This window comes from Rattus rattus, chromosome 5, assembly GCF_011064425.1.
Source record: "Rattus rattus isolate New Zealand chromosome 5, Rrattus_CSIRO_v1, whole genome shotgun sequence".
Classification (NCBI taxonomy): domain Eukaryota; kingdom Metazoa; phylum Chordata; class Mammalia; order Rodentia; family Muridae; genus Rattus; species Rattus rattus.
Window position 1 is genome coordinate 10,827,556 of NC_046158.1, and position 69,399 is coordinate 10,896,954.

At 52.7% G+C, this 69,399-nt stretch overlaps 1 protein-coding gene and 1 long non-coding RNA gene across 3 annotated transcripts; both read left to right on the top strand.

The window, feature by feature from the left end:
- The first annotated feature begins 1,822 nt into the window (after window positions 1-1,822).
- Window positions 1,823-4,674, top strand: LOC116901276. Its single transcript, XR_004387972.1, has 4 exons — window positions 1,823-1,907; window positions 2,130-2,199; window positions 4,094-4,230; window positions 4,567-4,674. It is a non-coding gene; the product is annotated as an uncharacterized LOC116901276 (long non-coding RNA).
- Window positions 4,675-15,755: 11,081 nt separating this feature from the next.
- Qsox2 (quiescin sulfhydryl oxidase 2) lies at window positions 15,756-56,232 on the top strand. Of its 2 annotated transcripts, XM_032903046.1 has the most exons (16): window positions 15,759-16,093; window positions 26,192-26,292; window positions 28,201-28,249; window positions 29,269-29,374; window positions 29,553-29,643; window positions 31,036-31,181; window positions 32,182-32,316; window positions 32,469-32,598; window positions 34,857-34,979; window positions 38,614-38,764; window positions 42,360-42,548; window positions 52,395-52,566; window positions 53,252-53,454; window positions 53,933-54,084; window positions 54,172-54,340; window positions 54,913-56,232. In XM_032903046.1, exons 1-16 carry the CDS (start codon window positions 15,784-15,786, stop codon window positions 55,329-55,331), a joined length of 2,646 nt encoding a protein of 881 aa, XP_032758937.1. In that variant the 5' UTR covers window positions 15,759-15,783; the 3' UTR covers window positions 55,332-56,232. The 2 variants fall into 2 exon arrangements, with proteins under 2 accessions (XP_032758938.1, XP_032758937.1); XM_032903047.1 differs by lacking the exons at window positions 52,395-52,566; window positions 53,252-53,454; window positions 53,933-54,084; window positions 54,172-54,340; window positions 54,913-56,232 and adding an exon at window positions 44,759-46,170 and having other exon boundaries at window positions 15,756-16,093.
- Window positions 56,233-69,399: the final 13,167 nt, after the last annotated feature.

Here is a 69,399-nt window from a genome sequence, read left to right on the forward strand (position 1 = left end):
GGGTGCAGGCCAGGCCAAGACAGCATACCTATTCCTGGCCATAAACTGATCTACAGAACTTGCTGCATGGAAAACTTCTAGAGGCCCTCCTTTTGAACTTCTAGAGTTTTCCCAGGGTACCTAGAGGCAGGCTGGGTGCTGCTCACGTGATGGTGGGCCTGAACAACAAGGTAAAGGATCAGGAGCTCCTAGGCCCCCACCCATGCCCCCATAACGACTACTCCATCTGAGGCACAGGTCCTGCTTGAGAAGCTGCTGAGTGAAGAGGGACCAAGACCCTGTCTTCTGCTTGGCTACTGGCCACAGCTGCCCCTGAATATAGCTCAAGGTGGCTCTGGAGACAAAGGCTGAGTGTACACCACATCTGTTCTACTGTGTCTTTCCCTGCAGCCTTTCCCATGAGCAGAAGAAAGTGACACCACCCCAGACAACTTCAGCTGCAGATGAGTACCTGAGGCAAACGGATGTCATGCCTGGGACCAGAAACCCATCCACGGACAGTGAACATGATGGCCAAGGTAGTTCAGGAGAATGGCAGTGACCAGCCAAGAATAGACAATCCCTCAGTTAGTTGGCCGCAGCCTTCTGTAGGGGCAGTATTAAACTTGGGGTGAGACAGTCCTACATACTAGGCCACCAGGCCAGTGTGTGAAGGCTACCCAGGCCTTCCTGTGTATTCTAAGTTGCATCAGAGTGTTCATCGGGCTGGGCCACAGGAGGCCTGAGACACAGAACCTGGATGCCACAGGGAGCTGCCCAGACAGGCTCTCCTGCTGCAGAGCTAATCTGGTCTGCCACCCAGTGTAGGCCTGGGGCTGCCCACAGGCAGGTCAGAACACAAACCTGTCAGAGCAGCAAGGTCTGGCCAGGTCCCGCTGTAAGAATTAGGGCTGAGCATGCCCTCCCCTGGGATGAAGGGAGTCCCTTTTCCTGGTTCAAGGCAGAAGTCCTAGGCAGGAACTTTAGTGGGGTTTACTGTGATTCCTGTCTGTTCCCACCTCCCCATGGTCTGGCAGGTTTGCTCACTGTCCCACCAGGAAGTCTCCCTCCCGCACTTCCTGTCCCCATCAGCCCATGGGCAGCTGGTGTGACTGCTCAGCCTGTGCCCCATTGTGTGTCCCCCTCCCCCAATATTCCTCCCCTCTCTGATCTCAGTCTTTCCCTGTGATCAATGTCATATTCATTTCTGGTGCCTGCCACGGTAGAGTTCTGCAAACAAATATACACACTGGCTTGTCGAAAGTGACAAATCTACATTCCTTCCAAAGGCTGCAGGGCAAGGCCCTTCTAGCTCCTCTGGCTTCAGATGTCCCTAGACCTAAGGCTGTCCCCAGTCTCTGCCTCCCTGTGCCTGACTCTTCTTCTGTGTTCACTTCCGCTCTTATTCTATCTCTTTTTAAAGTTTGGACTGGCCCAACTCTAAGAACTTGTGCAGAGATTCTTAATTATATCTGAACAGGCCCTCTTGCAAATGAGATCTCACGCCCAAGTTTTGCAGGTTATGACTTGAACAGCACAGTAGCTTGGACTCCAGGGTACCAGGCACAGTCTGGGGGACAGAGGGTAGAGCTGGTCCCCCAGGACATCTGTGGTCAGGGATGCCGAAGAGTTTTGGGCATGGGCGGAGGACCAGTCAGCATTATGGTCAGAGGATGAAGCAGGTGTGGAAGGAGGTGTTAGGAGCAGCCGTGGGGCCCTTGTGTCCCTCCTTACAGAGAGGATGAAGCTGCTTCAAAGCAGCAGACTGTGTGCTGCCTCTAAGTCTGGGTTCTGCCCAGGCTGGCCAGTATGAGTGACCCTAGCCACTATCTCTTTCAGGACCTGGAAAACAGCCTTGTGTCTTTCTCCCTGGTCTGCTCTACTTGAGCTCACTGGACCCTGGACATCAGAAAACCCCAACTGCCCCCGTATGTAACCCTCAGCGAGTTCCTCTCCCCAGCCCTGCCTGTTTGGGGGACCATCCCCTGTCATTCTGCCAGTCTGAAGCTTGATCTTGGTCCGGACTCTTGGATGCCCATGTTCTAGCCCCTGTGGTGCTGGTGGCCCCTGGGCACCCTAGTTCTAGAGTTCTCTCCCCAGGTAGCTCCTGTAGGCTTTGGTATATCTCTCCGTCTGTCTTGTTGATGCAGGCCACCAAGAAAGATGGCAGCTCGGTCTCTCAGCCAAAGCCACAGGAGGCCAAGGAACTGCCTCCTCCAGGTAAGGCCTCTGGAGATGGTCTGTGGACCACCCCGTGTGGATCTGACCAGGAGCTTCCCCCACATCCAGCGGACCTTGTCCAAGGCTGGTGTTCAGCATTCGAGCAAGGACAGGGAGGGCCCCAGGGAAAGTCAAAGAGGACAAATGCGTATAGCTCCCCCATCATGCCCACAGACCCCTTCATGGCTAGAAGACTGGCCGACTCTGTTGCCCATGGGAGATGATTTGGCTGCTCCTCTGGGAGCATTAAAGACAATTCTTGGTCTGATCATTTCAGCTTTAGCTTGGTTTTATCTAGACATCTCCAAGAACTTAGAGATAAGCAACGACAGAAGCATCCTGTCCACATTAGCTGACCACAGTTTTATACCTATCAAATTCTTCACTTTCTGAACCACGTACTCGGCCCTGAGGCCTCCTTGAGGTCAGAACTCCTGATCTGCAAGGAGTGGGAGAGTCCACTTCTCCCTCTGGAGGTTGCCCATGGCCTGGCTGGCTCTCAGAATGGAGGCCACCTCTGAGTTCTTCACCCCCCCATCCCAGCCCTGGGTTCAGAAGCTCCACTACTCTACCCCCCTACTGAGCACCTACCCTCAGAAGCAGGAAGGACGTAAAATCTTGCCGGATTGTGCTGGACCAAGGTCCTCTGCATTAGGGGCTAAGAGGGTGAGTCTCAAGTCAGTTAGGAAAAACTAGACCTTCCCAGAGCATGAAGGTTACTCGAAGAGAACGGATGCAATTCCCAGTGCGTGGGGATTACCTAAGAGCTAGGACAGACGCGATTCCCTAGCTGTCCAAAGGTGATGGCAGCTTGGTCCGTGCAGAGCCGTTCTCCATGACCTCCCCTTCCACTAGAGTCACACCTCTCCTAACCATTGTTCAGGACTCTCTGAACATTTGTTTGTTCTGCCCGATGCCCCTAACTATTCATGCTGCTCTCTTCTGCCCTGTGGTCATGTGTGCACTAGCTGTCATGCTGCAGGCATCCACTGTCTACGCCACACTTGGACAGACCCTTGTCTCTTGAGAGAACACACTTATTAACCACCCTGCAGATGAAGAGATTGGGGTCTAAGAACTAAAGTGCCAGGACCATGATAGTGGAGCTTGTTAGCGATGGTCTGGGATGCTCCAGGCTGACCCAGTGCCAGCTGCTCCCTAGTCAGAAGATAGTACGTACAAGGTCCTCAGGAACACTCAGTGTGACCATTAGAGAACTTCAGGGTCCTTCCTGCGATGACCCCAGGCTCTGGATGAGAGCTTTAGCGTTATAGCTCCAGTCCAGCCAGCGGCCTTAGGCCTCAGAACTCAGATCTAAGAATGTGAAGGTGTAACCTGGGGAGGCTCTGCTGTGTCCTGCGTTGTGCCCACTTGGCTAGCCTTTTAGCTTGCCTCGGAAGATCCAGCCATACCCTTGCCTGAGTGTCCATGCCCGTCACTGTGCTAGAGGGCCTCAGTACAGCTCTGAGACAGGAAAGGAACAGCTCTAGCAAGGATCCTCCGGCCACCTGTGGGAGGTTCCCCAAAGGAGGAAAAAAAGGGCTTCTGAGACAGTCTCGAGATGTTAACCAGGTTGGCCTGGACCTCAGAGACCAGCCTGCCTCTGCCTCCCAAGTGCTAGCTTGTGGTAAAGGTGTGTCCCACCACACCTGAGAATAGGGCTATGCATTTTAAATGACTTTCCTTATGTTCTTTTTCCCTGGGACTTCATATCACTAACTACCCAAGAGGGTAATTTGGGAAGCACATAATCGCATATGTGGATCCTTACACTAACCAAGGGCCATAGTCATGTCTTCCGTCCATCTTGGATTCCCACATTCCCTCCCCTGGGAGCCACTCCCTTCCCCACTTGCATTTGCACCTGCCAGCATTCACACTGTTTGTCCCACAGGAGACCTACAGACCAAGCCCAGTGCCGCCCAGGCAGTGGAGAAGCCCTTGGCTACTACAGAAAGCCATGCTTGGAGCCTGCAGGGACAGTATGGGCAGTCCCTAAGTGAAGATGGTCCTTGTCCCCAGGAAGCCAGAGTGAGTCGGGGTGTGGCCATGTGCTGTGTGCAGGTTAAAGGGAGCATTGGCCTGCCGTGTGGCCTCACATCACACAGGGCTCTTGTGGGCCGAGGGCTCAGAAAGCATTCCAGACAGTTCATCCAGTTCTGCAAGGTTCCCTGGGTCTCACCTCACGCTCAACGCTTGTGCAGAAAGTCTTCCCAGGGTGAAAGGGGCATTGGGTGGTTGGGATCCTTGGGGTCCTCTTCAATGGGTAATCTTTATTCCTTAGCAACGGTCTCTGAAAGCACAGTCTTTGATCCCCAGCAGAGGAAGTGGGGAGGCCCTGACGGACTTCTTTCTCTGTATTTCCAGCACGTGGCTGAAAACAGAACAAGCCAAGGGCTGGATGTTTCCAGAAGCTCGAAGGAAGAAGCCCGAGAAGAGGCACACTCTGAGTCAGAGCAGCAAAGGTGTGGAACATGGGTAGGGTAAAGGCACGAAGCATGGAAACAGTCTCGGTCCGCATCTGGAACTTCTCCATGCCTAGCCCTAGCCCCACCCTTCCGGGACTGGGTCCAGCAGTACACTACCTACTGGGCCTGACTCCTCTTAGTGTCAAAAACTACTGATACTCAGTGAAGGGCCAAGGTGCAGCTGGGGGTTGCAGGTGTCTAGAAGTGTCACCTTACCAAGGTGACCTGTGGTCAGATGTCATCTGTCATCAAAGGCATCAAAGGCAGGGTCCCAGGTATCCCAGTGTGGCAATGCTCACTTCCAAGGGTGGGTGACGGGCAGGGCTGTTCCTGAGAGTGTGGCATGGGGGTTACTGGCTGCGAGTCCTGGGGCAGGGGCAGCTGGAAGGCAAGACTCCTTCCCTAGCAGCCTCGGCTTCACCATTCGCTTGCAGGGGCGGAGCCTGTCAGCAGGAGAACCGGGACTTCTGCTCGGCCCACCTGGAAGCTGAGCAGGAGGCTACTCCACCAGGTGAGGCTCCCATCCCTTTAGGACCCAGCCCCCACCCCAGGACTAGCTCAACACTTCACTTAGAAGAGTAGTTCTTGGATCAAAATGAAGTCTTTCTGAAGGCGTGTTGCCGGCCATGGTGGGATGGGGGAACTCTACTGACCCCTTCCCCCAGGGCTGCAGGCTGAGTCTAAAACTTCAGAGCGAGCCAAGCAGGGCCACCCACCAGATCTAACAGCAGCTGAGGGGTTGTAGGCTTCGGATGGGGGAACTCTACTGACCCCTTCCCCCAGGGCTACAGGCTGAGTCTAAAACTTCAGAGCGAGCCAAGCAGGGCCACCCACCAGATCTAACAGCAGCTGAGGGGTTGTAGGCTGCGTCCAGACACTTGGGGGACAACTACATGTGGCCCACCAGTAGGGAAGGAAGGGACAGTTAACTGGGGATTGTCAAAGGACTAAGCACACCGATACCATTGCTCTTTTTAGTGTCCTCGGTTGGAACATCCTTTTTAGGGACTGCCCTTGCTCTCTCTATAGAAGTGTAACTAACGCTGCTTCTGGGATAGTCTTCCGTGTAGGGGGTACTATCTGTGAGCCACTCCCTAATTCACTTCGCCTCAGCAGCTCCTGCGGCCTATGAGGCTGAAGCACAGTCTGCCTGGCACCTCGACAGCCCTCCATGCCAGCCTGCTGCCATCTCGGAGCTGTGTTCTGAGACTGCTAGTAACCATTCAGGGTCTTCTGAAGGCCCTGCTTTATCCCTCGCCCACTCAGCTGACTCAGCGAGCAACCTCTCCTGTGCATCTCTCCAGGAGTTTCAGAAAGCCACGGCTACCCTAGTCCAGCTTTCTGACAGTTCCGCATCCCTGTCCCACTTGGAAGCTGAAGATACCCTGCTGCATGCAGATCCTAGTTGGTCTAGGGAGCTTTCTGCTCATGATTCCTGGAAGGACCCAGGCCTGCCTTCATTCTGGGGTCTCCACCGAGGCCTTCCTCAGCTAGAGGGGGTTCCTGGCGATGTAGAACGAGTGACCCCGCAGAGACTGGAAGGTGGAGGGGCCAGACTCCTCAGGGGCTTCTCTGAGGAGGTAGCTGTGGCAGCAGGTTTAGAGCCAGACTTCAGCTCCCTTCAGGCTGGCTGGCCGCTGCCATTCCCACGTGCTCCTTCTCCAAGGTTGGGGTCAGAGCTGTCAGAGTCCTCCAGCCAAATCTGGGAAGAGAACAGTGAGAACCTTGCAGAGCCCAGCCCTCGTGTTGAACCAGACTCAGGGAGCTCCTTGCCTACAAATGGTTCATTGAACCTGGAAGGCAGTGGAGGGCCCCATACCAGATATACCTCCCCAGGTCCTGGGGGAGAGCAAGAAGCTTCCAGAACCCATAGGAGTCTGAGTGATACATCCAATACAGAGAAAACCAGGCAGATGTCCCCTGTGGCCACCTTCACAGTGTTCCCACCCCAGAGTCCGTCTGTCAGTGATTCGACTCTGTCACTGTCTGTTCCTTTGGACACGTCCTCCTTAGAGGGGGCAGGTCTCAGTAAAGTAAGCAAGCCTACCGAGGCCTCAGCTGGCTGCCAGGAGGAGCCCCAGGACGCTGTCGCAAGCCCATCCATGCAGAGGAAACCCCTACAGGCCTCACCTGATTCAAAGGTGGCTACTACCCCGCAGGCTCCTTCTGAGGGCGGAGCTCCCCGTGCCACAGAGCTAGCCAGTCCCTCAGGTGAAGGTGGCTTCTTGACTGAAATACTGTCTCCTGTGGATGAGGTGCTATCTTACGGCAGTGGGGACCTTACGTCCTCCATCCACAGGGTCACCCACCTCCTTCCACCCCCTCCCGCTCCCCAAGCAAAGAGTGATATCAGTGAGCCCAACCCCAGCTCAGAAGACTTCCCTTCCCCACCTGAGGAGGCCATGTTTTCAGGTGACTCACTGGACACCCTAGGAGAGGGTCCAACCGTTACCACTGAGGACATGTCCTCTTTATCCGAGGAGGTTCTGGGGGAAGCCCTCTCCCTGGGGCCTCAGGAGTCAGGACACCTGGTTGCACCTGGGCAAGCTGGAGACCTGGGTGACTCAACTTCAACATCTCCCTTGAGTAATGGGGATGGAAGTGCCCCTGGGAAGTCCACAAGACTGTCAGCTCAGCCCCTGACTTCATCCCCCGGGTCTTGTGTGGCCAGAGATCTTCAGGCCTTAGACAGCCAAGGTGGACCTCGGGAAAGGGTACAGTGTTTCAAGGGTGCAGAGCACCAGCAAGGGATAGAATACATCTCAGACAGAAGGGAAGCCACATCTTCACCCTCCTGGTCTACACCCCCAGGCCCAGTGCCCGTGGTGCCCAGTGGCCAGGCTGAGTCCCTCAAGCACACTAGCGAGGAGGAGAAGGCAGGTCAGAGCTGCTGCACAGAGGACCAGTCCAAGCTCCAGGATTTGTTGGGTACACAGCAGCTCCCTAGGAGAGACTGGGCTTTTGACCCTGTCTCTGAGGGTGCCTGTGCTGATCTTCTAGGGACAGGAGATGCTGGGCCAGTGGATGTGGTGTCCACCCAACTCAGCAGGAGAATCTTGTGTGAGTCTCTGGCTGCACTGTCAGGGATGGTCCCTGGAGACAGTCCCTAGGTGTATGTGCTCTAAAAGATGATAGAAACTCAGATATCTGACATGCCACTGTGTGTGTGTGGGGGGTATGTGTGTGTGCGTGTGTGTGTGTGTGTGTGTGTGTGTGTGTGTGTGTGTGCGCGTGCGTGTGTACATGCATATGCACCATGGTCCCTGTGTAGAGGTTAGAGGATGGCTTTTGGGAATTGGTTCTACAGTGGTTCTAGGGACAAGGGCTTTTACCTGCTGAGCTGTGTCTCCGGGATTTTGTTGTTGTTGTTGTTGTTGTTGTTTTGTTTGGATGGTTGGTTAGTTGGTTGGTTGAGCTTTTGTTGTTTAAAAAAAATAGATTCTGGGGATTGAATGTTTGTTCCCATACTTGCAAGGCAAGTGCTTTACCAACTGAAGAATGTCTTCAGTTCCGTCTGTCTTCAGTTCCGTCTGGATCTTGCTGTTAGACATAGCAATGTTTCTGATGGATTGCTTGTGGCTGAGGGACCTTTGTTCATCCTGTGGAGATGGAGAACATGTAACTAGGCACTCTAGGCAAGCAAGGCCTACAGCTTCTTCCCAGAAGAAGAAGCTTGTCCTGTGATTTATTATTTTACTCTTGCTTTCTTAGCATTTTCTGCAATACTGATTTTTCTCAGGAACACAGTGACTAGGGACCCAAAAAGAGTTTTGTCCCTGTAGGCCTGGCTGACTACACCAAGGCCAAGACTACCTCCTTTATTCCTTGGGGGCCTTCTGGGACAGAATGACCAAGGTGGTTATTAAAAGTGTGGGCAGGTGACACAGGTGGTTCTTACAAGGAAGCAGTGACCATTCTCTACAAGAACACCTTCTTCCCTGAGGACAGACATCAGGGACTTGTTGACCCAACCACTCAGGATTTCCTGCTTAATGGTGGGAATGAGACCAGTTTGCAATGTCCAGGACCTCATCTAGCTCAGGGGTAGGCTCACCAGGGGTCTGGGGTACAGGATCTCTATAGGGACTAGAGTGGCCCTGGGGTGGGTTCCCATGGTTAGTCCCCCAGGAGAACAGAACAATTCGGGGGCATGTATAAGGGCAAGGAGAGGTCACCAAAAGCAGTGACTTCTGTTAGAGGCTCCACCTTTCCCTCCCTTTGCAGACTCTGGTAAGATCATGAGGGAGAAAAGGCTGCCTGCCACTCACTGCTGGCAGCCTGGTAGCCACAGTGTTGTTCTGGCTGTTGCTGCTGAGTGCTGGTACACAGGCTCAGACAGTGGTAAAATCTTGTCTACTTCCTTAGCTCCGAGGAGGCTCTGTGGGGCCCAGAGCAATCAAATGGATGGGCTGTCTTGAGGGATTCTAGGATCTTGTGCTAGACTCTGACTGGATGCCTCATGCAGGCAGGAGTGTCCTATGCGTCTTACTTGTACAGTGTTCTCCCCCTGTCTTTAGTGCCCCAAGGAGGTGGCACTGTGTGTGTATGTTCATGTATGACAGGGGTTTACTCTGTAACCCAGGTTAGCTTTGAACTCTCTCTGCCTCAGCCTCACAAGTACTGGGATTATAGACATGAGCTGCCCTGCTCTCTAACGGGAGTGGCTGGCTTTTTACACAAACCTAGAAGTCAGTCAGTTAGGTTTTTCAGAGGAAGCAGATTTCAAAATCTGATTTTTGAATCTGGCTTGAACAGGATATCATAGGATGAAGCTCATATACATGGTCGGAACTCCCAGAGGTTGCTTTCTGTGTCTTAAATCAGCATGCATGTGCACGTGTATAGGTGTGTGTGTGTGTATATACATGGGTGTGTGTACCTAATCGTCTGGTTTGCATTCTTCACAGTTCCCTGTTTGTTGATGTATACTCACTGTTCATCTTGCTGGTCTCATGACACTGTTCCCCAAGTGTGCCATCTGACTGCACTCATCCTCTACCACTCGCTCTCCTCCCCATCCATCCCCTTCAACTCTCAGCTTTGCTCTTGTCTTATTTTATTTTATTTTATTTTATTTTATTTTATTTTTTTTGTTCTTTTTTTCGGAGCTGGGGATCGAACCCAGGGCCTTGCGCTTCCTAGGCAAGTGCTCTACCACTGAGCTAAATCCCCAACCCCTTGTCTTATTTTAAACCCATAAAAACTATGCTTACTGCCAAGTGGTGGTGGTGCACACTTTTAATTCCAGCGCTCAGGAGGCAGAGGCAGGCAAATCTGTGAGTTCAAGGCCAGCCTGGTCTACAGAGAGAGTGTGTTCCAGGACAGCCAGGGCTACACAGGGAAACCCTGTCTGGAAAACAAAGCAAAATTATGCTTACGAATAATCTGTGCCAATGACATTGGTTTGTGCTCCATGAAAAAGCTGGGTTGTAGGAGGTGGTGTTTCGCTTGGTGATAATGAGAAATTGCTCACATAAAAGCAGTTGAGAACTTCACACTGTAGCCAGGTAATATATACACATTTGCCTTATATATCAGTTTTTAAAAAATTAAAAAATAAATAACCTAAAATTTGAAGAACTTATCTTTGGAAAATGACATTTTTTATACTTCTGCGTTACCAAGATTCCCCCTCCCAGTACTAATTGAAGCGTCAGGCTCCCACTATCCTATCAATACTGGATCCTCACCGGGACTCTTCTCACATATCCTGTTGTTGCCCTGTGTAATGGAGGTCCCCTCATGCCCTCCGGCAGTTCAACTCTAATCCCTGGATCTGGACCTGGGAGGTAGCTGAGTTGGTCAGCCTGTCAGCTCTCCTGTGCCCACACCACCAAGGTGAGCTCTCTAGCTCTGCCCTGCCTTGCTCACCCAATGCCACAGCCAGCGAGGCTCAAGGCCTGTTCTGAGTGCAGCAAACAGTGAGGGGCAGGGCCAGCTCTCCCTTGACTCACCTGTGCCTTTGACTCCAGGGTCAGTTCTATTGCGTCGCTCAGGCAAGGTGAGGGGCCCGTTCCCAAGTGCCACAGCCGGTTAGCGGTCTGCTTTCATGACCTGAGACAGACATTGAGAAGCAAGGTGGGGAGGGTACCTTTCCCTTGCCCAAGTCATCCCATAGAGGCCTGGGGGAGGAGCCAGCTCTCCATGGCTCATACCCTCGGGGCTGGCTCACCATCTTCCAACATCAGGGTCTGCTCTACTTGGCTGCCCAGGTGAGGGACCAGCTCAGCACAGTGCCTCAGGCAAAAGTCCAGACCAGGGACACCTGCATGGCCTTTGGCGGTAACATAGGTCTGGGATATCAACACAGATCCCAGTGCCATAGGACAATGGACCCAGATGTGGCCCCTGCAGCAGCTTGGGCCCTGATGTCCCCATGGCTTCAGACGGCAGCACAGGCCACTCAGATCAGCACGTCCCCCTGTGGCAGCACAGCCCTCAGATATCCACTTGTTGTGCAGGAGGACCATGGACCCAGACATGGTCCCTTGGCAGCAGCCGGGCCAGCATGTCACGATGACCTCACATCTGCCTGTTCTCGCCTCCAATTCTACCTCTCTCCACAGAGTGTGAACTCCTCAGCTTCCCTTTCTCTTCCATCCCCACCACACACTCCACCTTTCCCGTCTCTCCATTGCACATGCACCATCGTAGCAGCGCCGGCAGCAGGCGCTTGTCTACCTACCTTCCCACCGATGTGGCCAGGGCCTCCTTTCGCCACGGAGTCTTGTGGATCAAGCTCAGGTCTCGAGGCTTGGCAGCAAGCCCCCTTTACCCACTGAGCCATCTCAACACCCCCTTTAAGTTTTTATCAGCACCCGGAGAGAGAAACTAAGACCTGGAGGGACAGGAACTCACTGGGGTTCCCAGGCTGCCCTCAAACTCACTCCCACTCAGGCAACCGTGAACTTTCAATTTCCTCTCTTGGCCTCCTGAGTAGCACAGGCCTGCATTACAGTGCTTAGCTGTCTTAGGTTTTTAGCACTCTTTTTTTCCCTGAGTGTTTCCTGGGTGTGGAATGTGCTTTGATCATGGCTCTCCGACTGAGTCTTCCCTCCCTGGCCCATCCAATCATCTTTTAAAATTAAAAAATGTTTGCGTGTGCCTGTTTTGCCTGCATAAATGTCTGTGCACCATGATTGTGCCCTGGTGCCTGTAGAGAGTCAGAAGAGGGTGTTGAATCCCTCACAAACCGCTGTGGGTGCTGGGAATCAAGTCCTGGTCCTCTGCTAGAGCAGCGAGTGCTCTTAGCTGCTGAGATCTCTCTCCTGCCTCTTCTAGCCAAGTTTTATTGACATAACTTACATACCATAACGTTGTCTTTTAAAAATGTATGTATTACCTGGGTGCAGTGGTGCATGCCTTTAATTCCAGCCCTGGGGAGGTAGAGGTGGGTGGATCTATGTGAGTTCAAAGCCAGCCTGGTCTACAGAGCTAGTTCCGGGACAGCCAGAACCACACAGAGAAACCCAACTTGAAAAAGTATATATGTATATATTAGCGATTTTTAGTATGTTAAAAAAATTGTGCCACTACTCACTTTTTGAATCAGAGGGCCCTTATGGGTGTGGATTCCTGATACGTGAGCATCCTGCTAGCCTTGGAGACATGGAGTCCAGGGCTGATCCATCCAAGTCTTGGTTTCTCCCACCTATGCTCAGATGCACAGAAGTATGGATGGATCTCCTCTGGATAGCTTATGGCCCCTGGGGAACCCCAATTTAATGACAGGTGGAATGGGAAAACCCCTTGGGACTGGTCACCAGATTTGTTCTGCCTCTGTTACCTGCTTAGGTGCCGATTCCCAGGCCACTTACAATTCCTTTGTGCCCCTGCTATGATGTAGGTCACTTTCCCAACAGCCCCTTGCAGACCCACAGTTTAACTTGCCACGGGGGCGTCCCAGCCTCTTCGCTCCAATGAACTGCTCAGTAAGCCAGCTTTTATCCAATAGACCCAGCCAACACTCGGCTCCAGGGATCTGCCAGCTAGGATCCTGCACCAACTTTCCCAGCCCACCCAGAGCACAGGAAAATGAAGTCTGTGTACATGATTTCAAGACACATTTCTGACCTATGGCTTTCCTATCGTCTGTTCTCTGGTTCTGGAATGAATTAGTCAGTTTTTTGTTTTGTTTTGTTTTGTTTTTACTTTTTTTTTTTTCTATTCATTGATAACCCCATTGGACTTGTGAGGCCCAGTGAGAGAGATTATGCATTTTACACACACGTTTGGCACGACATTAAGTATCCCCCATCGAAATCTCGCAAAATTGCCTCAAGTTCCACAGTTCACCTCCCTTGCCCCTGCCCAGTTTATTTCATGGGGCACAGTAGGGCTACACATGGTACAGCCAGAATTCCCCCTGGCCCCAGAACAGGTGCAGCATGCTTTAGCCTTGGCACGGTGTCCTTGGTGGGAAGCTGGTGATGGGAAACTAATGAGAATCAGGCCAGGCCATCTGCAGGAGCCAAGTCGTAAAACTGCTCTTGTGGGCGGAGAGAAAGCATATCTGCAGAAAGTGCTGGACTTGTTTTATCTGCCCAGGATGTGTTTGAGCAGAGCGCTTTGGCATTCAAACGTATTGACCGTAGTGAGGCTTCAGTCCAAGGTCCCTCCCTCCAAGGTCTCAGGCTGTACCCGCCCTGGTTCTCATCCCTCATAACTACTTGAACCCATAAATCTTGACAAGAGCCTCAGGAGAAGTTATTATTTTTCATAGAAAATAGTTATTTCCCAGTTAAACCACACTTTTGATTTTCCTGTGATCCGTCTCTGTCAGTGCTTGCAAACCAGTCCCCTTAGACCATGCTTTCTGCTTTCCACATGCCAAACTGTCACATGAATTTCCCAAGTCCCTAGGGTCCCATGCCCTCCTGCTCCACCATGACAGCCACTCTCATAAAACATACACAAAGGCCGCTGGGGCTTTTACAAATGGTTGAGAGCCATAAACTCCCTGGAAAGTGTATTCTCGTCCTGCCTAAGGCCGAGCTCTGCCCCAGGACTGGCTGTGTGGGCTGGGATTACAGCTTGTCATCTGTGAGACACAGTTGCAGCAGTAGACACAACCCACGTAGTCCCCAGCAACCTGAGGCGTCTCCTCAAACTTCAAGGATTTCCACCCAGGTATTGTCACATCTTTGACTTTATTTATCTCTTTGACAGATAAGAATTTCAGGATGGACCAGATGGCAGGGGAGTCAGGGTTCATTAGGAAGAAAGCAACAAAAACTTCAGCACAGTGTTAACAGAGAGACGCTCAGATGCAAAATAGGGCGCACCCAATCCTGGATGTTGGATTTTCAAAGGAAAGTCATACCAAAGTGGCTTCGCAATAGCCATGTACAGGATTTCAGAGGCTGTCAAGAGTTTCTTGCTCAACAGGTATCTAAGGGATTCTCCCTTCCTCTTTCTCTTTTCCCCTTTCCAATAAGTGAGATTATAGGATGGTTCTAAAGCCATCTTGGATGGAATTAAAACCTGGTAAAATAAAGCCTTGGTCCACAGGAGTTGAAGGAACTTCTTTTCCTGTAAACAAGTTCCTTGTGAACTTCCTAGAAACCTGCAGGTTTAGATCGCGAAGACTCAAACATGGCTTGTTGCTACTTTAACCTCCTTATTTGAAAATGTTGTCTTCGTGTCAACAAATGTTAACTGCATTGGAATTCTTGACTATCAGCTGGAGACAGGCTTCAACCAGTTTCCAGACTCCCTTCCTCATATCCCCGGAAGTCTCCCTATCCACATCCTGCCTCCCACTTTCTTGCCCTCTGTGTAGAGAGCTCAGGCTCTTCTGTCCCAGACTGGCCTTGGCCAGATCCTTCCCACACACCAATCCAGGCCAATCAGCCAGTCCTGCTCTAGTGCCTGCCTCCCCGCCCCCAATGCCCAGGCAGCTATCAGTCCCTCTGTTCCCTGGTCCTGCTTACTCACCCTCTGGTGACCATTAAAAACCAAACAGCTTTTCCATATTTTCTCCCAACCATTGTCTCCCTGTTGTAGGATATTCGATCACACTGTGAACCCCAAGACTGTGTTATTTACTAGGGGAAAAAACCTGTTTCTAGTTGTGGTATAGCTCAGTCCCAGCACATACCTTTAGTCCATGAGCTTTCTGTTTATCGTAACAGGATTAAATAAAGTCAACCATAGGTCAAAAGGAAACAAGAGACCAGTTGACAGGGAGTGAAGGTAGGAAAAAACCATAGAGTGTGAAGGGAGCTCAGGCAGACAGATAGAGGCGCACAGGAAGTAGAAGAGAGTATGTGCTCTCTCTAGTGGTTGGTGAAGAGCAGAAGATTAGCATAGTAAAGTAGACTAAGTGATTGGAGAAGCCAGGCATAGTGGTGCACATCTGCAATCCCAGTGCAGGGAGACAGGAGGACAGACTCAGCTACATAGTGAGTTCCATGCCAGCTTTAGAACCCTGTCTAAAAAGGAAGAATCAGGTCTACCTGTCCCTTCTACAATCTTAGCAGGAAGCCGGTCGACTTTGCCTGGTGGTTCTACTGTATCTTGTGGGTTATAAAAAGGTCAAGGGATTATCATGGACGTTTGAAGTTGACAGTTAAAATCATAGGTTGCATGTAAAATCTAGGATGCACATAGCAAGCAGTTTCTCAACCTATTTATGTCTTATTAAATCTGCATTTCAGACTGAAAATCTTGGCCTGGTGTTTACTCCACATTCAACGTGGCATGGGCTATTTCCCCTTGCTAAATCTGGCTACCTAGGCCCAGGCCTTTCTCTAGGTGAAAATTGCTTGTGGTTGGGTAAGAACTAAGATTGGAATAGGGCCAACCGTGATCCCGGAGCAGGGGCGGGGCCAGGAGTATAGGGGCGGAGCAGGCCTAAGGAATGAGGCGGGGTCTACATTCTGGGGCGGGAACAGCGCACGAAGGCGGAGCAAAAACGCGAGCGGAGCGGGACACTGAATGACCAGCGCTCGGGGCGGGGCCAGATTATGGGGGCGGGGCGAGAAGAGCGAAGGGTAGTACCTGGAAAGACTAGCGGATTCGGGGGCGGGGCTAGTGCACAGGCCGGACCGGCGCGCGCAAGCACGTGATGGCGGTTGCTAAGGTGAAAGGTCAACGCGCCGGCGGCACTCCCAACATGGCTGCCGCCCGGGCTGTGGCGCGCGGTCCCGGAGCTGATGCGCGGCGGCCACTCTCTCCTCAGGCGGCGCGGGGGCCGCGGCTGCTCCTGCTGCTGGCGGTGGTGGCGGCAGTGGGGCCCCAGGAGGGCGGCGGGGCGCGGCTGTACCGCGTGGGCGAGGACGCCGTGTGGTTGCTGGACAGCGGCAGCGTGCGTTCGGCCACGGGCAACAGCTCAGCCGCGTGGCTGGTGCAGTTCCATTCGTCGTGGTGCGGCCACTGCATCGGCTACGCACCCACCTGGCGAGCGCTGGCGGCGGACGTGCGAGGTGAGGGCCCCGCGCGCCGGTGGACGTTCCTCCGGCGCAACAGCTGCGTGGGTCGAAGCCACAGCAGGGGCAGATGGCTTTCCTGAGGTCGCCAGCTCAGAACACCGTCTTCATCCTGTCCCCAACCTCTTATCCTAGCCGCTACCTGATAACCTGATCAGCTTGACTTTCCCCATACCCAGCAATAGAGCCTACCCTCTCAGCTCTGGAAGGTCCCCATTCTTGTCAAACCTCAACCTGGTTTGCTAGGTAGCCGGCCATATGGTGGGCACTGGGCCGAGAAACTTAGAAACCCACTCTGGGGACTGCTCTGCAGAAGCAGAAAGTTTACAAAGCGTCTTCTTGCTGGGCTTCTTGTTCACTAACCATAGCTTTTAAGAAATCTTTCCACATGTGTTTAGTTCTCCCTTAGTGCTAAGTTATTCACCTTTGCAGACCTCACACCCCTTCGAGCGGCTCCTGTAAATGGGATTTAAGTGGCTGTGCAGTAGCCTTCCCAGCGCTGCTTAGGTTTGGCTTCACTGGCTTACAACTGTTGAACTAACCTCTAATTACAGATCTCACAGGGCAAGACAACAAATTGTTACTCTTCTTCTTGCACCTTTGGTTTTAGGTCTAGTGTTGAACACTGCTGTGTTCCTCTTAAACAGATTTGCAAAGGAGCCCTTTTTCCAAGTACACAATTGCAAATGACTGTTTTAAAATGTTTACCTTCTCTTTCCTCATTGTTGGCCACTTTGACTTTTATTTTTTTAAAACAGAGTCTCATGATGTTGTCCCAGCTGACCTGGAACCCACTGATTCTGCGTGGAATCTAATGAAATTGTTCTCTTGGATCTCAAGTTTTCCTTTTCTTTCTTCCTAATAGTTTTGTTTTGAATTATGTGGGCATGGGTGTGTGCAGGTGAGTGCAGTTTGCCTTGGAGGCCAGAGGTGTTGAATTCCCTGAAGCTGGAGTTCGAGGTGCTTCTGAGGAACTGTAGAGTGTAAGTGCTAGGATGGAACTCTGGTCCCCCGAAAGAGCAGTGTGTGGGGTTTTGTTTGTTTGCTTGCTTGTTTATGATTTTTCCAGCCAGGGTTTCTCCGTGTAGTCTTGGCTGCCCTGGAACTCACTCTATAGACCAGGTTGGCCTTGAAAGATCTGCTTGCCTCTGCCTTCTGAGGGCTGTGATTAAAGGTGAGCACCGACAGCACCCTTATGCAGTCTGTGCTTTTAACCTCTTAAGCCATCTCAGGTTTCCTTGAGTCCTTGGCAAGCACTAGCCAAAACTAAGACAGGACATTGAGAAGACAGTTTATATCATGGTTTTTGTGGGGGTTTTTTATTTTTATTTTTTGCCACTCAGTAGAAGAGAGGACTTTTTATTCTTGATACTTGCTGGTGGATCTGCAGGTGACCTGGCAAGACTTGTTGTCATCTTTTTTGCTTATATCAGTTCTGGCTTTTGATCTGGTAACTAACTTGTTTAAGTCACATCAGATGTTGTAAGCTGACTCTTCTGTAACCAAACCAACAGAGAGTGTTGCAGTTGTCCCAGGAACTTGCAAGGAAAGACAGTTCCAAAAGTGCCACAGTAAAAATCCACGGCTAATGCTGTGGTTGACTTAATGAACTGCCGTTGTCTTTAAAGAGTGACCGGCTGCCAAGAAGATGTGGCAAGGTATGGTGAAAGTGAAAGCTGACTGGCAGGAGCAGGTGAGGGCCTGAAGAGGGAAGCTAGAAGCTGATGGCAGAGCTGCCTGAGTCAGCCATGGATGTCAACACCTGGGGAAGCAAGTCCCCCGGGGATTTGTAGATGCTAACCCTAGTGTTATCACAAGCTCTAGAGGTGTCCGATCACCCAGTATGAGGGATCCTGCCTAACTGCAAGACACCTGCAGAACTGATGATATCCCACGTGATGTCTGCCATGTTGGAACTCTAAAGGACAACTTCCTGAGGAAGCTTTGTCTCTCACTCCGGTTCTCCTGGGATACTGACCTCAGTACGTCTGAACCTTATCTTGTAGACTTCTGTGCAGAACATTGGAAGCACCAGACCCTCTGCCTGGCCTCCACTTGGCTATGCTCCCTGCCTGGGTGATCTAACAGGAGAGAGGGTACTTAGGGGTAATTGGTCACCTGTGAGGTAGGCGTGCAGACTTTGTATTGGGTCCTCTCCAGGAGTTTCTTCTGCACCCAGTGGCTTCTCCTAGCCCCCACCCCAGTCTCTGGTTGGACTGGCTTTGTTGCCGTGGGTGGGGATTAGCTAGAAGGTGTCTGATGCTTGACTTCCTGCCCCTCAATCTTTTCTAATTGAGAGAGCAGCTAGAAGGTCTGTGCGGGGTGCATCCCCAGACTTCTGTCTTTGTTTCAGGACACCTGCCATTTCCTCAAAAACTTATGGTGAAGTTTCTTTGGCTCTTCACTGACTGTGGGGAAATAGTGGTTTTCCTTATGAGAGATAGGTTAACAGAAGGTCTACTGTTCAGTGGCTTCAACGGGCATTCTAGTGTTTATGTGTCTGTGCTTTAGTATTATCTGAGTGTTTCCTAGAACAAAACCTGCTCTGTTGAAGTCATTTGTCTCAAGCTGTCAGGCTTAGCATAATCTGGGTTGGCAGTTGTCACCTGTGCTTACTTTCCTGGCACTGAAGGATTTCTGTAGAGACCTAGCAGATCAGGAGTGTGCTCTGAAGCCCGTGTCCTTCCTCTCTCTCCTCTTCAGTCCTCCGTGGAGAGAAGACACATCTGTGGTTGCCCTGAAGTTCTTGGTGAAGGACTTGAAAGTGAACAGGAGACCTGGCAGGTACTCACCACAGCATCTAGAATGTGGCTGGAACTGGCTGGCAAGGAGTTGTTTAGTTTCTTTTATTGCAGATAATGGCACCAGGTGACAGACAGGCCAGGTGATTCCAGAGCCCCATTGGCTCACTTCCTGTGTCCCTCTGGAGGATATTGGGGATTGAGAGTGGAGGTGTTAGAAAGGTGGGTAGCACAGAGTGTGTTATCCACAGGCGAGGACACAGGTAATTGTTGTTTCTGCTGCCGGCTTTTCTGCCTTCCCTCGGTCCCTCATTGCCATGGTGTCTGCTGTCTTCTGCTTGCAGAGGCTCTCAAGATGACTGCTTAGTATTTGCAGGGTGCTCATTATCCATTTACTGAGAACAGGCAGAGAGGGACACTGGGGACAGCAATTGCTGAGGGGTGTGGCAGAGCCAACAGCAAAAGGCAGCCACTGTCTGGGTATATCACAGCTGTGTGGTTACTTTGCTGTTAGCCAAGGCCAGCTGCCAGCTGACTCTAGAGAGTGTGCCTCTTCTCCAAGGTAGCCGCTTAGGGACCTAAGCTGCCTGTGCATTTTCAGATGGCCAAGTGGGCTGTTTTACTCAACAAGACTGGCCAGGCCATCCACCCCAAGGACTGTCACCACTGCATCTCAAGGGCCAAGCAGTGAAACAGACAAGTTCTTGTCTCTCCTGCGGCATGGTTTGCTGTCTAACCATCAGGGCTTGTTAACCCCAGTATATCCTTGAGTGCTTAGGGGCACATTACTTTTCAGCTTACCAATACTAAGCCAAATGCTAAGAATGGAGAACCATGAGGCCCCAGCCACTTTGAGGCTGGGGCATACATAGTTCCTGGTTCCCATGCTGTCCCTGGGTGACTGGAGGGTGTCAGGTGCTGAACTACACTGGAGAAAAGTGGGTTTTCTTTCTACCCAGACCCATGTGTCCCCACTTGGAGCTCTTCCAAGAAGACCTTACCTATGGCAGGAGAAGAAATGCACTCAGAGAGATGGCTCTGGCTGTCTGGAAGCGGAATTGGAGACATCATTGCCCAGCATTTGTGAGGGTGAAAAAGCCACAAGCAAGCTAGAACACTCTAGGCCCTCATTTGAATCTGGAAGCTAATTCACCTGTAATCATTTTCTAGAACCAATGGTGCTTGGCTGCAGATAGAGATTTTCTCCACCTCCCATTGCGAGTGATGGGAAAGGTTGAATCTTTTCATTCAGCAATGGGATCACTTGACAAGTAACTTTGAAATAACTTGGTCTACTGTGTTTGTATTGTAATTATTTTATAGGTATTTCTAAGTCTGTAGTACTAAACTAGCTAAGCCGAGTAACAGGCCAGAGTATCACAACCTCTGCCCTCCAGTGGGGCCCTATTACCCCAGTATGGAAGGGACAGCCTGGCTGGTGCAAACAAGTAATTTGCACTCCATTTTTTTGGGGGGGGGGTGTCTGGTGTCCTGGACAGGCAGGTAGGCACTGCTGAGTGAGGCACACACCCCAAAGCCAGCATCTTTAGAGTTCTCATTCCCATTTTTAGTAAAGTAGGTGCTGTGTCTTTTGTTTTCTGTGAAGACTGTCCATCTGCCAGCCTTAGGCTTCAGGCCATTTCGGTTTTGGCTTTCTCAGGTACACAGGCCCATCTGGTGTTCCAAGGCCTCATGAGATGCCAGCACATAAACGTCTTTTCCAGCACACACTGTGGAGGGCACTTATCTAAGTGTGGCTCTTCTGGTACTTTATCAGCTCACAGAAATCTGAAGTAGCAGCCAAAGCAGGTGGTGCTTGTGTGAGAATGAAGCTGGACTCTCTCTCAGTGTTGGCAGGTGTCGGGTGGTAATGTGGGCTCTGAGTTAGTTCTCACACTTCTTCACCAACTCTGCTAGGCTGAAGAGAGTGGTGAGCAAAGCAGGCAGGTTTAGGACTGACCTGCCCATGCTGACGAGGCTAGATTGGCAGTTGAGGAGGCCTGGTGTTGCCCTCTGACGAGTTATTCCTGTGACTGACTACAGCAAGGGCAGAGACCCCAGGTAGGCAGGACCCTAGGTCTAGTGGATGTTAAAGGGATGGTGACTGGGAGACCAGACAAGCAGCGTCCATCCTGCTCCTGCATGAAAGAAGCCAAAGAATGGCAGAGCTGATGACAGCTGAGAAGTGTCTGGGTAAAAGTCAGGAAAAACTGGACACAGGAAAGGCAAGCTAACTCCTCATACAGGGTATAAAAACTGAGAACAGCTTAGAGAATAGTGGGTCACTGGTTCCCATAGCCAGGGCCCTGGCTGGCAGTGAGAAAGTAATGTCTTTGCGGGGAACTTTGCGGGCCATTTCAGGCCTGTGAGGCTCTCAGTGGACAGAACAGAGGCAAGACACTTACCCTTTAGGATCCTTTGCACGTTTTCAGCAGGCAGAGGGAGAAATGATTTGCTGTGTAGCCCAGTCTTGTCCTCAAAGCTGGAATCCTTTTGCCTCTGCTTTTTGATGCACGGTTACAGGTGTGCACTACCTCACCCAACTGTATAGGCAGATTTGGACCAAAGTTTACCTAAAGCCAGTGAGGAATGGCCCATGGCATTTCAGCCCAAGGTGTGACCGTGTCCTCAGCCTGGCCAGCTTCCTCCTCCAGCCGCTTTCCTCCTCAGCCACAGTGAGCCTCAGTCCTTCATCTGCCACTGGATACCACTGAACAGGACTGGTGGTCATTTCTCACTAGCTCTGGCAGGGTTATGTGTGAACTTCACACGGTACCCAGTCAGTAGAGATGCTGATGGATGTATTGGCACTAAGAGGACTTTGTTCTAGCTACCTCCTGCCCCTGGAGGACTTGTGCTCTGTTCCTCTATGTTCCTTGATGACATGGGTTCCCTTGGTGAGAATCTGCTTTGTGTGTTTGTTTGGCTTTTTGTTTGTTTCCTGGAACTAGCTCTGTAGGTCAGGCTGACCTTGAACCCAGACATTTGTCCGCCTCTACCTCTCAAGTGCTGGGATTACAGGTGTGAACCACCACAACTGGCTGGAGAATCTGCTTTTTTACCCCAAAGATTGATTGGTTTGTTTATTTGTTTTATGTATATGAGTGCTCTGTTTTAATGCACACCAGAAGAGGTGATCTGATTCCATTACAGATGGTTGTGAGCCACCATGGCTACCATGTGGTTGCTGGGAATTGAACTCAGGACCTCTGGAAGAACAGCCAATACTCTAACTGCTGAGCCATCTCTCCAGCCCCGAGAATCTGCTTTTAATTCTTTGGAAATTAAACTTTGATGCCACAGGGAAGACTCGTCAGGATTTCCATCAGTGACAAATGACCTTGTTTTCAAATCTATCTGAAAAGGGCAAGCTCCATGCACCTCCTTTGCTCCTGTCAGTGCTGCACTGATGTTCCCTTTCTACCACCAGTGTGGGCAACCCACGGCTCTCTCCTCTCTCTTTCTCAAGCCATCAGTTGCCTCATACGGGATCAGAGGGCAGGGTCCACCTGTGAAATGATTACGGTGAGCTGAGGGAAGAGAGCAGTGGTGTCTCCACTGTACCTATATGAGAGGGACAGGACATTTCAGAAGAGACGCTAGGATAGCCGGCTGTAGATGTCATAGGGACAGGACTAGGGAAAGGCCAGGCCAGGCCAGGCCAGAGAGGCCAGAAGTAGGCACCATGGTGAGTTGGTCCCTTTGCCCCGACAATGTGGAAAGGAGGACTTACTCCTAACCCTTGTCTGTGGTGCACATACACAGTGTCTGATAGAATTTGTGCTCAGGAGGTCTAGTCCTCTGACTCTCTTGTCTGTTCATGTGCTAAGTAAGACCTGTCTCTGTGCCCTAGAGTCATCTCAGCATTGCTTACCCAGCCTAGGCATGCTGTCGTCCCAAGACAGCCCACAGCTCTCACTGGCTGGTGATTGCTGTTCTGTTCACAGTCCTGCCCTTTGCCTTCATGCACCTGATGCTGTGGATGTTTTCAGTGATGTCCCCTCAGGGACAGGATGGAGACAGGAAACCACCCAGTCAAGGGAGCAGAGAGGGGGCCCAAGGCAGGAGGCCCAGGCCCAGGATGAGAGATCTGAAGGAGTGCTGTGTTACTGTGGGGACCTGTGTGGGTTGTGATTTGAAGCCATTGAGCCTGTCGAGGCCTTTTGTGAGCTGCTGCTGGCTGCATGGGTTGTACTAACTTGCTCCCAGAAGCACAGCTGAGCTAAGAGTCTCCTTCCACCCTGGTAGGGTGACTCACTGTCTGCAGCTCGCTGACTTCGCTGACTCCGCTGAGCCATGTGGTAAATGAGCACTCAGAAGCAGCAGCTTCCCCACTCACACCCTCTTGTCTCTGCCCTCGTGTCGATGTCGGCAGAGGTGCTTCTGGGGTTCCCTCTTCCTCCCTTGTTAAATGGGTACTTAGAGTGCAGTGTCCTCATCTGCACTCACAGGACACTGGGTGGGACAGTGTGGATCAAAGGCACTCTGAGTGTTCTGTGCTCAGTAGATTACATTGCTCCAAGGTTGCTCATGTATTTAGGGACAGTGCCCTACTGTGGGTGGGGTGAGATCTGGGATCAGGCCTTGCTCTGATGGGGATCCAGGGTGCAGTTGTCAGTGAGCACGCCTCCCCATCTCAGTGCCTACAGCCATTCAGAGGCCAAGTTGTGTCAGGGGGTCTTGTGTGTTCAGTGTCTTCTGCTTGGCTACATTCAGGGGGTTATGACAAAAATATGATCTTAGCACTCAGGAGGCTGAGGCCAGGGGCATTACAAGTTCAAAACCAGCCTGGACTACATAACCAGAACCTATCTCAGACACAAAACAAACTACAAAGCCGACTGTGGTTTGTCTTGCTGAGCACCATCTCCTGCAGGATTCCTTGGGAACCCTCTTTTCCTGTGTCTTGTGTTGGAGTTGCCTTCTGATCCCTGATTGCAGATTCCAGAATGCAGTCTGAGAAATACAAGGCTAGTGCACAGCACAGGACCAACCCTGGGGTGCTCTCTACCACTAAGCCCCGAGCCTACACTCAATTCTGAGTGTGCATGCTTAAGGAAAATGTCAGAAATAAACAGGACCAGACCCAGCATGCAAACCTTAGGTGCACCCATCCCAGTTCTGGGTAATTTTGGTATTTTAGGTAGCAGGAGACTGGTTCCTGCGCTTTACTCTGGAATTTTCACTGTTACATGCTTTTCTGTAAAAAGGGCTTTTCTAGAACATGGAAGGAAAGTAGGGGGAAATGCCCAATGAGTAGAGTGAATTGGTTGGGTCTAAGCCAAGTCAGGGTGCAGAATGAGGTGCTGGGCCAGATGCAGGGCATGCGTCTGCCCTTGAAGCACCTTGGACCTCAGAGTGCCTTCTGTGCCATCTGCCTCTAATTTGATGGGAGTATTAACTGTTCTTCCTCAATTTTGTGTCATTCGAGACTGCAGGAAGCTATGGCTGTGATTCAGAAATACTGGAGGGCTCTGTCTATGCTTTTAAAGCGGCCTTGGGACAGGGCTGGTTTTGTGTAGCTGGCAGTATTTGGTTACTACTTGTGAATTACCTATTCTTGGTTCTTTTTTTTCGGAGCTGGGGACCGAACCCAGGGCCTTGCGCTTCCTAGGCAAGCGCTCTACCACTGAGCTAAATCCCCAACCCTCGGTTCTTACTCTTAATAAAAGAGGGTGGTGTGTAGGACACTGGGATGGTTCACATAGAAGGCAGTCACTGAATTCTGGCACCTGGTATTTGTAAGTGTCCTCTGACATTGTCCCTTCCATCCTGGCTAATGCCTACATGTAGCCTCTGAGGTTTTTGAGTATCACTTGTCCTTAAAAGAATGGTTTCATGTGCCTTTTCAGCTAGGTTGCTGGTGAAAACAGAATAACATTTGCCAAGCACACCAGTAACCCATTGCATGAGCTCCTGCCAGAAATCAAGCAACTTTCAGACAGAGGGTATGCACCTAAGCAGTTCTTCTGTCTGTCTCTCATGCCTGCCTACCTGTATCTATTCCCCCTGCCCACAGTGTACACCTGTGAGCTATGTTCGCTGCTGACCATGGGGAGACCACCAGGCAAGCCACCACTTCTTGGGCCTGGGCCTGGACAGAACCTCTGCAGGGCCAGGTCCCTGGCAGTGTGAATAACAGCATAATTTTAACACTTTGGAGCAAGAAGAGTGCACATCTCTTAGATTGATGCTGGTGACCAGAGGGCAAGGCAGGACACAGCCAGGCACTTAGGTCTCTATTGCCAGGAGCAGCTTCCATTGTAAAGTGTTCCTTCCCTGGGTGAGAGGTGAGAAGAGGCTGCAGCCCTGACCTAATGTGTCTTTGTTATAATAATGTGGGAGGTGCCGAGTCCTCCTCATGCTCCTGCAGAAACAAACGCACTTCACCTTCCCCAAACATGGGTTTCTGTGTCGCCCTGAGTGTCCTGGAACTCTCTGTAGACCAGGCTAGCTTCAAATCAAGAGATCTGCCTTCCTCTGCCTCTGCATGCTAGAATTAATGGCGTATACCACTATGCCCAGTTACACTTCACTTCAGAGTAATCCCAGCAAAAGAACCTGATAAAAATCTCTCCCTTGCCGCTTTTATGGGCGCTCAAGGGGAAGTGTTGGATATGTGCAGGAAGGAAGGAGATGTCCCAGTTGGGTGCCGAGTGGCACTAAGAGCACATGCGGTTACTTGCTGTGGCTGTAACAGTGTGCTGGACTGAAAAAGAGGGAGAATCATGACCATGATTTTGCATTTGAAGTTTGCGATTTGAGTTCTAGAACTGGGAAGGGATTTAGATAAATCATTTTACACAAGAGCTGATAATTACTGACACAGACACAGTGCACATGTAAGAAGTTGATTTACCTTTTTGGTGTGCGTGTGCTCGTACATTTGTTGGATTCCCAATAAAAAGACTGAAGGTAAGAAAGGAGATCTAAAACTGTGCCTCTTCTGCCACAGTGGCATGTGCATCCTTAGTGGGGTGGAGTTATCAGTGCAGACCACTAGCCTGACTTGGACGTAGGCCTAGCTCTGGGCCCACCAGGTCCAGCTGATTACTGACAATGCTTCAGCCCTGCACTCCCACCCAGCAGGTGTCTTACTAGGAGACTGCTACACGGCAAGCTGCTGAGTGGCTGGAAATTCAGCCAAGATGGGTTATCCCTCCTGGTGCACAGTGGAGGACACCTAGCTTTGGCTGATAAGTTCCCCTGCTTTCCCAGCTCAACACAGAGCTGTGAACAGCATCCAGGGAGGTGCAGGGGCTTCCCTGCGGCAGCTGGTGGTGTGTAGATGCTGCCTAGGATGGAGTAGCTTGGTGCTGGCAATCCTGCTCAAGGTCCCGTTTCTGACTTGTAGACTGGGCTGCTGCCATCCGTGTCGCTGCTCTGGACTGTGCAGAAGAAAAGAACCAGGACGTGTGCCGCACATATGACATCCACTTCTACCCCACCTTCAGGGTGAGCCCCCAGCAACCTCGACCCCTGCTCCAGTCCTACCTTTTTCACAGGGGGCTTTTAAGGCAGGATCCATGTACCAGTAACTCCTAGGTTAGCATTTCTGGCTGGAAGTCTGAGGATTGTAGGGATTTGCATTTCCAGCACATTGCCAGTTTGTTTCTCATCTTGGGTCACAGAAAGCTCTGATCAGAGGTGGGTACTGTATGAAGCCCTGCTTACACAGAAGCCTGCTGGGTACATATCCTTGTGGGGTACCATGCTGCTGGGTCTACGGTTACTGGAAGAAGGGAGGCACTGGCAGCTCGAATTGGCTCTTCCGTACCCTGCTGCCTGGGCTGCAGTTGGCTCTGCTGACAGACTTGTACGTATTTCTTCCACTAGGGGGCAGAGGTACTACCTGAGGCCCTGCTGCAGGTCCGCAGTTCAGTGTGTGCACGAATGTGCGCCCACGTGCTTGCATTTGAACATCTCACGCTCACGGGCATCTCTAGAATTTGACACTTTCTCTTCCTCCTCATCTTTCTTTGCTTCTCTTCCTCCTCCTTCTTGCTCTCCTCCTCCTCTTCTTCATCCTCTTCCTCCTTATCCCCATCTTATTCTTCCTCCTCTTCTTCCTTATCCCCCCTCCTCCTCCTCTTCTTCATCCTCCTCCTTCTCTTCCTCCTCCTCCTCTTTTTTTTTCCTTTTTTTTAGACAAGGTTTCTCTGCATACCCCTGGCTATCCTGTAACTCACCTTATAGACTAGGCTGACCTAGAGCTCAGAGACCTGCCTGCCTCTGGCTCCTGAGTACTGGGATTAAAGGTGTGTGTCACCACGACCTAACTTGGAGTTAACTTCTAAAGAGCCTGTGACTGCAGTTCTGCACCTCTATCTGTTAACACTGAGCATCCTCAGGGCAGCACCCCCGCCCCCAGCACAGTTTCTCCTCACCCATCTATTGACTGAGCTTTGGTACTGCGATGCTCAGTGTGGTGCCAGCCCCAGGGACCTCACAGGTCCTTGTTGCTTGTTTTCTTGCTTTCTGGCCTTTGGCTGATAGTGTCATGTGTATTTCTGTTTTCCATTAAACTGTTGTATGTAAATGCCTAGGCCTTCTTTCTTATACTTCATATGTCTCTGCCAAAATTTGCCCATGATGCTGGGTACTGCTGTGGCTTATTGGGTTTAGCTGTGCAAAAACTCTCTCATGTGATAACCCTCTCTGCTGAGTGTTGAACTATCTCCTGGCTTTTATTACATGGACTAACATTGCTGTAAGGGTCCTCTCGACCTGTGACAAGTCTCCCTGGCTGAGTCTAGGAAGAAGGCCAGAGGACCCAGTGGAGCCCCTCTCACAACATGACACATCTGTCCATGGTGCAGGGCAAAGGACCTGTGCTCCCTGTTTTCCTGGTGACAAGCACATCTGCTTTTTTATTCTTGTGGGACTGCTAAGGTGTCTGTCCACTTTCTTCTCGACTGCTTCTGCTTCCCTCTCAGAAATATAGGAAGTCCTGAATATCTCACTCAGTACTGGCTTCCTTTGGCCTATGTTGGGAATATTCCCTATCCTTAACTGTTATTGATGTGCTTCTGATGGAGCAGCTCTGGTCAGCTCGTCCTTGGAACCTGTGCTGTCAAACTTCAAGGGACACCACCTTTGTAAGGCTCCTGCCCTAGTGCGTTGTCTTACTTCTGACCCTGTTGGGTTAGATGTGACATATGGAACCCGGTTGGTGCTTAGCACAGCTGCAGGAATACTCGTGCCCAGAGAGACGTGGAACTCGTTTTGTCCAGTCAGTGCAAGGTTGGGAGGGACATGATCAGAGCTTCTGGTTGAGACAACAGTCATCTCATTTACATATTAAACATATGCACAGCTCCCTCCCCTACGTTCACTCTTATTTGTTTTGTGTTTTTCCTTTAGTATTTTAGAGCATTTACAAAGGAGTTTACAACTGGAGAAAATTTTAAAGGTAAGAACATACAAATTCTACTTTAACCTTTTAGACTGACTCACTCAACCTGGTAAAGTGAATGTGGCCTCAGCAGATGGAGCCCGGGGCCTCCTCCTTTCAGTCAGCAGGTCTGCACTGGTGCTGCCTAACTTCTGTGAAAAAGTTAAATCCTAATAGTTTAGTTTGGGTGAGAATAAGGTTTTTTTTTTTTTTAATTTTTAAAAAATTGTGTGTGTGTGTGTGTGTGTGTGCATGCGTCCACTCGCCTCTGTGTGTCTGTCCTTAGAGCACAGGAGTGTCCCCTTGAACTGGAGTTATGAGAGGCTGCAGACAGTCTAGAGGTCCTAGAAACTAAATCCAGACCTCGGGAATGTCCTATCCTTCAGACATGTTCTTACCACGGAGCCAGCTCTCCACCAAGGAATTCTTCCTTTTGTTCCTGGCTCTCCTCAGAAACTGTGGAAGTCCATTTTCTGTTACAGTTTTATGAAGCTGTCCTTTGGCTACCATGCACGTGTCTCCTTCATTCTGCTCCCTTGACTCTGCCCCTCCCAGCCCCTCTCTTCCCTGCAGGTCATGTCCCCCCTTCCTGTGGTGACAAACCTTGATTGAACAGTATCTGGTGGGGTGTGCACATGGCAGGTGCGTGCTCACGGGGGTGTGTGTGAGCCTGGTCAGGTGAGAAGTGCTTCATAGGCTGTCCCTGGGGACACCTGCCATTCCTAGCATCAGGAGTAGTTTGCCTCTGTTAGCAGTGTACCTGGAGTTAGCTGGTGCACCTGGCCACCTCCCACCACCACATGTGTAAGATTTGGCCACTTTGCCTTGTGTCCTGTAGCCTGTCGTCTGCTCTCAGCTGTGTGGTCTCCCACTGTACACATCTGTGGTGACAGATATGGTCTCTCAGTGAGCAGCAGCGCACCTAAGGTTGTGTGGACAGCGCTACTGCCTTCACTGCCCTTGGGCTCTGGGCTTGGGACAGCTGCTTAGGTACAGACACCTGGAGCCACAGCTGTGACCCAGGCTTTCTTGTGTAGGACCTGACAGGGAGCTGCGGACGGTCAGGCAGACAATGATCGACTTCCTGCAGAACCACACTGAGGGCTCCCGGCCTCCTGCATGCCCACCCCTGGATCCTATTCAGTGAGTAGCTCCATTGAAAGGTGGCCTGTGGGGAGCCCTGGTTCACCCCTCTCCCCAAGTTCCTGGTGCAGATTGGGCATGGTTTCTAAAATGTCAGTATGCATAGTGACTGGGGTACTGGCTTGCTGTAACAGCTTGTGATCATGGATGACACTGAAGGGTTGTCTTCTTCTGACAGGTCCAGTGACATCCTTTCCTTCATGGACAGCCACAGTGGCCAGTACCATGCTGTTGTGTTTGAAAGCAACGGTTCTTATGTTGGACGAGAGGTACCACGTGTCATGTACTTTGGGGCCACAGCTGGGATGGACTATGGTGGGTGGACTATGGTTAGTGCACTGATGGCCACAACCTTGAGCCTTAGGCTGGCATTAGTTACAGAGGCCCTAAGGACCAGTCTGTGTATAGAAGAAAGAACAATGCTGGAGTGAAGGACTTGTCTCAGGGTCCAGCCATAGCTGTGCCTTCCGTTAAGGCCATCATTTCGCACTATTACAGATCTCCTGCGTGCTGGGTTACCACACGCAGGAGTCTGCAGGGCATTGCTGCTTTTGTGAGATGTTTGTGTCATACAGGTGGTTCAGAAACCTTCAGCTTTGGCTGAGTATCAAACCAGAGACCCAGAGACCCAGTTGCTAATGCCAGGGTCCCTGGAAGACAAAAGGCCTCCTGGCCTGACCTTTGAGTTCCTCCTTCCTGCTGCTTGAATACAGTTCTCTAAATTATCTGGGCAGTTTGGAAAGGAGACAGCGCTGCTCCAGGTAGGCCCTGGAGGTGTGAGGCAGGCTGCAGAGATCAGGGTGGCAGCCATATGTACCTGACAGCCCTCTGGGATCCCATGGCCTTCCCTCCAAGTTTGGCAGGATTCCCAGTCAAAGGACTAAGAACAGCAGAGCCCAGAACTCATTCTTTCCCTACCTCCCCATATTACCTCTTCCAGGCCCTTTCCCTATGTCCAGAGCCACTGCATGCCAGCTCTTCCAGGCCCTTTGCCCTTCACACCTACACATGGGCACTTACAAGATGAAAACATGGTTTCCTCCATGATCACCCTCTCCCACAGTGCCAGCACATCGCTGAGGTCTGGTCCTCTGGGTAGGACTGTGACCAAGTGTACCATGAGAGTCAGTATCAAGAAGAACCACTGTGCCCAGGTGTGCTGGTACACGTGTCTAAATCCCAGCACTCAAGTGGCAGAGGCAGGCAGAGCTCTGTGAGCTTAAGATCAGCCTGGTCTACGCATGAGTTCCTGGCCAATGAAGGCTATCACGTGCCTCAGAAACAACAACAAAACAAACAAAATGATAGACAGCCACCATCACCCCCTCTGCCACTGCTACCACCACTGCCGCCACTGCCATCGTGATCTTAGGGGACAGCCCAGGAAGTAGCTGGCTTTGTCAGCATCTAAGAGCATCAGAGAACAACAGATTCCTCTTGCCATGTGGTGAACATAGGAAGGGTTTTTTAGACACTGGAATGCCTCTGTGACTAAGACCCACTGCAGCTCCTTCAGGCTAAGCAAGCCCAGCAGGTACAAGTGACTCGGACAGGGCTGTTATCTGGACGGTTCAGTACCTGTGAGGTGAAGGGCGACCTGTAAAGTGGGCAGGATGTTTTCTGAGAAAAGCAGGGCAGTAACATGCCTCCTTGTTCTGCAGGTGATCTTAGATTTGATTCCATATGACAACATCATGGTGAGCCGAGCACTGGATACGGACAAAGCATTTCTGGGGACCCTTGGCATTTCGTCAGTTCCTTCCTGTTACTTGATTTACCCAAATGGGTCTCATGGTCTGGTTAATGTGTAAGTGCTAGTTTGTATAAGGAATAGGTCTGCGGAGACTTACGCTTCTCTGGCATACTGGATAAAGGCTCAGAGTCCACGTGACAGACTCTAGCTGGCTAAGATGTAGTGAAGCCATCTTCCCCTGGCCATCTTCCCAAACCTGCTATGACAGTGTTCCAGGCCCCAGGATCTGGGGTGGTCGTTGTCCCTGATTGTTTCCATGAATTTCTGAGCAAACCCCAAGTACAATAGGTGTCTGTTGACCCCTCCTGTGGTACGTCTGGGCTTTTGTTTGTGTCTGTTGTGTGATCAGCAAACTCTGTAGAGTGAGAAGTTAGGGTGGGCACCAGCAACAGGTCAATAAAGTGACCTTGACTAAAGCTTCAGAAAGCAAAACAGTTGTGAGAGTTAATGAAAGGTGCAGGGCTGCAGGAGAGCCTTCTTAAGGTCTCAGCTACACCCCACTGCTGTATGCAGGTTAGCCTTGGTTAGAGCACAGGCAGCCTGGGTTTGATCCTGTTACTGCATGCCACTAGGCATGGCGGCTCATCCCAGTAATCTCAGCATTTGGAAGGTGAGGCCGGAGAATCAGAAGTTTAAGGCTATCTTTGGCTACATAGGGTCTACATGAGACCCTCTCTCAAAAAAGGAAACAGAAAATAAGAATCCAGGGCGCCCAAGGTCATAGAGCTTCCTGGGATAGACCCTGAACATCTGGGAGGCTGCCATTGGGTTCTAGTGAGGGTTGTCTGTAATCTTAGCACAAGCACGTCACGTGCAACCTCTGTCACAAAGCCACGTTAGTACTGTACACTACTGTACGGTACTGCAGGTGTGGACGAGATGACTGCGGCTGTAAGCCAGTGAGTCTCTCTCCCCATCTCAGGTGGGAGGGCGGCTCCTTCGCCAGTGTCCGTACAAGGGGAATGGCTGAACAGCTCTCCTCCAGGCTGCGGCCTGGAGGGGCTGCATGATCTTCATAGCCATAAAAACATCCCTCCCCTTCTTCCTTTCACAGTGCAAAGCCTCTACGGTCGTTTTTCTCCTCTTATTTAAAATCCTTACCAGATGTGAGGAAAAAGTCACTTTCCTTGCCTGAAAAGCCCAACAAAGAAGAAAATTCAGAGGTTGTGATTTGGAAAGAATTTGACAGGCAAGTATGAGTAGGACTGGGTGCAGCAGGGAGGCTACCCTCTGGAGCAGCTTCCTCAGTTTACCTCCCACCTGGGGACCTCGCAGAAACAAGAGGGGCCTTGCATAGAAAGGCAGAAAGTATTTTTCCTAACTCTGCACTGCTCCTCTCAGGGCCAAGCTATACACCGCAGACCTGGAGTCGGGACTTCATTACCTGCTGAGAGTGGAGCTGGCTGCCCACAGATCCCTGGCCGGAGCCCAGTTAAAAACACTCAAGGACTTCGTGACTGTCATTGCCAAGGTGGGTGGTTCTGCTCAGACTATACCACTGGGTCTCATTGGTATGGGCTGGGATCATCTGTCTGCGATGTGGGTGACTGGCCAGCCTCCACACCCTGGTATCGACTGGTATGTGCCTGTCTGGGAGGGGCAGAAGAGGCTGAGAACAGGGAACAGAGCACACTGAGCTCTGACTCCCCCACTTGACTTGGGCAGTCAGCAAGCTGAGCTTCTGTAGGTGAGGCATGGGGAACGGCGTGTTGCATAGATGTAGACGAAAGGTTGTGTGGATATGAAAGGTGCAGACCTGCTCCTAGGCAGCTTCAGACTGGGCTCCTAGGAGAGTTAGGTGTCCAGGAGTGGGGGAGGTCATGGCACAGCACAGCGTAGGCCCTGCCATGTCAGAGTCAGGTTGAAAGGGACTGGCCAGCATAGCCACAGTCTCCCAGAAGCCATGTGAGAGGATTAGCTCCATGCGTAAGTGCTGAGCGAGGCTGAGGGGTGACTGAAGGGAACCTGACAAAGCTGATGCAGGAAGGCCCATAGGCGTGGCAGGCGTGTGCTCCGGGACGTTCTGCCCACTAGCTAGGCTCTCAAGGGGCTGGAACAGAAGCCCTAAGTTGGCAGCTTCAGATGGCTGGCCCTAAAAAGCAGGACTTCTGCTTAGCGGGTGGGAAGGGGCAGGCAGAAGTGCAGGAATAAGACAGGGCAGAACACTTGGCGTCCTCAGAGGACCCAGCTGGGCTAGGACCACCTCCATCATGGTGATTGTGGTACAGGTTCGTGTTCTGGTACTGGCACGAGGGTGAGAAGTGTCAGGCTCAGTTTCCTACCAAGTAATCATCTCCAGCGCCCGGAAGGGGGGGGGAGGAGATTGCCCTGCCCTCTGCCAGTGAGCCTGAGCCGTCCTGATGCTCTGTCCAGCACTGTTCCTGCCACAAGCACAGGGCTCGACCCTCCTTATTGTACTGTGCACAAATGGAGCAAGGTATTTTACAGGAGTTCTTTCACTAGGTGGAAGGCCCCTTGTTAGGACCACTTTTGTCTAGCTAGTTCAGTTACAATCATTTACATTTATAGTGTAACTTCAGAAAAACAAAAGAAATCTGATTTATGTTTCAAGGAATAATGGGTCAAATATTGCAATGGAAATGCTAGGTAAGTTTTTAGTCCACTGTGCTGTTCAGGGTTGAGATGGCTCTGGATGGCTTTGTTCTGCAAGTGTCTAGCCAGGTGTGGTGGAGCATGCCCTGATCCCAGCACTCAATTGGCAGAGACAGGCAGATCTATGAGAATTTAAGGGCAGTCTGTTGAGTTACATGTTGAGTTCCAGGTCAGCAGGGCTACATAGAGACCCTGTCTCAAAACCGGAAAGTGTTCAGCTAAGCTAACCATAGATCTGTCTCTCTTGACACTGCTGCCTGGACTGACTCCCAGCCAGCACACTCACTCCAGGAACGCAGTTGTTGGCCTGCAGGCACTGGCCTTGTCTCCTCACTGTTGCCCTCCTGCCTTCTTTCAGTCAGGCTTGAGGATGTGCCATATGATAGTGACAGTTCCTTACATCACAACAAAGTTACAGCTGGAAAATTAACAAACGTGATGTTTTTGTAATCAGTTCATAAAAATATATCTAAAAGCCAGGTGGCAGTTCATGCCTTTCACCCCAACTCTCTCTGTGTTCAGGGCCAACCTGGTCTACAGAGGGAGCTTCAGGATAACGAGGGCTACACAGAGAACACCCGTCTTGAAAAACCAAGACAACGAACGGACACACTATCCAGAGGCAAACAGTATACTATCCAGAGAGAAAGAACCACCAGAGTTCTCTTAGCTACGTGCTCTCCATTAGGAGTCAGCCATTAGGCTGCACGTCCTCACTTCCTGTGATAGGTTCTCGTTCCTATATACCTTGTGGGGCAGCTGGTTAGAGGTAGTAAAAGAGGCTCCTAGAACTGAAGAATTGCAGAAGAGAGGATAAATATGTGGCGTGTCTTCTGGGTGACTTGGGAATATACCACACCCAGCAGTCTCCCTGTCTGACATCATGAAATGGCCATCTGGTATCCCCCGAGTTCTTGAGGAAGCCCCAGTTCTAGGCTGGTCCTAGGGTTGAATCCATTTCCTTAAAGGACTGCCTGAGGCAGGGCATGTGTCGGTGTGGGACTTGCGTGCTTTGCGGACCTTGCCCCAAGGTCACAGCTCTCCGCGCTGCTTTCAGACCTTGGTAGGTAGTGGCAGTCCTTTCAACATCTCAGAGGATGGGGTCCTTTCTCTTAGCTGTTCCCTGGCCGGCCACCAGTCAAGAAGCTGTTGGAGACCCTGCATGAGTGGCTGGCCAACCTCCCCCTGGACAAGATTCCATACAATGCCATCCTAGACCTAGTCAACAACAAAATGCAGGTGAGTCCGCCCTGGCCGTGTCTAGTGTACGTACTGCTGTCCCTTCACTTCGCGTGTTCCTTCCTGCGGCTCAGGCCTGACCGGCACCCGGAGTCTGTAGAAAGGAAGAGTAAATCTGCCCGCCATGGTGCGTGCCTGCTTTGCTGCTGGTACTTGGTACCACAGCACAAGCCCCATCTCCCTGCTTGGAGAAACCAGCCTCCCAATGTAGAAAACCCCTATGTCCCCGTGTAGAGAAGCCCCGTGTTCCCAAATAGAGAGGCCTCATGATTTTACTGTTCCTATTTCTGTGATGGCTTCATGCCTGCATCCTTACCTCAGTGAAAACACGCTGTGAGAACTGCCTTCAAACAGCGGAGCACCCAAGGCTTTGGTTTTTACATTGTTTGATTCCTCCCTCCCTTCCTCCCTCCCTCCCTCCCTTCCTCCCTCCCTCCCTCCCTCCCTCCCTTCTTTTCTCCCTCCCTCCCTCCCTCCCTCCCTTCCTCTCCCTCTCTCCCTTCCTCTCCCTCCCTCCTTCCCTCTCCCTCCCTCCCTCCCTCCTTTCCTCTCCCTCCCCCTTTCCTCTCCCTCCCTCCCTCCCTCCTTTCCTCTCCCTCCCTCCCTTCCTTCCTCCCTCCCTTTTTCCTCCCTCCCTTCTTCCTCTTCCTTCTTTCCTTCCTTCCTTTTTCTTCCTTCCTCCCCTCCCTCTCTTCCCCCCTCCCTCCCTCCCTCCCTTCCTCCCCCCCTCCCTTCCTCCCTCCCTCCCTTCCTCCCTTCTTTTCTCCCTCCTCCCTCCCCTCCCTTCCTCCCCTCCCTCCCTCCCTTCTTTCTCCCTCCCTCCCTTCCTCCCTTCTTTTTTCTCCCTCCCTCCCTCCCTCCCTCCCTCCCTCCCTTCCTCCCTTCCTCCCCTTCCTCCCTCCCTCCCTCCCTCCCTCCCTCCCTCCCTTCCTCCCCTTCCTTCCTCCCTCCCTTCCTTCCTCCCTCCCTCCCTTCCTCCCTTCTTTTTCTCCCTCCTCCCTCCCTCCCCCTTCCTCCCTCCCCTCCCTCCCTTCTTTTCTCCCTCCTCCCTTCCTCCCCTCCCTCCCTCCCTCCCTCCCTTCCTTCCTCCCTTCCTCCCTCCCTTCCTCCCTTCCTCCCTCCCTTCCTTCCCTCCCTTCCTTCCTCCCTCCTTCCTCCCTCCCTTCCTCCCTCCCTCCCTCCCTTCCTTCCTCCCCCTCCCCTCCTCCCCCCCTCCCTCCCCCCCCCCCCCTTCCTCCCTCCCTCCCTCCCCCTCCCCCCCCTCCCTCCCCCCCCCCTCCCTCCCTCCCTCCCCCCCCCCCCTCCCTCCCCTCCTCCCCCCCCTCCCCTCCTCCCCCCCCCCCCCCCGCTCCCTCCCCTCCCTCCTCCCTCCCTTCCTCCCTTCCTCCCTCCTCCTTTCTTTTCTCCCTCCCTCCCTTCCTCCCTCCCTCCCCTCCCTCCTCCCTCCCTTCCTCCCTCCCTTCCTTCCCTCCCCTCCTCCCTCCCCCCCTCCCCCCCTCCCTCCCTCCCTCCCTCCCTCCCTCCCTTCCTCCCTCCCTCTTCCTCCCTCCCTCCCTCCCTCCCTTCCTCCCTTCCTCCCTTCCTTCCTCCCTCCCTTCCTTCCTCCCTCCCTCCCTTCCTCCCTCCCTCCCTTCCTCCCTTCTTTTCTCCCTCCCTCCCTCCCCCTTCTTTTCTCCCTCCCTCCCTTCCTCCCTCCTCCTTCCTTCCTCCCATCCTTCCTCCCTCCCTTCCTCCTCCCTCCCTCCCTCCCTCCCTCCCTCCCATCCTTCCTCCCCTTCCTTCCTCCTCCCTTCCTCCCTCCTCCCTTCCTCCTTCCTCCTCCCTCCTCCCTCCCTCCCATCCTTCCTCCTTCCTTCCTCCTCCTTCCTCCCTCCCTCCCTCCTTCCTCCCTCCTTTCCTCCCTCCCTCCCTCCCTCCCTCCCTCCCCCCCCCCTCCCCTCCCTCCCTTCCTCCCCCTCCTTCCTTCCTCCCATCCTTCCTCCTCCTCCCTCCCTCCCTCCCTCCCTTCCTTCCTCCTTCCTTCCTCCATCCTTCCTCCTCCCTTCCTCCTTCCTTCCTCCCATCCTTTCCTCCCCTCCCTTCCTTCCTCCCTCCTCCCATCCTTCCTCCCCTCCCTCCCTCCCTCCCTCCCCTTCCTTCCTCCCTCCCTCCTCCCCTCCTTCCCTCCCTCTTCCTCCCTTCCTTCCTTCTTCCCCCCTTCCTCCCTCCCTCCTCCCTTCCCCCCCCGCCCTCCCTCCCTCCTCCCTTCCTTCCTTCCTCCCTTCCTTCCTTCCTCCCTCCCTTCCTCCCTTCCTCCCTCCCTTCTTTCCTCCCTTCCTCCCTTCTTCCCTCCTTCTCCTTCCTCCTCCTCCTCCTTCCTCCCTCCCTCCTCCCTTCCTCCCTTCCTCCCTCCCTCCTCCCTCCCTTCCTTCCTTCCTTCCTCCCTCCCTTCCTCCTTCCTCCCTTCCTTCCTCCCCCTCCTTCCTCTCCTCCTTCCTCCCTTCCTTCTTTCTCCAGCTGCTGCCCGCCTTCGTTCCTTTGTCCTTACTTTCGTTCCTCCGTGCGTTCTTTCCTTCCTTCCTCCTTCCTTCCTTCCTTCCTCCCTTCCTTCCTCCCTTCCTTCCTCCCTTCCTTCCTCCCTTCCTTCCTCCCTTCCTTCCTCCCATCCTTCCTCCCTTCCTTCCTCCCTTCCTTCCTCCCTTCCTTCCTCCCTTCCTTCCTCCCTTCCTTCCTTCCTCCCTTCCTTCCTCCCTTCCTTCCTTCCTTCCTTCCTTCCTCCCTTCCTTCCTCCCTCCCTTCCTCCCTCCTCCTCCCTTCCTTCCTTCCTCCCTTCCTTCCTTCCCTTCCTTCCTTCCTCCCTTCCTTCCTCCCTTCCTTCCTCCTCCCTTCCTTCCTCCCTTCCTCCCTCCCTTCCTTCCTTCCTCCCTCCCTTCCTTCCTTCCTCCCTTCCTCCCTTCCTCCCTCCCTTCCTTCCTCCCTCCCTTCCTCCTTCCTCCTCCCTCCCTCCCTCCTTCCTTCCTCCTCCCTTCTCCTTCCTCCTTCCTTCCCCCCTCCTTCCTCCCTCCTCCTCCCTTCCTCCCTCCCTCCCTCCCTTCCTCCCTCCTCCCTCCCTTCCTCCCTCCCTCCCTCCCTCCCTTCCTCCCTTCCTTCCTCCTCCTCCCCCTCCCTCCTTCCTTCCTCCTCCCTTCCTCCTTCCTCCTCCCTTCCTCCCCCCCCCCCCCCCCCCCCCCCTTTCTTCCCTCCCCCCTCCTTTTCTCCCTCCTCCTCCCTTCCCTCCTCCCCTCTTTCCCCCCCTTCCTCCCTCCTCCCTCCTCCCCTCCTCCCCTTCCTTCCTCCCATCCTTCCTCCCATCCTTCCTCCCATTCTTCCTCCCTCCCTCCCTCCCTCCTTCCTTCCTTCCTTCCTTCCTTCCTTCCTTCCCTCCTCCCTCCCTTGAGATAATGTTTCTCATGTAATCACACTAAGGATTCTGCAGTCCTGGCCAATCAATCCAGCCTTGCTCCAAGGCTGGGGTTGTAGGCATGCAGTGGCAGTGGGAAACTTTGATAAAGACACAGCCTTGACTGATCATCTCCCCACTCAAGGGCAGCGCACCCTGCAGCAAGTGTTCATTTTAACATTTGTCTTGTGTTCTTTGTGGATGTTTTCCCCTCAGATTTCTGGACTCTTTCTTACCAGCCACATAACGTGGGTAGGATGTCAAGGAAGCCGATTGGAGTTGAGGGGCTACCCGTGCTCCCTCTGGAAACTGTTCCACACTCTGACGGTTCAGGCCTCCACCCATCCAGAAGCGCTGGTTGGCACAGGTAACCACTGCCAACCCGAGCTGGCACTAGTGGCCTTCTGTGTTCACTGTCTGGTTCAGTGCATGGCATGGGCAGCACAAGGACCTGATATGTGTGAGGCGCCAGTCACCTAGGTGTCGGGGAAGGGGACACACTAAGTGAGCATCTTTTTTTTTTTTTTTTTTTTTTGGTTCTTTTTTTCGGAGCTGGGGACCGGGGAACCCAGGGCCTTGCGCTTCCCTAGGTAAAGCTCTACCACTGAGCTAAATCCCCCAGGCCCTGAGGTGAGCATCTTAGAATACAGATACCACAAGCACAGCCTGCCTGTGCATGGAAGGCAGGCGGGAGACTTCTGAACCTTTGCCACAGCAACCTTACTTTAAAAAAAAATCAGAGGTCAGACCAGCCCTCTGTGATTTTGTAAAGCACTTGTAGCGTAAACTCACCTTGGTTTACTCAGTAAAATAAGGCAGATGAACCTTGTTTAATGAGGTGTATCAGTTATCATTTGTTCTAGAACAATTTAGCCTCAAATTGAGCAGCTAGAGTTTCTTTGGGTCAGGAATCTTGAATGTAGTTTAACCTGGGTCCTCAGTTTCAGTATAATGAGATCCAATTCAATTTGGGATAGACCCACTTCCAAGCTCTCTCAGTGCCCACTGGCTGCTCCCCCAAGGCCCTCAGGTCCCTGCTGTGTCCTGGCTAGAGGCCCCTCATCCATTTCTCTGAGGTCTACTCACATCTTGGCAGCTGGCTTAATAGGGGGAACCAGCAGAAGAGCAACGCTCATCACTTCTGTCATACTGGTCTCACTGGGCCGCTCTGCTCCCATGGGAACAAAAACCTGTGAGTTCTAAGTTTCAGAGGCAGGGACTGAGCACAGTCCAGGGCTGCCTGTCACAAGGAGTAAAACTAGGAATCCTGAGGACAGGGACTAAGAGCGGTCAGTAATTCACAATAGCAAAATGAGAAGTGCATCTGTCTCCTCTTCAAGGCATTAGCCTGTATTGAACATGGAGGTGGCCATGTGGGTACGTTCCAGTCCATCAAGCCCATGGGGCTGTAGAACAGGTGTTTGTCTGTCCTCCAGTCTTCCTGACCCACATATGTCCAGTCCTGTTGGTACCAAAGCCTAGTGGGATCCGTGAGATCCGTGAGATCCATGTGACGCCCTCCGGCAGCGTCATAAGACTATCCCGTAACTCCGTGGTGTTGCCAAGCACCTACCACTTTGCTTGCTCAGCAAGATGGGTGTGCAGTTGGGTCTGGCTGGGCTGCATGATTCTTTGATTTCTTCTCTTTCTTGTGTGGGGCGTGGTGATAGCTGGCCGCCCAGAGGAAGGCTTGGATTGACTCACTCCTGCAGACTAGCTTCAGCTTCCTACTAGGTGACACCAAGATTGGGAAGGACCTTGAGGGCAGGCTGTCATTCAGCTCTATCCTGTTTGTCCAGACTCAAAGCTAGGAAAAAAGACCCACTTCATTATAGACCCAAGTCACTTTGCAAAAGGCTATGTCCAGGATACAGGGAGGTTGGTCAGTCTTAAGCTCACATTTCCATTGGAATCAGAAGACAGAGGAGCACACACCAGGGAGGAGCCCCAGAAACAGTCCAGACACTGGGATCAGACCCATGGCACTATGTGTCTTATTGCATCAGGACTGCTCTGAGACAGGCTGACTCCAGAGGTCTCTTGTCTATGCGGAGAAAGGGAAGAGTGCTCACCCACCATGCTCCTGCTGGGCTAGCTCCTCAGAACACTGCTGCTGTGTGCTCAACAAAGAGTCCGTGAAGGAAGTTTGGGGCAGCCAGAGGCAGAGGTGCTAGGACACACTTATGTCTGCATGACAGATGCCAGGCAGGCAGCTGCAGCACTGTCCTGTGAACGCAGCCTGATGGGCCTGAAGGAAGCAGTCCCCTGCCAGTGGAATTGGGTCAAGCGGGGAGCAGGATTAAATCTTTGAGGTTTTCTTTTCTCGTGGCTGATTTAAACCCGTCTACTAAAGTGCTGACTGCATGGTCTAACCCTCCCCCAGGTAGTGGTTTATGGTTCTTGTCCACTTTAAAGATTAGGGCTGGAGCGAGCAGTGGTTTGGTGGGCAGGAGGAGGGATTACTGTGATGTGAGGCAGATGTTTGAAGATCTGGTGGGGAGAGGAGGCCAGGCAGGCTGGTCACAAGACTAACAATGGTGTCTCACACCAGGCATTGCCCAGCTACTGGTGGTGTAGTCAAAGTCGGCAAGAACAATGTATGCTGGTTTCTACTCCTAGACACAAAGGCATGAGTTTAGCTCCTCATGTCTAAGAGCTTCTTGTGGACCCTGGGTCAGGCTGTATTGAGAAGCAGAGACCCATGAAGGTTGCTGTGGGCGGAAGGACTCCCTCCCTCCCTGGCGGGAAGTGTACTTTCTGCTCAGGCACTGTCTGTGGGGCCAGTCCCTGACTCGCGTGCTTACCTCTCCTGGGATGCAGCCCATCCCTGTGTAGTTGGGTTGTCTGTCTCTGGCTGCTTGTGTCTGCCTATGGGATGGATTGCATTTTCTGAAAATGCAGTGTACCTGTCAGGTCTGTTGCTATCCTGTAAGCCTCTGTTTTGCTAAGATGCTGGACTTTTGTATTTTAAAATCAGCCAGGTGGTGGTGCATGCCTTTAATCTGAACACTGAGGAGGCAAAGGCAGGTGGATCAGTTCGAGGCCAGCATGATCTACAGAGTGAGTTCTGGGACAGCCTGGGCTACACAGGGAAACCCTGTCTTGAAAAACAAAACAAAAAGGCAAAAAGACTCACCAGGCATTTTATAATCCTTTAATTTCCAAACTCAGAGGCTGAAGCAGAAGTACAACCTTGTATTCGAGGCCAGCCTGAGCTCTATTGCAAGTTCTAGGTCAGCCAGGATGACATAGTATGAGCCTGCTTCCAAAAATCAAAACAAGAGAATAAAACTCACCGTTTGGAGATGCTTAGTCCTTTTGAAAGAGTGCAGCCCTTGCCAACCTGCCTCCCTGTTGGCCTGGGAGAAAGGGTGCGGGCGCTGGCCAGTTGGTAACTGTGGTAACTGTTGCTGCCCATCTGCCCAGGGAAGATTGTACGCAGCCATCTTTGCTCTCGGACCTGGTGGACTCTAAAGCAGAAGAGCCCCAGCTCAGTGAGGGCCTCACCTCCATGAGTGTCACTTTTAGGGGTTACAAAGTAGGCAGTGCACACAGCTGGCAGACTGGCAGATCCAAGGGAAAACAAATGCTTTGGGGTTTGGTTCGTGGGTCATGAGGTCAAGGCCATCGACAACCAGGGACAAGGCTGAGGAATGTTAACACGTTCCTTTTAAAGCTTGTGGGGATGGAGGCATCTGGGTTATTGGGCTTGCTCCTCTTGGAACCGCACTCAGCCTTCAGAATGCCATGCTACTGACATGTTCCCAATGTGACTGCCACTGTCCTTGTGCACTGGGAGCAGCCTTCACCAACCCAGTTGTATTGTGGTATCTGGGAAACCCATCCTGTGGGCTCTCTTGGGGCCACCCCGTGCTGAGTCTTTCCCCGTTTGAGCTGTTTGACAGATCCAGGGTTTGGTGGTCTGTGGGCTGGCAGCACTGATGCTGTCTTTCCTTCTGCAGGCTTTGAAGGTGACCCCCAGGCTGTGCTGCAGACCATGAGGAGATACATTCGCACATTCTTTGGGTGCAAAGAATGTGGTGAACATTTTGAGGAAATGGCTAAGGAGTCCATGGATTCCGTGAAAACTGCAGACCAAGCTGTTCTCTGGCTTTGGAGGAAGCACAACATGGTGAACAGCCGCCTGGCAGGTGAGAGGCCTGAGTGTTCCTTGCTGTTCCCACACTTGAGCGCATAACCTTGAACCTGGGTTTGGAGGGTCTAACCCACTTCAAGGCCCTCGAGGGAGCCCTGGACGGTGTGTTTGAGGACAATAAGTTCCCTCTTGCTAGTGTTTGCTCAGGGTGTCTCAGACCACTTGGAGCCCCTGGCCCTTGTGGCCCTGATGGTGCTCTTTCTTCATCCATATCCCCTTCCCTACCCCCATCCATACCCCCACCCCCCTACCACTTTACCACAAATAATTCTGAACTCTGGGGGAAAAAGACCCTATAGAAATTTTGCTAAATACTTTTATCGTCTTTAAAATCTGTTGCAGGGATTGGAGATCTAGTTCAATTTGTAAAATTCTTGCCATTCAAGCATGAGGATCTGAGTTGATCAATTAAAGAGGCAGTCTGGGTGCAGCAACACCTCCCTACCTATAATTCTGGTGCTGGGGAGATGGAAAGGATCCCTGGCCAGTCTAGCCCAATCCAATCCGCAAACTCCAGGTTCAGTGAAAGACCCTGTTTCAGAACGTAAGAGCAGTCAGAGAGTAACTGAGGAAGATGTTCAGTGCCCTGGCCCCTTCCAGAGTGTGTGTGCAGACACGTGCACACACACATCTCGGATCACTGAATAAACCTCACACGTGACTTTGTTTTAAGAAAACAAAATAGAGGGCCCATGTTGTCTGTCAGGGTTAAGTAATTCCCACTATTCCAAAATCAATGGCAGATTAAAATTAGGCTTAAGAGTAATTCTACTGAGAAATGAATTTAATAGAGATGAACAGAAAATGTCACTAAACTCTAGGTTTTTGTTTAATCTGCTGTATTATAAAGCATATTACAACTAAAGCACTAAGGAAAATTGGTTTTTCTTGGCACCAAGAGCAGACGGTGCCTTTCGTGTGGAGGATTTGCTTTGTCTCAAGGCGCTGCTGTAGCGGCCCTTGTACAGGGATTTCTCTCTAATGCCTTCCCTGTCTCCCTCCCACCAGGCGCTGGCTCTGAGGCAGCCAGAACAAGACACCAGCTGGGCCTTGCCCAGTCCAGGGGCCCCCAGCGGGAAGGGGCGATAGAGCCTGGTGCAGTGTTGCTCCTAAGATTCCTCGCCTGCTCAGCAGCCCCATCACCAGCCTGAGTTTCTGGTCTTCATCTCTTTGTCAGATCCGTGCTTTGTTTTAGCAAGACCCCTGCTGTGTGTCTCAGAGAGTTCATCCTCATCTCCTACTAGCTGACTGTCCAGGGAGTGCTGGCTGGCCTGGGCCTTGTCTCCTCACGCTGTGTGTACACACAAAAGATGGTCCTGCCGTTATGTAATTCTGTACACACTTGGAGCAGTGGGACACAGGGTAATCACAGCAGAGCAGTGTGCACTTCCAACTCTGGGGAGGGATCAGGGCAAAGTAGGGATGTGGGAGGCCCCAGGCCAAACACTTTGGGAGAGTCGTGATTCTGACTGGGAAGCTGAATCCCAGCTGGGAAACATGCAGGACAGCAGTGCTGGGTGGCTTCTTGTGTGTGCTTGCCTAGACAGGTGTGGACATGACCTGGGAGGTAGCAAGACTCAAGGGAGGCCCGTTTCCATCAGAGCCAGGTTCATATGTACTGCAGGTGTCCTGGTTTGTCTAAACATGACTTCCCTACTGGAGTCAAGTCCAAAGTCTTTAGGAATCTTCAGGGCCTGGGGTCATGGGAAGGGGTCTAGAGCATGGAGAAATGTTTGCGTAAGTAGTGTTCTGGGGAAGGGGTGCTTTCAGCAGCCAGAGTGCTCAAGGACTGCGAGGTGGGTGGGTCTCAAGGGCACTTTAAGAAAGACACATGGTGGTGTAAGCCACAGGCCAATCTCTATAATTTCAAGGCCAGCCAGGTCTATAGAATAAGTTCCAGGACAATCAGAGCTACACAGAGAAACCCTGTCTCAAACAAAATAGGACATAGGAATGAGAACTCGATGGGCCCAGCTAGGAGGGAAGGTCTAGGTAAGTCACAGAAGAGTGTAGTCCTGAGAGGCAAGTAGAGCCCAGAATGCAGTGCACTTCCTTTAAATGCATGGCTTGCCAGGAAGAAGAGGGCATTTGGATGCCCAGGAGTTGGGGAGGGAAGGAAGCTGGGACATGAGTGCTGGTGGGTGAGAGTTTTATCACCCTGTGGCTGAAAGGTTTCTCTGGGGTCTCTCCTTGCCTCCCTTCTAGGCCATTTGAGTGAGGACCCCAAGTTTCCAAAGGTCCCGTGGCCCACTCCAGACCTCTGCCCAGCCTGCCATGAGGAAATTAAAGGCCTGGACAGCTGGGATGAGGAGCAGGTGCTCGTGTTCCTGAAGCAGCACTACAGCAGGGACAACCTGGTGGACACATACTCTGTGGACCAGGGCAGTCCTGGTGAGTGGGAAGCCATGGGCAGACGGCAAGAAGAAGGCAAAGGTCTTAACCCCTCAGGGAAGGCCTGGGGACACCAGGACACTGAGAGCCTCCGTCCAGCCCATATTCTGGGGCCCAGAACTGACCTTTCCAAGAGCCTGCACCACAGGCTGGACCTAAGACTACAGAGCCCTCAGGGACCCCAGGCCCTTGAGGAGGCCAAGGCAGTCGTGCCCTTCCTTGGGGTTGGCTTCTCCAGTCTGGACATGAGCCTCTGTGTGGTGCTCTACGTGGCCTCCTCCTTGTTCCTGATGATCATGTACTTCTTCTTCAGAGTAAGGTCCAAGCGATGGAAAGTTCGGCTCTACCACCCAGCTGTGTAGAGTGCCTGGGTCGGTCATTCCTGGTGACACAGAGGAAGCCTTTGAAATCACCCACCCACCTGCAGCTTTAATGTTGGGGTCAGGGATTTTACAAATGTGCCCAGCATGGTGTCGGGAGGAGCATGTTTTGTTCTGTTTTTTTCTAATGGAACATTTTTGCCTTGTCCTCACCTTCCTGGCCTCCATGTTAGACTCGTGTGATTTGCCCCTGTAGGCTAGAAGGAGTCAGGTCCAACACAAAGCCACACACCCTTTCGTATTGCTGCTCCTTCCAGGAGGCCTCACATCTATGTTTGTTCCCTCCCCAAACCCCATCTCACTGGGGGCAGTGTCCAGAGGTGCGCAGCCAAAGCACAGAGGCCTCCAGAGCTCACTGCCACAGATGCAGGCTGTGTAGCAGTTCCTGCACAAGCCTGATGTGTTTTCATAGGGGTGCAGGGTGCTCTGGTCACCTTGTGGGGTGCAGGGCCTAGAGGCCACTAGGTTATGTTATGGCTTCCCTGTGTCTTAAATAACCAGATCAGGTGGGAGATCCTGGTCCTTGTGGGGCAGTGCAGTCTCCAGGAAGCCTCTAGAGCCCTTGTCATGTCTTTCATACACACTGCAGAAGACACTGGTGGTAGCGTGGGGTGCTACCCCTGCACACTAGGCCTCCTGGCCTTGAGGGTAACTTAAGAACAGCAACATCAGTTTAACAGATTAAATACATTATTCGTAAAATCCCAATGGTAAACTTGTGCCTAAAGACTTTTTAAAAATGGACTAAGCCTACATTCCTACCGAGGCTCCTCACGGCTCAGGAGCCTCTCCTTATTTGGACAAAGCGAGCTAGTTGTGTGTGTCTGTCTGTCTCTGTGTGTCTGTCTGTCTCTGTGTGTGTCTGTCTGTCTCTGCACATGTATGTGTGTGTCTGTCTGTCTCTGTGTGTCTGTCTGTCTCTGTGTGTGTCTGTCTGTCTCTGTGCATGTATGTGTGTGTCTGTTTGTCTCTGTGTGTCTGTGTGTCTGTCTCTGTGTGTCTGTCTGTCTGCCTCTGTGTGTCTGTCTCTGCGCATGTATGTGTGTGTCTGTCTCTGTGTGTGTGTGTGTGTCTGCCTGTCTCTGTCTCTGTGTGTGTGTGTTTGTCTGTCTGTCTGTCTCTGTGTGTGTGTGCACGCGCGCACATTTATGTGTGTGTGTCTGTCTGTCTCTGTGTCTGTCTGTCTGTCTCTGCGCATGTATGTGTGTGCCTGTCTATTTCTGAGTGTGCATGTGTGTGTGTCTGCGTGTACACCTCTGTACTCACATGGGGATGACTAGGTTACATATACATTCCACTTTGCATATTCTATATTTTATATTTGCATCCTTCCCAGTGACAGTTGGTCACATGGGTACCATTTAAGACCCTGTATTATCAATGTCCCTGCTGCCACTTAAGAAAATGGACAGCTGTCTCCTTGGGCTGTTGTTAACCCTCCTTTCATCACATGGGAGGATCAGTGCTGAGAGCCAGGCCTCCCTGGCTGGGGCAGATGGCCAGACTCAGCCACTTGAACCTCTTGCTTCACTTCCCTGTGGCAGGAAGTGTCTTCTTTGAAACCTGGAGTCCTGTGCTTAAAAACAAACAAAAAATAGTTCATCCTTAGGTATTTCTAAGGATAGACACCACTGGTCTGTCAGTTTGAGAATTGGGCCTATTTAAGGACAGGTCCAGTGAAATACTTCAGCCCACAGTGGAACCACTGGGGAGCATTGTTGAAGGGGGCCTCCTCAGCTGTGGCCCTGGGGTGCCATAGCACCTCACAATGTCTGTTTGCAGAAGCTCACTCTGGGCAGATCCTACTTCAGCTACCCTTGTAGAGTCCCAGGTCATCCCTTCTAGGGGACAAGCTTGCCACGGACATCCCTTTTTGAACTGCTCATTCTGCAGTGAAAAGGCTTGCCTTCTCCAGGGCCCTGTTCAATACAGGGACCCACCTTTGGCCAAGTATAAGGTCTGTTCTAAAGTCTGAAGTTTTATGAGAGGTATTACGATTAATGTCTAGAATAGTTCAGTAATTTAAATGTTTATTTATTTTTGATGCAAATATTTTGAATAAAAAGCCAATTGGCATGAAAATGTCAATGAAATTTCTTAACTTAAAGAAGGGGTACATTTTGTATTTAAACTCTAATGTGTACATTGTAAGAATAAAGAAATTTGACATTAATAAAGTTGTTACAGTTTTTTGACATGTGAGCAGCCGTGTGTAAAGTTAGACTCTGGATTCTCTAAACCGTTCTCTTCCTTCTAGTTTGCAGCCCCAACTCGGGAGTTCTAGGAATTTTTGCATAGATAAAGTAGAGACTTTTGGAAGGACAGCCTAGAGGCCAGGCAGGAAGTGAGGAATGAGAATCAACTGTGCTGAGAGCTGCAGGACTCCGAGCCTTTGTCAACACAGGACAGGAAACAGTGCAAGTGCCTCCTCACAGTTTCCAAGCCCACAGACAGGACTCTAGACCCCTAGCCGGGGAAGACCCGCCAGTCAGTCTAGAAGCTGCTGAGCTCACCAAATTTCCCTCCCATTTGTTCCCAGTCCGGGGCAGATAAGGCTTTAGAACCCGGAATCTATTCCACCAGGGGAGGGCAGTCCCAGGCTAACAGCCCAGAGGCTCCCAAACCCGTGTACTACGAACATAGCACCTCTAGCCAAGGCCCAGAGCCCAGGGCCGAGCAAGTTGGAGCCACTATGCTACTCTGATAGGTAAAGGGAGTCCTGAGAAAGGGCAAGCACACATTCTAGACTAGTCAAATCCAGCCCTGGAGTGTCGCCAGCCTGACTCCGCCTGTCCGCCTGCCGGGGCCTGCCAGGGGCCAAGGGCGGGGACAGAGGAGGGGCGGGGCAGGCTGGTGAAGGTCCCCAACACGCTAGTGCCTCCTTCAGCACCGCGGACAGCGCCAGCTCAATGAGTAGGCCAAGGCCTGAAACAGGTCCAGCACTCCAGGGAACACCCAGCAGCAACCACTGGATTAGTGATTACCATGCTGTTAGAAGCGGAACTCGATCGCCACCGAGAGCAGCCCGGTGCCCCTGGAGCTGCTGCCCTCTGTACCTTCAGCAGGACTCCAGGTAAGAGCCATTGCAGTCCAGAGGCCTCCATACCAGGCAGGTAGAAGAGAAGAGACAGAATGCAGAGGGGTGACTAGGAGGGAGTAGCATAGGAATGGTTGCGGAGAAAAAAGTAGAAGGTGATAGCAGGCAGGGAGGCTAGGAAGGCTAAAGGCTACAGGGTCAACAGTGACCAGAAAGGCCTGGGGCAGAATGAGGAGCATAAAGGATCCCAGGGATTAGATGCCCCACAGTTTCCAGAGCTGCTTTGGATCTCCAGCAAGGCCAAGCCTCCCACTTGAACTCTGATCCCCAAGGGCCATTCCACTGCCATGGACGTTGGAAAATAATGGAAGCATTGTTGGCAGCAAGCCAGATGCCCAGTAGTGGGAGCCGCCCCTTCCCTAGTCTAGTCACACATGGCCCCCGCCCCACTGCCTCTGCAGCAGCTGACACTCAATGGCTCACATCCCGGTTCACCCAGCACCCATTTCACTCCAAGCTGATGTCCCCAGACCATCTCGGAATAACAAATTCAGAGCAACATGACAGGATGGCTATGGGTGGGCAGGCGGGCGCAGGGCTCTTTCTGAGGCAGCAGGTGTGCTGGGACCAAGTGGGGAATCCTGCGGCCTTTCATTCGCCCTGCCCTTCGTATTCTGGGCTCTGATCAGTCACAGTCCTAGGGACAAGGACAGAGGCAGAGCAGGGCAAGTAGAGGAACCAGGAAAGTGGCAGCAACCTGCTGATTCTGCAAACACTTATAGGGTGTCCCTGCTAGATACCAGGGTGCTACACCCTGCTGGATTCTAGTTCCTACCGGTGACTGCACAGGTCTGGTGCTGTCTCCTGGCTGAATGCTAGGAGCCCTCAGTGAAGGCACATGCAAGAATAGGATGGGTTCTGGTGGGCTCACCTGTTCGGATGGGGATGAGATGTGGAAATCCAGGTACAGGGATTGTTTTAAGGAGTTGGGGTGTGGAAGTGAGGATGGACCTCAGGGCTTCCGCAGTTCAACCCTTTTTTGACCTAGAGTCTTGGTGTGTTCCTGCAGAGGACACCAGGCCTGAAGTCCTAAGAATCCTTCCTTCTCCCTACACTGGCTCCAGGAGGCAGTTCCAGTGGTGGGGTCCAGAAGTTCAGAGTTGGGGGCCTTCAAATAGAGCTCCTTGCAGTTCTACGGTGGCTTCTTTGCCTCCACGTTCCCTCGGTGGCTATCAGGTTGCCCTTCTGCTGGCCCGGTGTGGTCCCAATGATTTCCAGCTCCGGTTCAGAGGCTAAACGTGAGCAAAGAGAATGCAGTCCCCTCCCTGTCACTTTCCTCAGGACCTCAGCCTTCCGGGAGCCTTAGCGAACTTGCTTGGGGTAGGGGTGAGCATCTGTGGGAAGCCTTGAGTGGTTACCCAGCTGTCTCCGTCCTCGGGAAGTGCAAGTCGGACGGCTTCTAGGCACCTCAGTTCTGGCTGAAGGGCGCACAGAGTTTCCAGTGGCATCCAGTGGCCTCGGGAGCGTCTCTGCGACCCCGGCCCAGCCCCGCCCCGCGGCCCCGCCCCCCGCCGCTCCGCCCTCCGCGGGCCGGAGGCTTGGCGCCCAGAGGCCTCCCGTGGGCACAGCGCCCAGCAGCGACACGAGACGCTCCGACGCCAGCTCGGAGTCCCTGCAGCGGTGGCCTCGCCGGACCCAGGGGAAGTTCAGGGTCGGAGGGCGGCAGCACCAAGCGCCCGGCCCCATGGAAGCTCGTGGGGAGCTGGACCCGTCCCGGGAATCCGCGGGCGGAGACCTCTTGCTGGCGTTGTTGGCGCGAAGGGCTGACCTGCGCCGAGGTGGGTGCCCGACGGAGAGGCTGCACTGAACAGATCCAGATGTCCTCGGTTTTTTCTGGCCCCTACGCGGAGGCCAGCAGAGGCCAGGGTATTTGGACAAGGGTGTGTCTGAGGGGCTCTGGCATGGCTAAGCAAAGGCGCCTCAACCTCCAAAATGTGTTCTCCGCCTGATGCTGTGTTGTCCTGGCACTGGGAGCCCTTGGTGATTCAGGAATTGTTTAAGGGATCCTTTGCAGGGGCTGAGGCCCCTGGGCTGGAGGGAACATGTGAAGATGTTTCAAGACCCAGGAAGCAGGAGTATCTCCTTAGGAACTGCCTTCACTCAGTCCCTTCCCCGTTTTCAGAGGGATCAGGGCCCCGTCATGATGAAACGCGCATCTCCCCTGAGTTGAGTGAGTCTTAGTGTCTGCACCGGCAGTTTACCGCTAAGCTGGTGGTCAAGACTCCATTAGAGGGAAAAGTGGGACTTGTCGGGGGCCCCCAGCTTCTTGGTGGTACCAGACTTTTTTTGAAGGGCTTTGGTTCTGGGGAATGAGAGCTCTCTGCGTTTTCAGGCGATAGGAAAAGAATCAGGCTGGCAGAAGGTCGGTCGAAGCAGGCGGGAAAAGGATTCTATGCAGATTGGGGGTGTTGGATATGAGCTACTTGCTTATTTATTTATTTTCCGATGGTTTATGGGATGGGTTACCCGCAGGGGCTGGGAGGAAAAGGTGGGAGGGGAGGATGAGAAGGGGAGGGAGGAAGGCTTGGTAAGCTAGACTCCAGAATTCTATGAGGCTTGCTAGAGCGCTGGTGGCTTCCGAGGCTCCATTGGGCCCTCCAGCTCTGTATAGGAAACTGTACTGAGACTGGAGTTCACCATGCAACGTAAGCAGGAGGAGGTCGAGGGTGGCTTCCCTGGGAGGCTTGACGTTGGCGACCGCTTTTGTAGGAAGCGGGCCCCCTGCTGTGAGCTTCTTGGCCGAAGCGCTGTCCGGGCCTGGGTGCTGAATCTGCAGTGTATGGCCTGTCCAGCCACCCCACTCTCTGCTGCGTATCCTAGCGACCTTAGGACGGCTCTGGTGGTGCTCTGGTGCAGCTCTAGTCGATCTCCATGTCCACACCTGGAGATGTGGTTTTGCTCAGTGCGGGACAGCATCTATCGCAGGCTGTGGCCAGTGCTGGAGGGAGGTGGGGCAATCCTTTTCTAATTCCTCCCACCGTGGAGGCCAGCCTGGAGCTAGGTGTCGGTAACACGAGATGTAAAGACACTGGTGTGGTTGTGACATGAGTGGGTCCTGGGTCCTGCACATGGTTCTCCTTTTTCTAGAAATCTTTCCTAAATTACCAGGGACTCTTTGTCATGAACATAAGGAGGAGTCCCTAAATGTTTCCCCTGGCTCTCGAAAGGCACCTTTAGATTTTCCCACCCGGTTTCCGGAGGCCTGCCATCCTGGGGATGAGAACTTAGGTGTTAGAAGAAGTGGCGGTGTACAGAATTGAAGTCACTGCAGCTCACATCTGAACAGGAAAGCAGTGGGTCTTTCCTATATACATATGTGTGTATGTATACGTATATGTGTGTATATATCACATTACATACATATGAAAGCATATGTGTGTGTTCAAAAAAAAAAAAACAGCCGTTGCACTCATAAATTCCTGCTGTCATTCAAGCGGGGCCAGCATCCATTTATCCATACCTCAGGTGCTGTGGGCAGGGGCCATGCTGGACAGACTTACTTTGCTGGAACTCTGCAGAGTGAGGCTGAGATGCTCCGTTGATCAAAACCCCAAAGGCAACGAAGTTCCACGTGTGGTCTTTTGCCCTTGCTTGTAAGGACATGTTGTCTAATTTTTGTCCTGGCTTTCCCGATCACCCCAAGGGTGAGGTTTTCATTTGAGATGGACACGACCCGTCTGGCGCTGGAAACACTTTGTAGAGCAGTTATTCAGCTTACAGGACAGCTTGGTCACCTTCCTGCTGTGGACACATTTCTAGACCTACTTCACTTTCCCTTGACTACAGTGAGCTGAGGATACGAACGTGAGCACTGCTCTCGCTGGGGAGCCTGTGGCCCTGAAAGCCGGCAGGAGAAGGCGGCAGAAAGGCAGATCCTTGCACAGCTCTAAGGCCTGCAGGCTGACTCCAGCTCACGAAAGGACCACGCGCGTCATTTGTGGTTCCATGACCTGGCTTATTCTTGTATCCACAGAGATCCCCATGTGCGCCGGATGTGACCAGCACATCTTGGACCGTTTCATCCTTAAGGCTCTGGACCGACATTGGCACAGCAAGTGTCTCAAGTGCAGTGACTGCCACGTGCCTCTGGCTGAGCGCTGCTTCAGCCGCGGGGAGAGCGTCTACTGCAAAGACGACTTCTTTAAGTAAGCTGGCTGCCGAATTGCTTTCACAGGGAAGAGTAGAAGGGTGATAGGGCTGGCAGAAAACAGGCTGGGAGTGAGCGCCATACCTAGGTCTCTACCCAAATAGGGCACCCTGGGATCTGGCTAAGTTCAGGATGGGGTTTCCTGTGACATTTTTAATTTTTTTATTTTATATGTATATGTGAACGGCTACATTATTCATACTATGCACCACATGCATGACCGCTGCCCTGAGAAGATTGAAAGGGCATCGGATCCCGCAGCTGGAATTACATATGATTGCGAGCTGTCTTGTGGGTAGTAGCTCAAACGACTGTTGGTTTTATAAATCATAAAAGCAGTTGTTCGGTTAAAAAAAAGATTAATCCAAATTTGTAGAGATGTATGAGACTTACTCTCCCTCTTAAAATCTGCTTTTTGTTCCTTAAATATCTGGGAAGTGGGCAGCTCGGGCTTCTCAGAGCTAAGGGAACTGAGTCAGGTAAGGTCGTGGCCTTCTAGATCCATCTTTCCCAACAGCAAGGAGCGGGTTCTGCTACCCAAGGTACTGTGGCTCTGCCCAGGCGGCCGGGGAGAGCTGATGGAGTCTTCCTGACCGCGCCTCAGGCGCTGGGAGCTGGCTGCTTTGAGACCCGCTCCAGGCGAAGGAGCCCCTCCGCTGAGCCGCACCTTGTACATCTTGCAGGCGCTTCGGGACCAAGTGCGCCGCATGCCAGCTGGGCATCCCGCCCACGCAGGTGGTGCGCCGCGCCCAGGACTTCGTGTACCACCTGCATTGCTTCGCCTGCGTGGTTTGCAAGCGGCAGCTGGCCACGGGGGACGAGTTCTACCTCATGGAAGACAGCCGGCTGGTGTGCAAGGCGGACTACGAAACAGCCAAGCAGCGAGGTCAGTGGGCGGAGATGGCCCTCACGGGCGAGGAGGGAAACGCTCAGGTCTAGAGGCTGGGGACGGGAATTGGTTTGGTGCTGGGAGGTGGGGCAACCTGAAGCCCCAGGCACTGAGCAGACTGCTCCGGGGAGCCTGCAGTAGCAGTCACATCGGCGGAAACAGGAGGTTGCCCTCTTTGAGAGAATTAGCAGCGCAACACCCTTGATCGTGAAGACCTGATTCCCACAAACTCTTAGAATATGGGGGTCGAGGACCGTGTCTGGCAGCGAGGCGCACCGCTGCGGGTTCCTAATACAGAGCCCGTCTGCCGGCGCTCCGCGTTCCGGGAAGCGAGCGGGGCCACCGGCGGCCTTGGCTTGGGAGCCAGGACCTCAGGGGCACCCGGAGAACGACGCGGGGCTCTTGGGGTGAAGCACGGGGCGCAGGCTGGCGCAGCCGGTGCGGGCTGGCCGGCCTCATCGTTTGTCCCGCGCAGAAGCCGAGGCCACAGCCAAGCGGCCGCGCACCACCATCACCGCCAAGCAGCTGGAGACGCTGAAGAGCGCCTACAACACCTCGCCCAAGCCGGCGCGCCACGTGCGCGAGCAGCTCTCCTCCGAGACCGGCCTGGACATGCGCGTGGTGCAGGTCAGCGCTCGGCCGCGTCCCCCGGCCCCAGAAGGGGCGCGCGCTCCGCGGGAAGCCGGGCAGCCACTCACCATCCCTACCCCCCAGGTGTGGTTCCAGAACCGCCGGGCCAAGGAAAAGAGACTGAAGAAAGACGCAGGCCGGCAGCGCTGGGGACAGTATTTCCGCAATATGAAGCGCTCCCGCGGCAGCTCCAAGTCCGACAAGGACAGCATCCAGGAGGGACAGGACAGCGACGCGGAAGTCTCCTTCACTGGTGAGTTGGTCGCGTTAACTCGGGCTGGCCTCCGGGCTCACTTCTCCAGCTGCCTCTCTGGGGAGGATCCATGTTGGCCCTCAGGCTTCATGTTCCTGAGGCGACCGGCTGCAACTCTGGAATTATACAACACAAAGCTTCCCGAAGGCAGAGAAGATACTTCCATCCTCCTCTGAGGGACCCAACTCTCTACCAGAATCGCTGCTCACATCCCTTAATACCCACTTCCGTTTAACCTCGGTTACTAATACAGCCTCTGGGCCCTTAAATTTTCTCATCTATGAAATGAGTCCCTCCCAGAATTACCACATCCTGGGCACTGGCTGGGGTTGCAACCTCTCTGAGCAGAGATCAAAGCCTTCCTTGGAGGGTACAGCTGAAGGGGCAGAGGGTAGAGGAGTGAAAGGAGGAGTCTGAAAGCTGGCCTAAGTTCTGAGAGTGCTGAAGAGACTGCCGCTGACCCATTCGTTCTTGTGTATAAGACAGTCCGAGTACTATTCAGACACTGCAGGAACCCGTAGTCTCCAGGTAGAGGCGTGAGCTTCTCAGCAGAGCTCTCTTTTCTGTTGCAGATGAGCCGTCCATGGCTGACATGGGGACTGCTAATGGCCTGTACAGCAGCCTGGGAGAGCCTGCCCCTGCGTTGGGCCGGCCTGTAGGAGGCCTGGGCAGCTTTACATTGGAGCACGGAGGTTTGGCAGGTCCGGAGCAGTTTCGAGAGCTGCGTCCAGGCAGCCCCTATGGCATCCCCCCATCTCCTGCGGCCCCACAGAGCCTTCCTGGCCCCCAGCCTCTCCTCTCCAGCCTGGTATACCCAGACACCAACTTGGGCCTTGTCCCTTCGGGGCCTCCAGGTGGCCCCCCACCCATGAGGGTGCTGGCTGGAAATGGACCCAGCTCTGACCTGTCCACAGAGAGCAGTGGTGGCTACCCAGACTTTCCTGCTAGCCCTGCCTCCTGGCTGGATGAAGTAGACCATGCTCAGTTCTGACCGAGGGCCCCCCAGTTCCCCTGGCTCTAACTCAGGGGTCTTGGTGCTGCCTCTGGGTGGGCAGCTAGCCCCACCCCATGATGTCCATTTCAAGGACCTCTGAGGGAAGGACAGGGTTCCCACGTGAGAGAATAGAGACTGTCCCACTTCCAGCTTCTCTGGCTGCTCCCTGGGGCTGAGGGACTCCATAGCCCTTCCTTGGACACAAGCGTAGCCTGCCTCGTGGGTGGCTACAAGCCAGTGATTCTTGACCATTCTGGTAAGCATTTCTCTCCCTTTATCAGCCAGTGAACTCTTGCTGCTACTTCCCACAGGGCAGGAGGCCAGGCCCTACCTAGTGTCCTGGCATAAAACAATAGTAACAACTTGCGTCATCACTTCTGATGGGCTTGGTAGGAGACTGTGCTCGGCCGGCCGTGCCTGGTCACTGACCTCTCCTCCCAACTGCTGCCAGCTCTCCTGACCTGGAGTCTCCAGATCTTTCTGTTCTGGAATGCAATGTGTTGGGGAGTGGAGCTTTCTGGAACCCCTTCTCCAAGGTGTAGTCTTTAACCGTGAAGACAATTCCCTTTCTCCTAGGCACAGCCTCCCTCAGGTGCAGGGCAGAAATGTGCACCAAGGACAGACACCGTTGCCAAACAGACTGTGGTCCTGTGCAGGGGGTGGGGTGTTTCTGTCAGCCCAGACCAGGAGACCTCCCCCACCGCAGGAGGTTGGGCTGGGGGGTCCTCCCAATCCAATCTGTCTCAGACACAAAGCTTGGCCATGTGTCCGTTAAAGTCATTCCTGAAAACCAGGATCTTGGCTACCTGTTGGTTCTGTAAACATCCTGTGACTTTTATTTATTCCCCGGTGATCCGCTCTTTCCAAGACTTCAATAAATTTGTCAGTTTCCATGCTAGAAGGCCTGTGTTTTTAGTGAGCCTGGGGCTCTGGCTGAGATTGTCGCATGGGGCTGAGGGCATCCTCTCAGAGGGTAGTGGTGCTGGCGCTAACCCCTGGTATCAGTTTGGCATCTGCTTGCTCTCTCTGGTTTTTTTCCAAACCACTGAGCCCTGGAAGTAGGCATAAGACTGACTATTCACGGGATGGGTGTGGGGGGGCAATGACTAAGGTCTCCACATCTCCCAGGCTGAGGTCTGGGATGTCCAAGGAGCCACCAAACACAGCAGGGAGTGCCATGAGAAGGCTCCAGGAAGACTCGGGTGCTCTGTAATCTGGATTCCAGAGCCTTAACTGCCCTGCTAACTTGCTGTGTAACCTAGGGTTCACTTCTGTGAACCCTAAACAGGAAGGCCAGAGCCCTTGAAAGGGAAACCTAAAGGTCAGGGCAGGGCCACCAGCCTGTCAGGCTGTGTTCAGTAGAGACCAGGGGAAGCAACAGTGGTGGGAACACACTCCACCTTTCTGTGGGTCTGCAGGGCTGACCTCTGCTGAGGGTTTCCCTCGGGTAGAATGGGCGTCTGGACAGGGTACTGGAGGAGGAGGAAGAGGGTAGACTGATTCTGGGGTGAGGGATGGCAAGTGGTGTTCACTGCACAGAAAACGGTTGGTGTGGCCTGGGATCTTCTCGCGAGGGACTCTGCTCGCCCAATCCTCATCTCCATGGAACTTTGTGTCTCTCGAATGGGCCTCAGCTGAGAGATCTGATGTTACGGGTGTTTTTAGGCACTCTGTGAATATCTCCAGCACCTACCCTTCTCACTAAGGAGGCAGCCAGGCCCAAGGAGAGGAGGGAAGGGGAGAGAGGCAGAGAGAGCGGCCAGATAGACTTGGCCCCAAAAGGACAGAGAGGAAAGTTAAAGGACTCACCCCTTCACAGTGCATTCAGAGTACAGTGAGCCAGGGCCGGGAACTCTCACGGCTGAGCTCCTGAACTCTATCTCACAAGCCTGTCTCCAGACTTCTGCACACTCATCCACGGGCTGTTGCCCACAGGGAGACTGAAGTCCAGAGTAGGAAGGGTTTATCCTGGTGGGGCACCTGCTGTGGTAAAAAGGAGCCCTGCCCAGCTCCACTTCCCAGACCTACAGCTCTATCCTGAACTGCCTGGGACTTGGGAGAATGTGAGTCACCATGCCAACCGGTAAAACAGGTGAGAAAAAGTCCCGCATCCCCTGCCCCTAGGCAGGGTTTCTCTGTGTAGTCCTAGCTGTCCTGGAACTCACTCTGTAGACCAGGCTGGCCTGAACTCACAGAGTGCTGGGTTTAAAGGTGTGCACCACCACTCACTGACTGACTTGAAGGGCTTTTAAGGCCATGTCTGTGTACCAGGAGAGAGACAAGGGGGTGTACCTGGGATCTACCAGGCGTGGCAAGAGGACAGTGCTGCTCTGAGGGAAGTGATGTGCGGAGGGTGGAGAACTGAGGTGGAAGAGATGAATTTGAATTTTCTTTTAGGAGGCCGGTCACTGAAGAGACAGCAGTTCAAGCTCCGCCCACCAGGCCAGCCCACAGCCCCTCACCCCAGGCCACTTGGGACCTTTTAGGCGTTGACAGGTTAATGAAGTGCTAAGCGTCCCCTCGGGCCCTCCTCCTGTCTGCTGAGCCCCGCTGGCTCTCTCCAGCTGGCCTTGTCGATAACCTTAGCGCCAAAGTAGCAGGAAATGGGGTGGCGCTGAGGGCAAATGCCTGAGGTACTGCCCACCTTTGTAGATCCTGAGTGTGTTCACTTGACTAATCTTGCTTGCCTCAGTTTCCCTATCTGAACAATCCCAATAGGACTGCTGTCTAATTATCCTCCCCAGCTCCCAAAGGCCTAGAGGCCCGTGCTTGCACAGCAGCACGGATCAGAACCACCTGTCCCCCTCCCCGTTCTGCTCAAGCTCAAGCTGCAGGAATCTGAATGCAGATACTGGCCTCACGGCCGAGCCCCTACTCACCGGCAGGTATCCAGTGAGGTTCCAGAGGAACTGAGGGGATGTAGGCTACCAGCTGTCTTCAGGAGGAGTGGGGAGAGGTGAAGCCTTGCCCCAGGATTGCAGGTGGCATAGATCTGCAGGGATTTACTGCGGGTGGTGCATGAGTGAGGTATCCATCTGAAATTCAGGATGCTGTGCCTGGTCTCCCCACGGCCTGTCCTCCCGGAGCCTCGGACTCCAGGGGGGTTAAAGTACCCGGGTCAGCGGGCTGGGATGGGGGTGGAGCAGACAGGGACTAGCCCTAGGTAACTGAGAGAAGCCTGTTCAGGGTCCTGGATCCTGGCCTGCATTTTGAATGCATCTCTTGATTGATCGCAGAGACGCCCCTGCCCAAGGATGGCGTGGGTCAGCCCTGTACCCATCTGCTCATCAACCAGCCAGCAGGAGAGTCCCACGGGCTTTGGGTGGGAAGCACAGAGGAATGGTGGGGGTGGGGAGGCTGCGATCACCCACCTGAGCTTGTTAACTTGTGAGCCTGAGTCTAGCAGCTATATTGTATCTTTAAGGGGAAGAACCCCAGTGATTTTTAAGAGAGGGAGCATTTTTACCTACAGGTTTGGTGGCACTACTCATAATCCTAGCACTTGGGAAGCTTAGGCCTAAATGATCAGGAATTCAAACCCAGATCCGTTTGAAAATAACATGCACCACGTAGTGACCTGCCTAAAAGGGGTGGGGAGGTTAATTTCAACCAACAAACTAATTTTAAAAAGCTTTTTCTGTCTTATATGCAAAATTCATACTGAGGACCCCTTCGGTCTAGGACACCTGGGGACACACTCCTCCCCCTCCCCCTCCCTACCATCTGCCACTGGACCAGCCCCCAGGCTGCTCAAGAGGGTTGTAGCTGGGTCCAGTTCCAGGGCAGGTCCTGTGGAGTCGCCGCGGCGATAAATCAGAAGGGTTTCAACGGTTCCAGTGTGGAGTGCTGAATCCTAGGGGCTGTAATGATCAATTCTTTAAGCCCATAATTGTTCAAATTACTCTGAGCAACATAAAACATTAATTTTAGGAAATTTAATAGAAAAAAGCTCTTTAAATCCGCAGCGAGATAAATGAGACCAGTGTGGCCACCTTCTTCCATACCTTGGTGACATTGAAGGATCTGAAAGCTATTTACATTTTCATTCTCCTCGGAAAATGTTGACAAGCTTTTGGCCACTGGTGAGGTCCGCTGCAGCATGGGAGGGCCCCCTCCCCCCTAATTAATAGGGAGCAGTGACTTCATAAGCAGAGTTTTCATCCATCTGCCTGGGCGACCTCAGGTGATGGCTCCCACCCTGCGGAAGCAGATGCAATCGCGGCTCATTTTTTACCATAAAACTAGTCCTCCCTGACCAGCCACCCCCCTCTTGGCATTTCCGAAGCAGGTGTGACACCAGGAACCAGCTGCCATAACTGGACGTATGGATAGAGTCCAAGATCGTGTCTGAGAAAGGTCCCGGTTCTCTAGCCCGCGGGGGCAGTGGAAGTGGAGCTGCCCGGACAGATTCCACAGATGACACCCAGCCAGAGTCCTCGAGTGCGTGGATTCTCCCCGCACTGACGGGGCAGGGCGCGGGTGGGTGGGGAGCAGGCATTTCTGCCAGGCCGAGTGAGCCTGGCATCTTCGGAGATGGGGCAAGGGAGTGTGCGTGGGCTACTAAATGAAGCGGGGCTGCCTGGGGTTCCCTGCAAGCCCCACAGGCCCATTACTGATGATCTGGTAGCGCTGGGTATGAGGCACAGGCTGGAGCTTTGGGCTGGTACCTCAGGCAGCCTTTCTCTAGCTGCACAGTTTCACCCTGGGATAGGTTTTACCCTGGAGGCTGGGGTGGGGGTCGGGCGGTGGAGATGTGTGATCAGGGGAAGTCCTGGAGGAGAACTCTGGGTGGAAACTCAGCTCAGCTCAGCTCACTTTTGGTCAGCTGTGAGATCTGGCAGTCACTGGGCTGGCCCCTCTTTGAGCTTCATTTGCCTTAGTCTCAGTCATCAGGAAAATGCAAATCAGACCACAGGAGTTGGACCTCCTTGGCACTGCACTCTTTCAATAAGCGCAGCACCCCAGGTACAATTCCCAACACCACCAAAGCAAACAAACAGCAAAAATGCCACAAATGTGGGGAAATGGGACCCAGTGCGTAGCTGCTAGAAAATAAAAATGGTACTGCCGGACTGGGGGAAACCGGAAATAGAAATGGTACTGCGGGACTGGGGGAAACCGGAAATAGAAATGGTACTGAGGGACTGGGGGAAACCAGTACGAAGTTCCTTGAAGCAAACAGTTTTCATCTAATCCGGGCTTAGGTTCCCACCCCGCAGAACTAAAAACAAGAGCCCAGCAAGTGCCTGCTCACTGTTCACTGTGGGCAAACGGAAGCAGACCAAACGCCCATCCGTCAATAAGTGTATAACTCAAATCCCGGTCCTCGTTACTGAGGGGATGTCTTCAGCCGCACCGAAGGATCGGTGCACCTTAGGGTCTGCACAGGAAGAGGAGAAAGCACATGACTCCCAACATGAACACAAGAAATGTCCGAAAGATCTGATGCAAGTAGAATTTGGGATAAGCAAGGAAGGCTGAGGGACCCAAGCTCTGTTCTGGAAGATGGAATTTCATGGAGCCCAGTGTGGGGAAGGAGGTCAGCACTCACTCATTGCATCTAGCTCTGTTATGTGACTTTTATTTCCTTTAAAAAGAAGACTGTCATAGTTAGGGCTTTACTACTGTGAACAGACACTATGACCATAGCAAGTCTTATTTTTCTTAAACAAAGATTTATTTATTATCTTCAGACACACCAGAAAAGGGCATCAGATCCCATTACAGATGGTTGTGAGCCACCATGTGGTTGCTGGGATTTGAACTCAGGACCTCTGGAAGAGCAGTCAATGCTCTTAACCACTAGCCCCAAGGCAAGTCTTATAAAGAACGACATTTAATTGGGGCTTTCAGGTTCAGAGGTTCAGTCCATTATCATCAAGGCAGGAACATGGCAGCGTCCAGGCAGGCATGGTGCAGGAGGAACTAAGAGTCCTAAATCTTCATCTGAAGGCTGCTAGCAGAATGATCACTTCCAGGGGGTCTTAAAACCCATGCCCATGTTGACACATCTACTCCAACAGGGTCGCACCTTCTAATTATGCCACTCCCTGGGCCGAGCATATACAAACCTTCACAGGTTACCTCCTCTTGCCACCAAAGCTTGGCTCCCAGCAGATGGGCAAACCGGGCAACTGATCTGTTGAGTCAACCCTAGCTTCTCCCTAAGGTGTGCCTGGGCCTTATGGCAGTAGACAACAGGCTTGTTCTTTCAAGCCCTCCCCACAGCCTGACTGGCAACAGCCAGGGCCTAGCCTCTAAGCCATTAGTATTAGGAATATATACTCTGCCCACACATGAACCTGGGTCCCTACAGGTTTGCCTTGGCCTTGGAGCACCCTTCCTGGTGAGGAGGCTTAAGGGACCTATTGCCCTCCAAGGGCCTAGTACTCAATTGTGAAGTAGCTCTCTCCTACCCCCTGGTAATGTCCCCTGGCTGGTTCATCCTGGTCACTAGCCTTGCCTTACCTCAGAGATAGAGTTCTGTGATGTCCACCTGCTCCCTCCGAGTTGTCTCTCTTTGCTGGGGGAGCTATGCTTCTGGGAGGGGAGCATCCACCCTTTGGAGAAATGGGTTTGATTGCCACTTGCTCTGAATGGGGTGGGGACTTCCTGGACCCTTACTGTGGAATACAGGCATAAGGCACTGAAAGACATGGGCCAGTCTCCTTGGAAAGGAGTCGTTTACTGTTGCATCGCCTGGGTATCCAGGACTGAGGATGTGTCCACAGGGCTTCAGACCATTTTGTCTCCAGGCATGTCCCAAACTGCCATGGAGAATTTAAGACACGGGACCCTACACTTTCCAGAAGATTCCTGTTTGAGCTAGTCCTCCAGGAAAGATTGCACCTAAGATCTACACCCCCACTCCCCAACCTCATGAGTATGGGAGGAAAAAACTGGGCACCATACCTAGCTTCTCTGGAGAGGGCTAGCTGCCCCTCCCACCCTCAACGCTTTGTTCAGACCTCTAGCTAATCCCATGAATGACAAGGTTTAAAATTTAATTAGCAGGTTTCTCTTATGCAAACTCTCCTCATTAAACTAAGTGTCCCATTAGTTAAAATGGAGGGTGGTGGGGGTGGGGTGGAACTAAGGCCAGCAGGCTTGTCTGAAGTGTATAACTGGCAGGGCTTTATGGGTAGGCAGACCCATTTCTCACCTACCCCAGGCCTTGGCTACCTCTGGTTTGGGTCAGAACAGAATTGATGTCCTTCAGGGGACATTAGCAGAACTTCCAGAGTGGCCAAGCTGTCAAGGTGTATGGTGTCCAGGACCTTCCACCCCGTCCCAGATGATGCTGTGGCCAGAAGGGTTATGAAGTCTAGGCGCCACCAGGCATTTAAAATGGGATAGGGCAGGTAGTGCTGCCCCGTCACCCTGGCCACCTGCTAAGGGCTCAAGTCACAAAGCCTGGTAGCCACTGTGCCCAGGAGTCCCACTCAGCTCCCTCCCCTATGGGTCCAAATCCTAGGGGCAGAAAGAAGAGGGTGGGGCTCGATGTTTGTGGACCCCTCAGTCTTTGCTGTCATTCCCTCAGGAGAATTTGGAAAATACAAGGCCTCATTCCACCCACATGTTCAATTCTCATAGTCTCTGTACACACACACACACACACACACACACACACACACACACACACACACGTCTCTGTGTGTATGCATGCATGAGCGCGTGCGTGCATGCAACCTGTAGAGGTCAGAGGCACTGGATTACCTGGGAATAGTGTTCCAGATGGTTGTGAGCCTCCTGATGGGTGCTGGGAACTGAACTTGGGTCCTCGGGAGGGAGGAGCAGTGAGTGTCTTGATCACTGAGCTCCCTGAGCCACATCTTCGTTCCTTGCATTTTTTTATGGTTTCGTCTTGGTGAAAGCAGCTCGTCCATAACAGCAGGTAAGCCAGGACCCTACTCCCCGTTGACTGAAGGGATGGTGCAGAGTCAGCAGCAGTGCCAGATGCACTGCCAGTTCCCAGCAGTTTGGAACCAGCCTAGGGTGACACGAAACCCTGTCTCAAACAAGGAAACAAACAAATACTAAGTGTTTAAGGAAAGTAAATTATATTGCAAAGGTTCCTAATCGTTGTCCTTCCAGGGAGTCACGGGAGCCCAAGTACAAATTTTTCATATAAAAGAGAAAAGCATTTTTAAATGTGCCTATTGGTTGAAATTAATCCTCCATCACAACTGTTTTAGACAGGGCCTCATGATGTAGCTCAGGCTATCCTCAAACTGAGCTGGGTTTGAACTTCCGATCAAGCGGGGGGGGGGGGTGTTAGAATGACTGCCTTTTTAATTGTTTGGGTTCTTCTGTGTAAAGGCACAAAAGAGTTGCTAGACTCTAAAGCTGACAAACCAAGTGGGTGATCTCAGGCTGCCCCGTCACTCAGGGCGGCACAGCAGCAGAGAACAGAGGCAGAGGTGGGCCAGTTCACCACCCAGGCTTCACAGTGTACAGGAGAGGCTGGGCTGATTCTCCCTCTAAGCCAAAGAGGCTCTCGGCCCCTGAGTCTGGGCTGAGGCAGACCTGAACTCATCCAGTTGCCAAGTTGGTGGTCCTTTCTTACTGTGGCCCTTACATTTCTACAGTAACAGAACTGTCCAGACTGGCTCCCTTCTGGAGCTGACTGGGCTCCTAGGACAGGGTGTGTGGACATGCAGGTCCCTATTTGGTACTGGGAACAAGTTCTTAAGGAACTAGCCCAGGTGGGCAGCAAGCCTACAAGCCCCTCTCTTCCTAAGACCTGGTGCCTTCCCCAGTCCCTTGCTGCATCCAGCCTCATACTCTGGGCAAGGTCTGTTGCTGCACCCCATGACCCAGAAGATCCCCTAACCACCCACCGCCTCTTTATAACCTGATAGGGGTAGGATTTAAACCCCTCAGCCACCCCAAGGCCCAATGACCCTGCTCTGGCCTCCCAAATCCGAGACAATATTACAAAGGATTTGTGTCCCCGAGGAATAATGCTGAGTTAAATTACATCCGCTCTGGCTTAAATTTTCATATTCCTGTCTCTCATCTCCATAAAGAATTTCCACTCGGAGCTTCACGGGGTTGCCTCCGCCAGCTGCGCGATGCTACTAATGAAATTATTCCTTCGGTGGGAGAGGTAGGCTTCCGGGCGGCCCGCCCACTGGGGGAAAAGGTAAAAAGTCAGAGTTCAAATTATTTATCTCCCTAATAACTTAACAGAGCACATGCATTATGTGTCAGAGGCCGGCAGCTGTCAGGGCCTCAAGCAGCCCTGGCAGTGATCTGTGAGGAGGCAGGAGTGGAAGTCATCACAAGGGCACGGCCTGAACGAAGGTGTTACAGTGAGGCACCTCGGACTGTGCTGGGAGGCGTGGGTCCTGAGCTCTAACTCCACATCGTAGGATAAGGATAGCAGGTTCCTGTGGGTGGCTGCAGCTGCGGCCTCACTAAGCTAAGCATGGGCTCTCCCCAGAGGCTGACAGGAGCTATGGGGGGGGGTTAGCGTCTGCAGACTTCCTGCCCAGGCCTGCACAGCATGTGTTCAGAAAACACGGAATGAGTGAAGTGAACTCAGGGCAGGAGTGTGGGGAGGAGGAAAGCCTGGAACCTGTCCCCAGAGGACCTGCGGGTCAAACAGAAGGAGGTGGGCTCCAAGGCAGGATCAGAGGAGGCCTCTGGGGGGACAGCCACCCAGGGAACATAGAATAATGAGAGAGACTCAAGCAGGGAGTCATAGAGGCAAGAGGAGGCAGAGGCCTTGGAAGGAAGCAGCCATGATGTCTTGGGGCAGGTTTATGGTCCTGAGCATGTAAGGGGAAGAAACCTCCTTTTGGCTTAGAGGCACTGCCCCGCCTCACCTCTCAGGAACTTTGGCCTCCAGGCCTCGGAGGCCATACCTTTGGGCTCCCACATGCCCCAGCTGAGAAAAGTGAACAAAAAGAAATTCCCGGTTGAGCCCTACTCCTCAGTTGCCTTTAACCTGTCTCTTGGCCGATGGCTCCCAGAATGTCGCCTCTTAGGAGGCACCAATGGCCCCTTGTCTTGTACTTATAGCCACTTAATCTGTTTGAGCAGATAACCCCCAATATATCTCCAACTATTGATCAGTGTTGGGCTGATAGAAGTTCAAGCTCACAAGGTCTCGCTCTTTGACCCCCAAATAGGGTATGAATCTCAATCGAATAGACTGATATTCACACTTGGCTTCTACACATGGGCCGGAGGCTGCGGGAAAAATCAATGAAGAGTGCAGAAGACTCACGATTTATAGAACACCTGCCATTTTAATATTAGAATAAATGTTATATTGCACAGGGGGAGGGGGTCGCAGGGAAAATATTTCTTAGAGAGCTGTTTCTGTTGGAGAATGATGTGTGCGGGATTTTATGAAGTTAAATTTATAGACCTCATTTAGGCTTATAATTTAAAACTCCTGATGAGAAAGACATTAAGTAGAGTGCTTGGGTGGGGGGTAGGGGCTGGACAAGTGGGTGGGCCCAGAATCGGAGTGAGTGCTAGCTGGGGCATGGGGCCAGGAGGCCATCTCTGCCAAGGCCTATGCGGCTTGACACGAGGTCAGAGCAGGCTGAAAGAGCTGGGCTGGGCTGGGGGCAGCCGCTGACATGGCAAAGCAGTCCAGGGGTCTCCTTCCTAGGATCTCAGGACTCCAATCCCAGGATGCTGACACAGCAGAGCCTGGAGAGTGAGCTCCTTACACGCACACACCCACACACTCAAGGTGTTGTTGCCCATCCTGTGTGTGCACATGGCTACAGAATGTCCAGTCACATGAATGCACACAAACACACGCATGCACGCACTGCTCTAAATACAGACGTGTGCACGTGCTGGTGTGCACCTAATCACGTGCTCACACACACGGGAATTCACAAAGAGACATCATAGACACAGTCATGCACACACAGGCATGCTCCCCTGTCCTGCTGGAACTCCTCCGGCTCTGACCATTCACCATGCTGCTCCTCAGAGGCCAAGTGTCGCCCTCATCAGAGGGACCTCAATGCCGTCTATCAGACAAACGTCTAGGAAAGGGCCCTGGGCTCTGGAACCAGGCACTATTCTGAAGGCCAGTGAAAGCGTGTACTGTCAAGGATGGTACCACAGAAGGGAGCAGGTGTCCACCAAGAGAGCAGCATGGGACCAGAGTATCCTTTCATCGTAGCCTGACAGTCTACAGAGGGGACCCACTGTGGGGCAGGTGGGAGGTTGGCCCAGGGTGTCCCTTCAAGAGTCACTCTCAGTTGGAGGCTAGTCGAGGCCCTCTTTGAACCTCACCTTCTTCGTGGCCTTGAATACAGCCTTCACCATTGAGGGTCCATTTTCATTTTCCTGCGTGTAGCTAAAGAGGTTTGACCATCCATCCCTCTGTGCCTGGTGGTCTGAGCATATGACTCTGAACTCTCCTGAGGGGCTAACTCAGACTCTGACCTGCTCCTGTGAAGACACCTGCGTCAAGCTTTAGAACAATTCTCCGAAGGAGCAGACAACAGCTGTCAGGGGTCTGGCAGGACCTAAAGGACGAGGGAAGTCACAGACTGTGGTAGAAGTGGCCAGAAGTGGCCCTGCAGGTCTGGGACTCCTCAGGAAAACTGGGAGAGATGGGTCCCCAAGCTCTAACTCCGTAGTATATGATAGGCATAGCAGCTGTCTGCCCTGCAAGCAATCTCTAGGCTTCACTTAGGGCCCACTCTGATTATCCCTCCTCCGTCTCTCTCTCTCTCTCTCTCTCTCTCTCTCTCTCTCTCTCTCTCTCTCTCTCTGTCTGTCTGTCTGTCTGTCTCTCATACACACACACACACACACCTTCGCATTTCCACCCACCCAGCCAGGCTTCTACCTACACATGCCAGGCTTGGACCAGGAGGCACATCCCGCATACCGGGACAGCCTATTCTCTCCTCTCAAACTTCTAGGCCCAGTCTGCTTACGTCTGGTTTCTACCCAAAGTACTTAGAACTAAAAGGGACGTGGAAACGCTCAGATCTCACAGCAAAAATACAAATAATACGGAAGATCAAGCCTGGGTTGGAGGCAGCAGCCCCACCCTCGGCTCAGCCCCAACTGGGGGAAAGGCCACTCAGCACCTGCCTAACCTGCCCTGGTCCTGCAGGTACTGGCCACTTCCCAGGACCCATGTCAACTGTCCAGCAGGGGAAGCCTGCGTGCACAGTTGGGAAATGGATCCCTCAGCAACCACACAGAGACCTCTGCTCCCTTCTCCCAGCTTTCTCTTTCTGCAAGGGCAGAGCAGGAGTGTGGGAAGAGTGTCCTAAACGCAAACGGGTCCCAGGACTGTAAGGGACAAGATACGAGTGGAGCAGAGGACCTCTCAACCCACACCTTTCAACAACATAAAAACCTACAGTGCTGTTCCATTTCCGTTCCTCCAAATGCCACCTGCTGCAAGTTCCTGGTCTGGGAATGTCACTTCTTTCCGGGCACGGTTTATAGGTGATCAGCTGCTGTCTTAGCTTGGCTGCAGCCCCAGGCTCCAAAGCCCCCGAGGTGTGGGAACAGTGCCTCCCCACCCCCATGCAGTACTAGGCTCTCTAAGCTGCCCCACTTTAATCACAAGTGCTTGGGCAGTGGCCTTGCAGCCACTGGCTGTGTCTCTCCTGTAATGAGATGGGGGCTCTGTCCTGTACTTCCTTCCATAAACCCTGCCCACTGCCCACAGCGCTGCACGGGGTGGAGCAGGCATATTTTACATTTTCAACTTTATTAAAGGAGTGGGTCGAGCTGGGGAGACTGCATCCTCTCCGTGGTCCATTCTGCCCCTGGAGGCGATAAATCTCCAAGCCTGTGATTTGTGGCTTTGCGCTCCCAATAAATTAAATCTTTCTCGATGAAAAGGTTGGCGCTCCAGGCTCAACACAGGTCACTGTATTTGTCCAAAGTGAGTGGCTGGGAAGCAGGCACTGGGCCCAGTGTGGGCCGTCCACCCGGCCAGGGCACTCCTGAAAGTGAACAGCTTACTCTGAGGAAGCAGGGTGGGGGCGGGTGCAGAATTATTCAGTTCCTGTACACAGCTGGGCCCTCTACACCATTAGACCCCAGGGCAGGTCTGCGCTTCCCTTTAAACCTTCACCACCAGGGGACATTTCATCTCTCGATCTAAAAACTCCAAACTCCATCACCTCAGAGATGAAGTAAAGCTGCCCCTTACCCAGCACAGCCAGAGTGGGTGGGGCATCTGCACTACCCACAGCTCCCTGCAACACCCCAGCAATCCCTGCTTCCCTTCTGTGACAGGAAGAGGAAAGCCGGGGCCAGCGCCAAGCCTCAAGAGCAGTCAGCACTTGGGAGCATGCTCTACGGCATGTTTCCTAGGAGAAGGAGGCTGACGGAGAATAGCCAGGAGGTGGATTCCTGCCTCCGGGTCTCACTGCCAGCTTGCTCCTGGCTCACTAGTGGGTGTCTGTGCCCAGGACATGTTGGTACTGAGAACCTGTGCTCCATCAGCTTTATCTCAGACCAAGAGAAGTCCATCCCCGTCAGGGCTGAGCTCCCTGCCTTTCCTGGGAGGGGCCATGAGGGTTGGAAGTGATGGAGAATTCACAAAATCGGTTAAAACTAACACAGCTCCTGGATGTATTAAACATTCAAACCAGTGTCAGCGACCGAAAGGTCTGCATTTTGGAACGAAAAGCCTTATGGCCCTAGTCAACACGTGACCTCAAGGAAAGTACCCAAATTACTCCTACGGAGTAGCCTTGCAGAGTCTGAAGAAGCTGGGACCCTGTCCAGGAGCCAAAGTCAACACTGCTGGGCCCCGGTGCTCCAGTTTCAGGTGGTGGGATTGACTGGGGTCTGGGAGCTCACATTCTTGATGGGCAGGGGCTTAGGCACTGGCACCGGACACAAAAGCCTTAACCCCAGCTTCCTGGACTCAGGTTGCAAAACCATTACGTTGATTAATCAAATCGCTTGCAAAGCTCTAGGCCTCTTTGGCTGATTGCATTGGGCAGCCCCTCCTGCAGCCCCCCCACCCCCCGAAGTCCTGACTATTTATTTTCTTTTGGGTGGAAGAGTGAGGGGCCGGACCAGGTCACCCTGCCTTGGGCAGGGCTTG

Bases quoted from the DNA above. Each gene is read 5' to 3' on its own strand.
- Qsox2 (XM_032903046.1), top strand. From the start codon at position 15,784: ATGGCTGCCGCCCGGGCTGTGGCGCGCGGTCCCGGAGCTGATGCGCGG. The intron at 28,250-29,268 runs GTAAGAACATAC...TTTCTTGTGTAG, and splicing joins AACTGGAGAAAATTTTAAAG to GACCTGACAGGGAGCTGCGG. The intron at 52,567-53,251 runs GTAAGCTGGCTG...TACATCTTGCAG, and splicing joins TGCAAAGACGACTTCTTTAA to GCGCTTCGGGACCAAGTGCG.